Below are 70,545 nucleotides of genomic sequence, written 5' to 3'. Positions count from 1 at the left end.
GATAAGTTGCTGAGGGCTGATTTCTTGTCCTGTGATAGAAAGACTTTTTTTCGACTGCCAAACCTTTCAGGAGAGCATTTGCAAGCGTTTGGCACCATTTTGGATTGAATTGCCAAAAGTCAGATTTTTGCGGAAATTGTGACCCCGGGGCTTAGGGATTTTTTCAAAAAAAAAAAAAAAATCCGTCGGGTAAGTTGCTGAGGGCTGATTTCTTATCCTGGGATAGAAAGACTTTTTTTCGACTGCCAAAACTATCAGGGGAGCATTTGCAAGGGTATGGCACCATTTTTGAGTGAATTTCCAAAAGTCAGATTTTTGCTGAAATTGTGACCCCGGGGCTTAGGGATTTTTTCAAAAAAAAAAAAAATTCCTCCGGTTAAGTTGCTGAGGGCTGATTTCTTGTCCTGTGATAAAAAGCCTTCTGTTTCGACTGCCAAAACTTTCAGGAGAGCATTTGTAAGCTTTTTGCACCATTTTTGAGTGAATTGCCAAAAGTCAGATTTTTGCTGAAATTGTGACCCCCGGGCTTAGGGATTTTTTCAAAAAAAAAAAATTTCCGCCCGATAAGTTGCTGAGGGCTGATTTCTAGTCCTGTGATAAAAAGCCTTCTCTTTTGACTGCCAAACCTTTCAGGGGAGCATTTGCAAACTTTTGGCACCATTTTTGAGTGAATTGCCAAAAGTCAGATTTTTGCTGAAATTGTGACCCCGGGGCTTAGGGATTTTTTCAAAAGAAATTTCAGCCTGGTAAATTGCTGAGCGCGGATTTCTTGTCCTGTGGTGTAAAGCCTTCTGTTTCGACTGTAAAACCTTTCAGGGGAGCATTTGCAAGCGTTTGGCACCATTTTTGAGTGAATTGCCAAAAGTCAGACATTTGCAGAAATTGTGACCCCGGGGCTTAGGGATTTACTTAAAAAAAAATAATTTCGCCGGTTTATTTCTCGAGGGCTGATTTCCTGTCCTCTGATAAAAAGCCTTCTGTTTCGACCGCCATACCTTTCAGGGGAGCATTTGCAAGCGTTTGGCACCATTTTTGAGTGAATTGCCAAAAGTCAGATTTTTGCTGAAATTGTGACCCTGGAGCTTAGGGATTTTTTCAAAAAAAAAAATTCCGTCAGGTAAGTTGCTGAGGGCTGATTTTTTTTCCTGTGATAGAAAGACTTTTTTTTCGACTGCCAAAACTATCAGGGGAGCATTTGCAAGGGTATAGCACCATTTTTGAGTGAATTGCCAAAAGTCAGATTTTTCCTGAAATTGTGACCCTGGGGCTTAGGGATTTTTTCAAAAAAAAAAATTCCGTCAGGTAAGTTGCTGAGGGCTGATTTTTTTTCCTGTGATAGAAAGACTTTTTTTTCGACTGCCAAAACTATCAGGGGAGCATTTGCAAGGGTATAGCACCATTTTTGAGTGAATTGCCAAAAGTCAGATTTTTACTGAAATCGTGACCCCCGGGCTTAGGGATTTTTTTGTTAAAAAAAATTTCCGCCGGTTTATTTTTTGAGGGCTGATTTCTTGTCCTGTGATAAAAAGCCTTCTGTTTCGACTGCCAAACCTATCAGGGGAGCATTTGCAAGGGTATGACACCATTTTTGAGTGAATTTCCAAAAGTCAGATTTTTGCTGAAATTGTGGCCCCTGGGGCTTAGGGATTTTTTCAAAAAAAAAAATTCCGCCCGATAAGTTGCTGAGGGCTGATTTCTAGTCCTGTGATAAAAAGCCTTCTCTTTTGACTGCCAAACCTATCAGGGGAGCATTTGCAAGGGTATGACACCATTTTTGAGTGAATTTCCAAAAGTCAGATTTTTGCTGAAATTGTGACCCCAGGGCTTAGGGATTTTTTTAAAAAAATAATTTCTGCCGGGTAAGTTGCTGAGGGCTGATTTCTTGTCCTGTGATAAAAAGCCTTCTGTTTCGACTGCCAAACCTTTCAGGGGAGCATTTGCAAGCTTTTGGCACCATTTTTGAGTGAATTGCCAAAAGTCAGATTTTTGCTGAAATTGTGATTTTTTCAAAAAAAAAAAATCCGCCGGGTAAGTTGCTGAGGGCTGATTTCTTGTCCTGTGATAAAAAGCCTTCTGTTTCGACTGCCAAAACTTTCAGGAGAGCATTTGCAAGATTTTGGCACCATTTTTGAGTGAACTGCCAAAAGTCAGATTTTTGCTGAAATTGTGACCCCGGGGCTTAGGGATTTTTTCAAAAGAAATTTCAGCCTGGTAAATTGCTGAGCGCGGATTTCTTGTCCTGTGGTGTAAAGCCTTCTGTTTCGACTGTAAAACCTTTCAGGGTAGGATTTGCAAGCGTTTGGCACCATTTTTGAGTGAATTGCCAAAAGTCAGACATTTGCAGAAATTGTGACCCCGGGGCTTAGGGATTTATTTCAAAAAAAAAATTTCGCCGGTTTATTTTTCGAGGGCTGATTTCCTGTCCTCTGATAAAAAGCCTTCTGTTTCGACCGTCATACCTTTCATGGGAGCATTTGCCAGCGTTTGGCACCATTTTTGAGTGAATTGCCAAAAGTCAGATTTTTGCTGAAATTTTGACCCTGGGGCTTAGGGATTTTGTCAAAAAAAAAAATTCCGTCGGGTAAGTTGCTGAGGGCTGATTTCTTATCCTGTGATAGAAAGACTTTTTTTTCGACTGCCAAAACTATCAGGGGAGCATTTGCAAGGGTATGGCACCATTTTTGAGTAAATTGCCAAAAGTCAGATTTTTGGTGAAATCGTGACCCCGGGGCTTAGGGATTTTTCCAAAATAAAAATTCCGCCAAGTAAGTTGCTGAGGGCTGATTTCTTGTCCTGTCATAAAAAGCCTTCTGTTTCGACTGCCAAACCTTTCAGGGGAGCATTTGCAAGCGTTTGGCACCATTTTGGATTGAATTGCCAAAAGTCGGATTTTTGCTGAAATTGTGACCCCGGGGCTTAGGGATTTTTTCCAAATAAAAAAATTCCGCCGGGTAGGTTACTGAGGGCTGATTTCTTGTCCTGTGGTGTAAAGCCTTCTGTTTCGACTGCCAAACCTTTCAGGGCAGCATTTGCAAACTTTTGGCACCATTTTTGAGTGAATTGCCAAAAGTCAGATTTTTGCTGAAATTGTGACCCCGGGGTTTAGGGATTTTTTTTAAAAAAAAAAAATCCGCCGGGTAAGTTGCTGAGGGCTGATTTCTTGTCCTGTGATAAAAAGCCTTCTGTTTCGACTGCCAAAACTTTCAGGAGAGCATTTGCAAGCTTTTGGCACCATTTTTGAGTGAATTGCCAAGAGTTAGATTTTTGCTGAAATTGTGACCCCGGGGCTTAGGGATTTTTTCAAAAAAAAAAATTCCGCCCGATAAGTTGCTGAGGGCTGATTTCTTGTCCTGTGATAAAAAGCCTTCTCTTTTGACTGCCAAACCTTTCAGGGGAGGATTTGCAAGCGTTTGGCACCATTTTTGAGTGAATTGCCAAAAGTCAGACATTTGCAGAAATTGTGACCCCGGGGCTTAGGGATTTACTTAAAAAAAAAAAAATTCGCCGGTTTATTTGTCGACGGCTGATTTCCTGTCCTCTGATAAAAAGCCTTCTGTTTCGACCGCCATACCTTTCAGGGGAGCATTTGCAAGCGTTTGGCACCATTTTTGAGTGAATTGCCAAAAGTCAGATTTTTGCTGAAATTGTGACCCCAGGGCTTAGGGATTTTTTCCAAATAAAAAAATTCTGCTGGTTAAGTTGCTGAGGGCTGATTTCTTGTCCTGTGGTGTAAAGCCTTCTGTTTCGACTGTAAAACCTTTCAGGGGAGCATTTGCAATCCTTTGGCACCACTTTTGAGTGAATTGCCAAAAGTCAAACATTTGCAGAAATTGTGACCCCGGGGCTTAGGGATTTATTTCAAAAAAAAATAATTCGCCGGTTTATTTGTCGAGGGCTGGTTTCCTGTCCTGTGATAAAAAGCCTTCTGTTTCGACCGCCATACCTTTCAGGGGAGCATTTGCAAGCTTTTGGCACCATTTTTGAATGAATTGCCAAAAGTCATATGTTTGCTGAAAAAAAAATTTCCGCCCGATAAGTTGCTGAGGGCTGATTTCTAGTCCTGTGATAAAAAGCCTTCTCTTTTGACTGCCAAACCTTTCAGGGGAGCAGTTGCAAACTTTTGGCACCATTTTTGAGTGAATTGCCAAAAGTCAGATTTTTGCTGAAATTGTGACCCCGGGGCTTAGGGATTTTTTCAAAAAAAAGAATTCCGCCAAGTAAGTTGCTGAGGGCTGATTTCTTGTCCTGTAATAAAAAGCCTTCTGTTTCGACTGCCAAAACTTTCAGGAGAGCATTTGCAAGATTTTGGCACCATTTTTGAATGAATTGCCAAAAGTCAGATTTTTGCTGAAATTGTGACCCCGGGGCTTAGGGGTTTTTTCAAAAAAAAAAAATTCCGCCCGATAAGTTGCTGAGGGCTGATTTCTAGTCCTGTGATAAAAAGCCTTCTCTTTTGACTGCCAAACCTTTCAGGGGAGCATTTGCAAACTTTGGGCACCATTTTTGACTGAATTGCCAAAAGTCAGATTTTGGCTGAAATTGTGACCCCGGGGCTTAGGGATTTTTTTTTTAAAAAAAATCCGCCGGGTAAGTTGCTGAGGGCTGATTTCTTGTCCTGTGATAAAAAGCCTTCTGTTTCGACTGCCAAACCTATCAGGGGAGCATTTGCAAGCGTATGGCACCATTTTTGAGTGAATTTCCAAAAGTCAGATTTTTGCTGAAATTGTGACCCCGGGGCTTAGGGATTTTTTCAAAAAAAAGAATTCCGCCGGGTAGGTTGCTGAGAGCTGATTTCTTGTCCTGTGATAGAAAGACTTCTATTTCGACTGCCAAACCTTTCAGGAGAGCATTTGCAAGTGTTTGGCACCATTTTTGAGGGAATTGCCAAAAGTCAGATTTTTGCTGAAATTGTGACCCCGGGGCTTAGGGATTTTTTCAAAAAAAAGAATTCCGCCAAGTAAGTTGCTGAGGGCTGATTTCTTGTCCTGTAATAAAAAGCCTTCTGTTTCGACTGCCAAAACTTTCAGGAGAGCATTTGCAAGATTTTGGCACCATTTTTGAATGAATTGCCAAAAGTCAGATTTTTGCTGAAATTGTGACCCCGGGGCTTAGGGGTTTTTTCAAAAAAAAAAAATTCCGCCCGATAAGTTGCTGAGGGCTGATTTCTAGTCCTGTGATAAAAAGCCTTCTCTTTTGACTGCCAAACCTTTCAGGGGAGCATTTGCAAACTTTGGGCACCATTTTTGACTGAATTGCCAAAAGTCAGATTTTGGCTGAAATTGTGACCCCGGGGCTTAGGGATTTTTTTTTTTAAAAAAATCCGCCGGGTAAGTTGCTGAGGGCTGATTTCTTGTCCTGTGATAAAAAGCCTTCTGTTTCGACTGCCAAACCTATCAGGGGAGCATTTGCAAGCGTATGGCACCATTTTTGAGTGAATTTCCAAAAGTCAGATTTTTGCTGAAATTGTGACCCCGGGGCTTAGGGATTTTTTCAAAAAAAAGAATTCCGCCGGGTAGGTTGCTGAGAGCTGATTTCTTGTCCTGTGATAGAAAGACTTCTATTTCGACTGCCAAACCTTTCAGGAGAGCATTTGCAAGTGTTTGGCACCATTTTTGAGGGAATTGCCAAAAGTCAGATTTTTGCTGAAATTGTGACCCCGGGGCTTAGGGATTTTTAAAAAAAAAAAATTCCGCACGACAAGTTGCTGAGGGCTGATTTCTTGTCCTGTGATAAAAAGCCTTCTGTTTCAACTGCCAAACCTTTCAGGGGAGCATTTCCAAGCTTTTGGCACCATTTTTGAGTGAATTTCCAAAAGTCAGACATTTGCAGAAATTGTGACCCCGGGGCTTAGGGATTTATTTCAAAAAAAAAAATTTCGCCGGTTTATTTGTCGAGGGCTGATTTCCTGTCCTCTGATAAAAAGCCTTCTATTTCGACCGCCATACCTTTCATGGGAGCATTTGCAAGCTTTTGGCACCATTTTTGAGCGAATTGCCAAAAGTCAGATTTTTGCTGAAATTGTGACCCTGGGGCTTAGGGATTTTTCCAAAAAAAAAATTCCGCCAAGTTGCTGAGGGCTGATTTCTTGTCCTGTAATAAAAAGCCTTCTGTTTCGACTGCCAAAACTTTCAGGAGAGCATTTGCAAGATTTTGGCACCATTTTTGAGTGAATTGCCAAAAGTCAGATTTTGGCTGAAATTGTGACCCCAGGGCTTAGGGATTTTTTCAAAAATATAAATTCTGCTGGTTAAGTTGCTGAGGGCTGATTTCTTGTCCTGTCATAAAAAGCCTTCTGTTTCGACGGCCAAACCTTTCAGGGGAGCATTTGCAAGCGTATGGCACCATTTTTGAGTGAATTGCCAAGAGTTAGATTTTTGCTGAAATTGTGACCCCGGGGCTTAGGGATTTTTTCAAAAACATAAATTCTGCTGGTTAAGTTGCTGAGGGCTGATTTCTTGTCCTGTGATAAAAAGCTTTCTCTTTTGACTGCCAAACCATTCAGGGGAGCATTTGCAAGCTTTTGGCACCATTTTTGAGGGAATTGCCAAAAGTCAGACTTTTGCTGAAATTGTGACCCCGGGGCTTAGGGATTTTTTCAAAAAAAAAAAAATTCCGCCCGATAAGTTGCTGAGGGCTCATTTCTTGTCCTGTGGTGTAAAGCCTTCTGTTTCGACTGTAAAACCTTTCAGGGGAGTATTTGCAAGCGTTTGGCACCGTTTTTGAGTGAATTGCCAAAAGTCAGACATTTGCAGAAATTGTGACCCTGGGGCTTAGGGATTTATTTCAAAAAAAAAAATTTCGCCGGTTTATTTCTCGAGGGCTGATTTCCTGTTTTGTGATAAAAAGCCTTCTGTTTCGACTGCCAAACCTTTCAGGAGAGCATTTGCAAGCGTTTGGCACCATTTTGGATTGAATTGCCAAAAGTCAGATATTTGCTGAAATTGTGACCCCAATTCGGCCGGTTTATATGTCGAGGGCTGATTTCTTGTCCTGTGATAAAAAGCCTTCTTTTTCGACAGCCAAACCTTTCAGAGGAGCATTTGCAAGCTTTTGGCACCATTTTTGAGTGAATTGCCAAGAGTTAGATTTTTGCTGAAATTGTGACCCCGGGGCTTAGGGATGTTTTCCAAAAAAAAAAAATTCCCCCCTATAAGTTGCTGAGGGCTCATTTCTTGTCCTGTGATAAAAAGCCTTCTGTTTCGACTGCCAAACCTTTTAGGAGAGCATTTGCAAGCGTTTGGCACCATTTTGGATTGAATTGCCAAAAGTCAGATTTTTGCTGAAATTGTGACCCCGGGGCTTAGGGATTTTTTCAAAAAGGAAAAATTCTGCTGGTTAAGTTGCTGAGGGCTGATTTCTTGTCCTGTGGTGTAAAGCCTTCTGTTTTGACTGTAAAACCTTTCAGGGGAGCATTTGCAAGCGTTTGGCACCACTTTTGAGTGAATTGCCAAAAGTCAGACATTTGCAGAAATTGTGACCCCGGGGCTTAGGGATTTTTTCAAAAAAGAAAAATTCTGCTGGTTAAGTTGCTGAGGGCTAATTTCTCGTCCTGTGATAAAAAGCCATCTGTTTCGACTGCCAAACCTTTCAGGGGAGTTTTTGCAAGCATTTGGCACCATTTTTGAGTGAATTGCCAAAAGTCAGATTTTTGCTGAAATTGTGACCCCGGGGCTTAGGGATTTTTTCAAAAAGAATTCTGCTGGTTAAGTTGCTGAGGGCTGATTTCTTGTCCTTTGATAAACAGCCTTCTGTTTCGAATTGCCAAAAGTTAGATTTTTGCTGAAATTGTGACCCCGGGGCTCTTCCCTTTTTTGTATTCTGGTTCAATTAGATATTTCAGCAAAAAAAAAATTCCGCCGGTTAAGTTGCTGTGGGCTGATTTCTTGTCCTGTGATAAAAAGCCTTCTGTTTCAACTGCCAAATCTGACTTTTGACAATTCACTCAATAGTGGGGTCAAACGGTAGCAAATGCTCCCCTGAAAGGTTTGGCGGTTGAAATAGATGGATTTATCACAGGACAAGATATCAGCCCTCGACAAATAAACCGGCGAAATTTTTTTTTTGCTGAAATATCTAATTGAACCAGAATACAAAAAAGGGAGGTGTGAGGAGGTCAAGGAAATAAGCAAATGAAAAATGATTTGTGGGGAGGTTTTTTTGTTTTGTTTTTTTCTTGGTTGTTTGTCTCTTTTGTAAACTTTAAAATTGGAATAAATGTTATTTTTTAAAAAACGAAAGCACGTCAAAGTGCAAGTAGATAAATAGGTACTGCTCCGGCGGGAAGGTAAACACCATTTCAACAAGCTGCTGCTGGCCACATGACCCAAAGCTGTACGCCGGCTCCCTCGGCCAGTAAAGCGAGATGAGCACCACAACCTCAGAGTCGGCCACGACTGGACCTAATGATCAGGGGTTCCTTTACCTTTACTATGGAGAGACTGAGTGCATGAACACATTATCATTTACTCCAACTCCAGGGTGCTCCCACTGCTAGTATTTGAATTAGATTACATTCTTTCCCGCAGGGACGCAGGTGGCGCTGTGGGTTAAAGCCTCAGCGCCTAGGGCTTGCCGATCGAAAGGTCGGCGGTTCGAATCCCTGCGGTGGGGTGCGCTCCCGCTGCTCGGTCCCAGCGCCTGCCAACCTAGCAGTTCGAAAGCACCTCCGGGTGCAAGTAGATAAATAGGGACCGCTTACCAGCGGGAAGGTAAACGGCGTTTCCGTGTGCGGCTCTGGCTCGCCAGAGCAGCGATGTCACGCTGGCCACGGGACCCGGAAGTGTCTCCGGACAGCGCTGGCCCCTGGCCTCTTAAGTGAGATGGGCGCACAACCCCAGAGTCTGTCAAGACTGGCCCGTACGGGCAGGGGTACCTTTACCTTTACCTTTTTACATTCTTTCCCAGAAGAAAAGCAGAGTGAATGCTCAATGGACAAGTTGCCTGGAAGTGACCATAGTAAAACTCATGCAACTGAATCCTGTGCTTGAGAAGAAAGTTCCAATGAGGTCAAGGAAGTGTAGATTGCACCCTCTATTTTTAACCTAGGGCCAGTCCACAGCTGCTGGTAAAAGCCTGACCTAAACACACACACACACACACACACAATTACTTTAAAGAGAAGCCATTTGGTTCCCCTCCCTCAGTTGAATGTTTGGATTCTACATTTTACTGAAATATGGGCGAGTCATGATTTTCGGGAGGCAATGTGAATGTGGGTGTGGGTGTTATTACAGTTTTACCTCGGGTTAAGTACTTAATTTGTTCCAGAGGTCCGTTCTTAACCTGAAACTGTTCTTAACCTGAAGCACCGCTTTAGCTAATGGGGCCTCTTGCTGCTGCCACGCCGCCGGAGCATGATTTCTATTCTCATCCTGAAGCAAAGTTCTTAACCTGAAGCACTATTTCTGGGTTAGCGGAATCTGTAACCTGAAGTGTATGTAACCTGAAGTGTATGTAACCCGAGGTACCACTGTATTTTGTTATTATGTTTTGCATTTTTGTGCTTTTATACTGAAAACTGCCCTGTGATCCTTGGATGAAGGGTGGTATAACAAGAAGAAGAAGTATTATATTGTAGAAGTTTATTGCACTGCAAATTTGGATTTGCACCGCCCCCCAAAAAACCTCCAGCACAAAATCCATCTCAGGTCTCAGTGCTTAAATTGTGCTCCCCACTGGACAAGACATAACACTCCAACTGAGTTAGCATCTCATTATTATTATTATTAATACCCCGCCCATCAGGCTGGGTTTCCCCAGCCACTCTGGGCGGCTTCCAGCCAAATATTAAAAACACAATACAGCAATAAACATTAAAATCTTCCCTAAACAGGGCTGCCTTCAGATGTCTTCTAAAAGTCAGACAGTTGTTTATTTCCTTGACATCTGGTGGGAGGGCGTTCTACAGGGCAGGCGCCACCACCGAGAAGGCCCTCTGCCTGGTTCCCTGAACCTCCCTTCTCGCAGCGAGGGAACCGCCAGAAGGCCCTTGGCACTGGACCACTTAATGACAGCACCAGAGCCTTGACAGCGGATTCATAGCTGTCAACTTTTCCCTTTTCTTGCGAGGAATCCTATTCGGAATAAGGGAATTTCCCTTAAAAAAAGGGAAACGTTGACGGCTATGAGCGGATTGCAGACGCGGGCATTTCGACAGAGGCTGGATGGCTACCAGGGATGCTGCAGTGATTTGATTTCCTCCTTCAGTCTTCGGGATGGAACACGATGCAGCCAGCCGCCCCTGCCCAGCTATGCTAAAACCTTTTAAAATGTCCCCGTTGTTTCCTATGGGGAGCAGTCCCTTGTAGGGTGGGTGGGTGGAAAGGGGTCAGAAAGCAACCCGGAAGTCCTGCCCTATGAAAATTGTATTGTCAGTCTACCACTTTCATAAGTCTATGATGACACTAGAAACACGAGTGTGGTGGTGGTGGTGGGGAAAACCATGGTAACTGAGGCGCAGGCGCAAAACGCCTCCTCTACGTCACCGGCCCTAGAAAGATGGCGTCGCGAGGCTCGTCTGCGCATGTGCGGGTCGTGAGGGAGCGCGACTCCCGGCAACGGCCAAGATGTCGGCGCAGGGGGACTGCGAATTCCTGGTGAAGCGGGCGCGGGAGCTGGTCCAGGGGGACCTGTGGGCGGCCAAGGCCTGGCTTATCACCGCGCGGAGCCTCTACCCCGCCGACTTCAACATCCAGGTCGGTGAGGGCGCGCCAGGCTCCGTGCGGCCTACCCTTAACGGCTCCTTTTTCCCACAGTACTTTGCGCGCCGCAAGCCCCGGCCTCCCTTTTTTCGCTGCTGTTCTGCGGTCTCAGCACCATAGAGATAGGAACGCTTAGCACGCCCAGTTCATTTACCTATTTGGGGGCAGCGCTTCCGACTTACCATGTTTTCTTTTCCCTACTTTTTCTTTTTCTTTTGCCTGCTTGTTTAAAGAGCTGAAAAGATGGGAAAGCTGCTCTTGGGAGGCGGTGGAGAAATCCAGGCTTCTGCCATACAGGCTTCTGCTCTTGGGTAGCAAGAGCGCCCACCCTCCATAGCAGAAGCCAATAGCAGTTATCGTGCCTGGAGGCGGTTGGAGGATTGTTGTTGTTGTTGTTCAGTCGTTTAGTCGTGTCTGACTCTTCGTGACCCCATGGACCAGAGCACGCCAGGCACTCCTGTCTTCCACTGCCTCCCGCAGTTTGGTCAGACTCATGCTGGTAACCTCGAAAACACTATCCAACCATCTCGTCCTCTGTCGCCCCCTTCTCCTTGTGCCCTCCATCTTTCCCAACATCAGGGTCTTCTCCAGGGAGTCTTCTCTTCTCATGAGGTGGCCAAAGTACTGGAGCCTCAGCTTCACAATCTGTCCTTCCAGTGAGCACCCAGGGCTGATTTCCTTCAGAATGGAGAGGTTTGATCTTCTTGCAGTCCATGGGACTCTCAAGAGTCTCCTCCAGCACCATAAATCAAAAGCATCAATTCTTCGGCGATCAGGATCAATTCTTCGGTTGGAGGATGGATGGCGGCTAATGCAGTGTTCCCCAACCTTGGGTCTCCAGCTGTTTTCGGACTGCAATTCCCATCATCCCTGACCACTGGTCTTGTTAGCAAGGGATGATGGGAGTTGTAGTCCAAAAACAGCTAGAGGCCCAAGGTTGGGGAACACTGGGCTAATGGATTGAGGTTGAATCCTGACAAGACAGAAGTACTGTTTTGGGGGGACAGGAGGCGGGCTGTTGTGGAGGACTCCCTGGTCCTGAATGGGGTAACTGTGCCCCTGAAGGACCAGGTGCACAGCCTGGGAGTCATTCTGGACTCACAGCTGTCCATGGAGGCACAGGTCAAATCTGTGTCCAGGGCAGCAGTTTACCAGCTCCATCTGGTACGTAGGCTGAGACCCTACCTGCCCGCGGACTGTCTCGCCAGAGTGGTGCATGCTCTAGTTATCTCCTGCTTGGACTACTGCCATGCGCTCTACGTGGGGCTACCTTTGAAGGTGACCTGGAAACTACAACTAATCCAGAATGCGGCAACTAGATTGGTGACTGGGAACGGCCACCGAGACCACATATCACCTGTCTTGAAAGACCTACATTGGCTCCCAGTACGTTTCCGAGCACAATGCAAAGTGTTGGTGCTGACCTTTAAAGCCCTAAACGGCCTCGGCCCAGTATACCTGAAGGAGCGTCTCCACCCCCATCGTTCTGCCCGGACACTGAGGTCCAGCGCCGAGGGTCTTCTGGCGGTTCCCTCCTTGCGAGAAGCAAAGCTACAGGGAACCAGGCAGAGGGCCTTCTCGGCCCGCCCTGTGGAACACCCTCCCATCAGATGTCAAAGATAAACAACTACCTGACATTCAGAAGACATCTTAAGGCAGCCCTGTTCAGGGAAGTTTTTAACGTGTGACACCTTAGTGTATTTTTGGTCTTTGTGGAAGTCGCCCAGAGTGGCTAGGGAACAAATAATAAATTCTTATTTGAATTTGAATTTGTTCACTGCTTTATTCTGCCCTGGGCAGCCCAGAGTGGCTCACAGCCAAGCAACCTCCCCCCTCTCCTGCCACGTAGATACCTTAAAACCATGGTTTGGGAAAGAAATCCATTAGAATAATAATTTAATAATAATAATTTATTATTTGTACCCCGCCCATCTGGCTGGGTTTCCCCAGCCACTCTGGGCAGCTTCCAACAAAGATTAAAAATACATTAAAAATACAATAGAAACACCCCAGTCTCTTCTAAAAGGCCATAGATTGTTTTAACTAGCCAAAGGGCTGTCTTTGTTTTAAGGCTTTCATCAGGTAAAGGTTTTTGATGGATTGGAATGCTTGTTTGCTTCTTTGTGTTTTCGTTGATCCTAATATACTAAGGTTACCAGATTTTTTTCAATGAATCCAGGGACACTTTTCAACTTCCTACTAAATAGATGGATTTTGTCAGGGGACTGATTTGTAAATCTGGGAACGTGTGGTAACCTTATTAAATATACCCCACTGCAAAAGTGTAGGATATACAGATACCTCAAGTGAACTCATTTGTTTATGTTCTAGTGCCCATTGCTCTGAATTGCCTGAAAGTATCACACTGCAATGTTGAGAACAGGCAGCGGTGTAAACATGCTCCAAACAAAACACACTTCACATTTTGGTAAAGATAGATTTAGATGCAATACTCCCATCAACTTATGTTTCAACCCCTACTCTCCAATCTCTACATTAAATTACTCTCTACATTACTCTCTACATTAAATGCACAGGCACTTTGCTTTCATACCTCTCAGAGTTCTAAATGGAGATCCCAAACAAATAGGAAGAGGGGTTTTTCTGCCTGTGTCTCTCTGCCTGCCTTTTTAAAAACGCATGTGTGTGTGAGAGAGAGTGCATGTGCATGGATGTTTCTGCCCTCATTTTTTACTGTGGTAAGGTAGAAAGATGTGATATTGAGAAGTTTGATGGAAGGTGTTCTGTATGGCTCATCTTCTGCCCTTGTTTTTTTCAGTATGAGATGTACACTATTGAACGGAATGCAGAACGTACAGCATCAGCAGGCAGATTGCTATATGACATGTAAGATGCTTTCCAATATTTTTTTTTCTAATTTTCTGTAAACCACTCTACTTAAAATTGTACTGCTTTATGGCAGTGTTTCTCAAAGCTGGGTCTCCAGCTGTTGTTGGACTACAACTCCCATCAATCCCTGACCACTGGTCCTGCTAGCTAGGGATGGTGGGAATTGTAGTCCAACAGCATCTGGGGAGCCAAGTTTGAGCATCACCAGTTATAAGGCATGATAGGGAAAGTTACAGAAAATAAACAACCTCAGCTGGGGGTTGATAAAATTATGTATGGTGTGACAGAAGTGGATAGATTTTCATAATCTGTACTGAAACTTGTGGTCACCCAGTGAAACTGATCAGGATGGGCAAAAAAGAGTACTTGTTCACATGGAATCTGCTGCCCCAGTAAGTGGTGGTAGGTATAAAAAGGTTTAGATATAGTCATAGAAACGCATAGGTCTATAGCTACAGTAGCTAAAAAGAACCTCTAGCTTCTAAGCTAGTGTACCACATTTGAGGGCAAACAGTTATGCAGGGCTATTACCTTGTCTTTGGTCTTCCTGGAAGCATTTACCTGGCAATTGTTAGATTCAGAAAAGAGGAGACCTGCTTTAGTTCCTAGAAGAAACAAGAAACATTTTCATTTCAAGTAGCGTGGCTTTCCTAGTAAAATTTCTGTTCTTGATTGATTACAAATATAAATAATTCCAAACTTTTTTCCATTCTTTATTTCAGGTTTGTTAATTTCCCAGACCAACCAGTGGTGTGGCGGGAGATTAGTGTCATTACAGCAGCCTTAAGGAACGATTCGCAGGACAAGCAAACTCAGTTTTTAAGAGGTATGCCTTTCTTCCACTGAATCCCTTGCAAAACAGTTGACTTGATGATGATCAGTGCTGCAATGTATCTGAAGGCTTTTGAGGAACGTTCCTCCAGTAGCTTTTCTCCAATTTCTCCCAGCCAACAAATTACTTGGCTTCTAGGAAAGTGTCTTGCAGTGGTCTCCACTCAAACCTTTTTTTTTTATTTTAAATTCTCTCTTCTTAGCCATACCCCAGATTGTTTGTTTCATTGTCATCTTCGCTCCTACAGGTTTATTTGAAACCCTTCCAGGTCGAGTTCAGTGTGAAATGTTACTGAAAGCCACAGAGCAGTGCTTTAATACGTTGGAACGGGCAGAAATGTTGCTCCTGCTTTTGCGACGATTCCCTGAGACTGTGGTTCAACATGGGGTAAGAGAGTGTGGTGTAGTGGTTAAGAGCGGTAGTCTCGTAATCTGGGGAACCGGGTTCGTGTCTCCGCTCCTCCACATGCAGCTGCTGGGTGACCTGGGGCCAGTCACACTTGTCTCTGAAGTCTCTTAGCCCCACTCACCTCACAGAGTGTTTGTTGTGGGGGAGGAAGGGAAAGGAGAATGTTAGCCACTTTGAGACTCCTTAGGGTAGTGATAAAGCGGGATATCAAATCCAAACTCCTCCTCCTCCTCCTCCTCCTCCTCTTCTTCTTCTTCTTCTTCTTCTTCGTATTTCAAATACTTTTTTGTTCTTCCTCATTTTCATACCTGACCGCAGATTGGTAGAAATAAAAAAAAGTGACAGGACATTCTTTGGAGGACTGTGTGATCTTTGTGCTACAACATCCATGCTGAAATTAATCAGAATAGCAAAGCAGTCAGTGGGTGTAGAAGAACAACTTTTGCCAATGCTAATTTAAGATACTCAGAAATACAAAACTTGTTGATTTATGAATATTTTGAGTTTTAAAATCCCCCACTGTTTCTCAGCTTTGTAAATTGTTCAGGAAGAGGTGAGGCAGGAAGCAATTACTTTTCATTGTTCAATATGGTTCTGGGGAACAAAATCTTGAACTAATAGATTTTAAATTTTATTTAAACTTTGCAAAGGTGGGCCTTGGGGAAACATTATTAGAAGCAGAAAATATTGAAGACCAAGAATCACCTGTCAATTGTTTTAGAAAATTATTTGGTAAGTAAAATAGTACTTAAATGACAGGACTTGATGCTGTTTTTAATAAATGGATATTTTTGCTGTCTTGCTCATCATAACCCACGTATATTAAGAACAAAAAACTGGATAAATCCTTGGGAGATTATCCTTGTTGGGAAAAAACTTTGAGCTTTATTGCTGTTTATCGATGACTCCACCTGACTTGCGTTACTCTTTTTGCAATATTAAATGTGCAAGCGAGACTAAACTTACGAGGGGGTTATGTCTTGGGGATAGTGCAATAAGCCAAAATCCCATATAATCAAAACACTTTGGGTGCAATGTCAGGTGGGATTGCCAAAGTCTTTTTTTCTGGGCGCCTGCCAAGTTCATAAAGTTGAATGCTCACAAGTTAAATGTTGTGAGCGACCTGTATAATAGAAAAGTTGTATTCTGGTTCATACTGTGGCTCTGAGATCCAATATCCAATAAAAGGGGACAGATCTACAGTAGGCCTGCAACTGTCCCTCGCTGCCCCACAAGCTGGCAAGAACATTATTTCTTGGGGATGGGGAGAAACTACAGCATTGTAATTGTAAGGGATTTCCTGGAGTTTGAAAATGCACCAAGAGTTTGAAAATGCACCAAGAGAGGTTCTCAAAATGTACTAAGAGTTTGAAAATGCACCAAGAGAGGTTCTCAAAAGTCAGGCCTGTCAAATCTCCACTGTTGATTTAGGTTCCGTAAAGGTAAAGGGACCCCTGACCATTAGGTCCAGTCGTGGCCGACTCTGGGGTTGCGGCGCTCATCTCGCTTTATTGGCTAAGGGAGCCGGTGTACAGCTTCCAGGTCATGTGGCCAGCAGGACTAAGCCGCTTCTGGTCCAACCAGAGCAGCGCACAGAAATGCCGTTTACCTTCCTGCCGGAGTGGTATCTATTTATCTACTTCCACTTTGACGTGCTTTCGAACTGCTGGGTTGGCAGGAGCAGGGACTGAGTAACGGGAGCTCACCCCGTGGCGGGGATTCGAACCGTCAACCTTATGATCGGCAAGTCCTAGGCTCTGTGGTTTAACCCACAGCGCCACCTGCGTCCCTTAGGTTCCATGGAGGTGTTAATAATGTAATAGGTTTAATTGCATGGCAGAACCTTATACAAAGTACTTCATTAGAGTTTCTTCTGGTGTAGGGATGGGGAACCTGTTGCCTCCTCCCATTTGGGGGGGGGCGTATTTCACTGATTTATTTGGGGAGTGACTTTTTGAATGTTTTCAGTGGAGTTTGGTAATAGTTTTCATCTCTAAAATAAAAACAACTAGGGAGAAATGTTTATTTGCTGGACTGCTGTCCCCATCATGCTTGACCACTGGCCATGCTGGTTGAAATTGATGGAAGTTGTGAAGTTCAGCGACATTTGGAGGACCACAGTTTCCCCATACCTGCTTTTAGAAGATGACATGTATCTTTGAAATCTATTGCCTAATTTAATAAGCTATTGGTTTAACCTGTTGTTAGCAGGGCCTTGTTTTAGAGGAGTCTCAATGCAGCTTGTCACTCACTTTGCTTGATTAAATTGCATTGTCAGGACAACTGGAAATCCTAAAATACTGTTTTTCGGTCTTTTTTAGTCTGTGACGTCCTCCCCCTAATAATTAACAACCCTGATGTGCGTCTTCCGGCCAACCTGTTATATAAGTATCTGAATAAAGCAGCAGAGTTTTATATTAATTATGTGACGAGATCTGCGCAGACTGAAAATCAATACCAAGGTAAAAGCACTGGAGCCAAATGCACTAGCAAACTAAGGAATGGAGATTACTGCATGTCAAAACAGTATGTGGGATTTTGTGAGGGAGTGGGGGGGGGAGGTTGGACTGTGAATTGCTGCGGAGCTCATCTGTGTCTAGCTGTAGAGGTCTCTTATTTCCTCCCCACACCTTCCCCAAAATATTAAAGACGGCTGAGCTAATTGACTTGAAGGTAGCTTGGTTTAAGACCAAAAAAATAAAAAATGCCATGGGTTCCATTTCTAGAATATTTGTTCGAGTCAGATTTTGCTTGTATTTTAGGATTTTACTTTTGAATAGATGCCATGGGAAATTTTAACTACCACCCGCTTTGTTAGAACCACAGTCCATGATTCTAACAATAAAAAAGTTTCTAACATCCTTAAAAGTATTTGTCACCTAATCCCACACAAACGGATAATATCAGACTTTGTGCAGTCCAGCAGTGCAGCAGCAGATGACCATATAGATCCATTCAGAAGGAAATTGGCGAGACATCACTACCCTAATGGGTTTATATAGTCTAGAAAACGACAGAAGAAGGGAAGGAAATGGAGGTAGTAAAAAGGAAGAACATTCTTAGGGGCCTTTCTTCCATAAGGGGCAAAAAGGACAGAGTGGTTTTCATGGAGCCCAAGACTTTCTGACAGCTGAAGTTGGTAGATGGGATGTGTCAAAATATTAGAGGGGAACTAGTCCATGAAGGATTTTGAAGGTAGATATGAGCAGCTTGTGCAGGATCCAGGATCAGTTTTTGAGATTTGTCCTTTTATTCAAGTTTGGACTATAATATATGTGTGTGTTTGTTTGTGTATGGGTGTGTGTGTATGTGTACACACACATGCATATAAACAGTGTAAGAGGCATGGACTGCAGGATGTTAAGACTGTTGGACTGATTTTTGGTGATGCTTCTGTTGGTTTCTAGGTACACAGGATACATCTGATCTTGTGTCCCCCAGTAAACGAAGCTCTCAGAAATACGTAATAGAGGGCTTAACTGAGAAATCTTCTCAAATTACGGATCCTTGGGAAAGGGTGTTCAAGATACTTTCCATAGTGGGAGTAAGGTGTGAATGGCAGATGGACATGGCAAGAAGGTTTGTTGTTATTATTATGGTGTAATCCTATTATTATTAGTTTTATTACTTTTACTATTATTATGTTTCATCAGAAGCAAGTCCCATTGCATTTAATAGCACTTAATGGCATGTAAGGGTGTCTAGGATTGCAGGCTTGAAGGTGAATGGCTTTGATTCTAAAATAAGTTCAGAGATGGAAAGTTTCCTTTTCTCCTTGCAGTCACCTGAAAAGTCTCTCCAAAAAGCATGGGTCCTGAAAAATAGGGACTGGGACGTGTGAATACGACAGATCTCTGTGCGAGTTTGGGTGATTTCTTCCAGTGTCCTGTCCCATCTTGTTCAAGAGGGCCCTTGACCATCCACGATGCTTGTTGAAGGGTGCAGCTGGGAGAAGGCACACTTTCCTTCAGTGAACATATTAAAAAGATAGCATATTAAAACTACCGGATTAGAAAGCCTATTAACTTTGTATGCTTGTGTCTTCAGAAGCTTTGGTGACACATTGCTCAAAATGAAAGATGTCTGCAGATACATCAGTAACTATGATAATGAATCTCACGCAAAATACAAGACCCAAGTGGTCTATTCCACAATGCTGGTCTTCTTCAAGAACGCATTCCTGTATGTCAGCAGCATCCAACCTTCTCTCTTCCAAGGTTAGTTCATGGTCAAGTACTTCATTAAGAGCAAGGGTCGGTTCACCTGCAGCCCTCCAGATGATGTTCGACTCTTTGGTTCCCATTTGGACCCCCAACTGACATGGCTAATGGTCAAGGATAATGGGATCTGTAGTCCAAAACATCTGGAAGCCCATAGGTTAGCCCAGTCCATAGATGAACCTGTTTGGTTGTAGGTTTTTATTTCGTTTAAACCAAGAATCCTGGGATTCTTTGAAGATACAGTGGTACCTCTGGTTAAGAATTTAATTCATTCTGAAGGTCCGTTCTTAACCTGAAACTGTTCTTAACCTGAGGTTCCACTTTAGCTAATGGGGCCTGCCGCTGCGCCGCCGTCACACAATTTCTGTTCTCATCCTGAAGCAAAGTTCTTAACCCGAGGTACTATTTCTGGGTTAGCGGAGTCTGTAACCTGAAGCGTATGTAACCCGAGGTACCACTGTATATCAGGGGCTCCTCAGTGAAAAAGTCAGAAATGAACAAGCATCTTGACAAGAGCCCATGCATATGTGCATCCCACACGGCACCCCCAATAATAATGAATGCACTGGCTGTGGGGAAGAGTAGAATATTCCCCTAGCAATGGAGTGTTGCTGTTTTGGGTGGTGAGCAAGCGCAGTCTTGAAGGGAAACATGAGGAAGACCGTAGAACAAATAGCCCTGTGTGCATGTGATGTGAGCTGTCTGAAGGCCAAACTCAATGTGACACTAAACTCATCATTAGAATCCATCTGTGCTAGGCGCCAATAGAAATTGATTTGGGGGCCAATAGCATTACCTAGGAGGGATTTTCATCAGGACCATAACAGATTGGGGGGGAGAGGAGTCCTGGTGAAGAGTTTGGATTTGATATCCCGCCTTTTACTCCCTTTAAGGAGTCTCAAAGCGGCTAACATTCTCCTTTCCCTTCCTCCCCCACAACAAACACTCTGTGAGGTGAGTGGGGCTGAGAGACTTCAGAGAGGTGTGACTGGCCCAAGGTCACCCAGCGGCCGCATGTGGAGGAGCGGAGACTCGAACCCGGTTCCCCAGATTACAAGTCTACCGCTCTTAACCACTACACCACGCTGGCTCTCATACAGCTCATTCCTCTTTGCTTTAGTTAAGAGGGTCCCTTTAGATCAGGGGTCAGCAAACTTTTTCAGCAGGGGGCCGGTCCACTGTTCCTCAGACCTTGTGGGGGGCCGGACTGTATTTTGAGGGGGGGGGAAATGAACAAATTCCTATGCCCCACAAATAACCCAGGGCACATTCTACTCATTTAAAAACACGGGCCGGATTGAGAAGGCGATTGGGCCGGATTCGGCCCCCGGGCCTTAGTTTGCCTACCCATGCTTTAGATCTTCCTACAGTAGCCCCAGGAGTTTGTGATTTGCTCAGTGTACCACAGTTGGCATAATCTTTGTGGGCTTTATATATTGATGATGAACCTCCTTTGTTATCTCAATTTTATAGATGATAGAGAGATTTAGCCCTTAAATGGCTGGCTCAGAAATAAATTGTGGGTATGACCTCGTGTCAGAATACCTAATTACTTTTAGGAGGATTTGGGACGGGTGTTGATTTCTCCATAAAATTATTATTTTACTTTTGCATGGTATTGTGAAGTATATGCTTAATAAGTTGCTTAAAGTACAGTGGTGCCTCGCAAGACGAAATTAATCCGTTCCGTGAGGCTCTTCGTCTAGCGGGTTTTCCATCTTGCGAGGCATTCGTCTTGCGGGGCACCACTGTACAACTAGATGCTTTCACCATACTGCTGAAGTGAATCTTCTGGTAGCTAGAAGCAGATTCCAGTGGCAGTCTCTCAGTTGCAACTGTGCTTAAGTGGTGTGTTTCATTTTAAACATAGGACCAAATGCCCCAAACCAAGTTCCGCTGGTTTTGGTGGAGGATGTTTCCAATGTTTATGGCGATACAGACATTGAACGGAGCAAACATGTGCACAAAAAGCGGAAGCTTGCCGAAGGGAGAGAGAAAACCATGGTAACGTGTTTCATTCTTGGCATAAATGGGATGTAATTTGGCATAGGGTTTTAGGATGTAGGTTTGTTCACAATTATTCTTTCTGGAATTTGCATGTATTTTCTTTTTTTAATATTTACACATCACACAAACAAGCATTGAATAAAACGAACAAACAATACAAAACGGAAAAAATGCAAAAACAAAATTACAAGGATGTAAACATAATAACATAATCTGCAATCAAAAATACAAAACATTATGTTCTCCCAAAAAAGGAAAAGAACGAAAAACAACACCAAAAAAAGGAAAGGAAAGAAAGAAAGAAATTGACTTCCAACTAAGTCCATGTGGATCTTTATTCCTCATATCCCTGGTTGTCTGTAATTATTAAATTTTTGGCCAAACTTACAGGTTTAATAGGTGTAATGGTATAGTGTGGTTACTCGTGCGTAAACTGCCTCCACTTCGATTAGATGGTTTGCTCAAACATGTTCAGGGTTAGAGCTCGCCCTCCGTGACCTGTTAGTCACTTGCAGAATCTGCCAGTGGGCGTTTCTTGAATCTCTTCCAGCATAAAAGCTGCTTGACCCCAAGTCTCCACCTATGTTCCCTGCGCGGAACGCGTCTGCGCAAGTAAGGGGATGGCAAGGGCGTGCCAGCGCTCTCTCCGCTGGTTTCGGTTGAAGGGTCTTGGAGCCCTGACACCGATTCCTCCATCTCCTCTCTATTGGTGTCACGCTGAATTCCTTCCCCCCGACTGGTTCCCTCTCCGGCATCGCTCTGGAGCCCTGCCTCCGCTTTTCGCTCTGATGTCAGTTCCCTGACAATAGGAAATTATTCTATTGAGAAAATAAAGAGAGAGTGGGAAGTCTTTATGAATTATATAAAGAGAACTGATTCCCAGATTCATACTTGGCTTAGCTTAGAATAAAAATCTCACAGGTAATTAGAATAATTCTCCAAGAATTTGGTTTAGTAAGAAGAAACATCTTTCGTTTTGAAGCCTGCATTGCAAGCATTGCGTGATGAGTGAACACCTGAACTGACCTTTCAAGTTTGCAATAAGTCTAGTGTCATTAATTTCATTCGGTGGTGGTCCTCAGAGTTGTAATGTGAATAGAAATTGATTTTGCTTTGTTTGTTGCTGTGTTGCAACCGGCTGAGAACTCATGAGTGTATTTCCTTCAGTTGTAGTCAACACTATATCATGCAACTTTCATGAGGTGCTTAAGGTGATATTTGTAAGAAGTTGTTTGTCAGAGTCAAAGGGTTTAGAATTTAAAGCGTATAGTTTGACATGATACTTAAGCATTGTCTCAACCTGCAGAGAAAGAAGATTGGGGCTCAGAGTCCAATGAATTGTGGGGTGCAGGAAAGTTAAGCAGTAAATGGTGCAATATGTGATATTGCAGAGCTCACATGGCACAGAAGCTAAGGCAGGTTATTGTTGGTTTGAGTGAATATTTAAGCACTTTTGAAAGTTTTCTTGGAACAAACACTTTTTGATTCTGGAATACCTAAATAAGTGTATTGGGTTACTTTAGAAGTGGCAGAAAATAAGTATTTTTACTATCCTGCCTGCAAAGTCATTTTGGCTTTTTTAAAAAAGCATTGCCAACTTTTTCAAAAGTTTGCTACCAGGAATCTGGGAGTAACTAATGTTCTACGAACATACGCTATGGACTGGCAGTTTTTTACAGAGTTAACTCAAATACAACATTTATGTTAGCCTATTGTTCAGTTTATTTTTTTTAATTATTTAAAATGTTTTACTTAAGCATATTTACAAACAAAGAAACAAACAATAAAGTACACACACTTAACTGCCAAAACCAAAGAGAGTAAAGGGTAAGAAAGAAAAAAGGATGAAGTACCGCACCCATTTGACTCCCCTCTACCAGCGCTCGTCATCTTTGAGTCATTTAAGTTCTTATTTACATTGCATATCATTTATTGCTGTAATTACTTCTTTTATAGTACTATTACGGTATAACATTAAGTCACCTTACAAGCTTAGTCGAAACAGTTTATTTTGCATTGACTTTTGACCAGAGCTCTGATGACGAGGATCCTTCTGGGAAGGGGAGAAGCAGACACATTACAGTAAATGCAGCAGACCTTCCAAACTCCATTGAAGTACAAGAAAGCTTTAGGCTAGCTAGGGAGAGCTGGGAACTTCTCCATTCTCTTGAATCTTTGGATAAAGGTACGTATGATGGTGTGCTGACAAGCTTCATGCCGCTTTGGTATGCATGGGAAATATATGCTTCTGGAACGTGACAGTTCCATCATGTTCCAGCCAGGTCTTGTGCCTTTTGACAGGGAACTGACATGTGTCTTTTGAGTCTTTGCTCTAATGTGACTCACGGAAAGCCTTGGTAGAAGCAAATGGTTCTTCATTTGCCAGCCCGGTGATCCCAAATGAACTGTTGACATGGGGAGTGGTTGACCTCTTTTTAGAGCAGGGGCTCCCAACCTTTATTAATATGGTTCTCCCCGAGCATAGGGACGTGGGTGGCGTTGTGGGTTCAACCACAGAGCCTAGGACTTGCCAATCAGAAGGTTGGCGGTTCGAATCCCCACGACGGGGTGGAGCTCCCATTGCTCAGTCCCTGCTCCTGCCAACCTAGCAGTTCGAAAGCACGTCAAAGTGCAAGTAGATAAATAGGTACTGCTCCAGCGGGAAGATAAACGGCGTTTCCGTGCACTGCACTGGTTCGCCAGAAGTGGCTTAGTCATGCTGGCCACATGACCCGGAAGCTGTACGCCGGCTCCCTCAGCCAATAAAGCGAGATGAGCGCCGAAACCCCAAAGTCGGTCACGCCTGGACCTAATGGTCAGGGGTACCTTTACCTTTACCTTTACCTTTACCCCGAGTATAAAGGTAAAGGTAAAGGTACCCCTGCCCATACAGGCCAGTCTTGACAGACTCTGGGGTTGTGCGCCCATCTCACTCAAGAGGCCGGGGGCCAGCGCTGTCCGGAGACACTTCCGGGTCACGTGGCCAGCGTGACAAAGCTGCATCTGGTGAGTCAGCGCAGCACACGGAAACGCCGTTTACCTTCCCACCAGTAAGTGGTCCCTATTTATCTACTTGCACCTGGGGGTGCTTTCGAACTGCTAGGTTGGCAGGCGCTGGGACCGAGCAGCGGGAGCGCACCCCGCCGCGGGGATTCGAACCGCCGACCTTTCGATCGGCAAGCCCTAGGCGCTGAGGCTTTAACCCACAGCGCCACCCGCTGCCCCTACCCCGAGTATACACATCTATTATTTTGACTTCCTACAGCAGGTCCAGGAACCAGATGCAGCCCCCTGGACCTTTATTTGACCTTTGAAACTCTCCCCAGACCACACACCCTCCCAAACTACTCTCCCCAACCAATCCTGCTTTGCACCCTCCTTGAGTGTTTTTGACTGGCTTAAAAGTGTATTTGACTCGTTCGTTGCTTGACCCTCTTTTGCCTCTGACCTGGGCCCCCACCACTGACATCTGAACCAGCCTCCCTCCACCCTCCTGAAGGCTTTCCAGAAGGGAATATAGTCCTTGGGCTGCAAGAGATTCCCCCATCTCTATTCTAGAAGAACCAGGTTGTCTAGCAGCACAGTTTGGGTCTAGGCCTGAGAACAAGGTCTGGAGAATGTTCACTACCAAGTTCATGCCAGTGTCTGTCTGTGCTGTCTTTACCTGAAGGCTTGCAGAGAGAGCCAAAGCAAGCAGTTGCCCTGATATATTTGCCTGGAATCCATTTAATTTTGCAGAATTCACAAGAATCTGTGTGTCATGGAAGACCGATACTTGGCTCTGGCTGCGGATTTTCCTCACAGATATGATCATCTATCAGGTAAAAGCTGCAGGTGCAGATTCCTTCCGTTTTACTGTAACGCTTAGCCAATAATTCTTTTCTGTAGGAACTCAGCCCAAACAAACAAATGGCTGCGTATTGCCTCTCAAACTGACTGTCAGTGGGGGCACATGAAGCTCAACTCTGTGTACTTGTGCTCAAGCATACAAGGTTTGGACTTCAGGGTTCCTGCTTGGGTGTCATCAGTACTCAGCCCTGTCCCCAGCAGTAGCCATCAAAATTTGGGCTGCTCTGAGGATTGCTGAGGCAATGTCCTTTAAGTGTTCTGAACCCTCAGATAGTGTTGCTGAAATACAGTAAATATGGAGCTGGTGTAACTAGCAGCAAAGAGCCATGAATCAAGAATCTCACCTCTTTCATGAATTCACCAGGCACTCTTAGGCAAGCTGTGCTCTCTCAGCCTTCAGCTCTTCTTCTGCAAAATGGGTGTAATAATGCTCACCCTCCTTAAGAAGCTGCTGTAACAATTACTGAGAGTGCACATGTAAATAGTATTAGTAGTAGTAGTCTTGTCTCCATTCTTGATATTAAGCATGGTGTTTTTTAAACTTAGCTTTATAGAAAGCGTAATATTTTGTTGCCTAGAGACCCCTGATTTCTGAAAATGGTCAAATTAGAGTGATCTGTCTTTTGTTTCTGTCTCTGGAAAGGGTCAATATAAAAAAGCAATTGCCAGCTTGCATCACTTATCAGCTCTGCAGGGATCTCACTCTCCACAGCAGATCCTGGGGCAAGGATCCCTAGAGAACCAGCGATCCCTAATCCAGCTTGCAACCTGTCACTTTGCCCTTGGAGAATACCGTGTAAGTCTCTTTGCTCCTCCTTAATCTAGCTAGCCTCTTCCCTTTCTTGCTGTTGACCTGCTGCAAAGAGTGGGATTTATGGGACAGAATACTGGTCTCAGAAAGGCTCTCAGCTGGGCTGCGGATGCCAACCAAAACTCTTGTAGATGTCATCTGTTACGAAGAAGGAAATAGGTGATGTTTGCCTGTGGATGGTGGTGTTGGTGTAATGTGAACAACAGGTCACATGACCAGTGCTTGGTCTCATGTCTTGAGCAGATCCACCATGTCTGGATGTTCTGAGATAAGGATGCCAGGTGCACTGGGTTACCATAGCAGCACCAATGAGGTCAAGTGCATGACTTGGTGTGTCATTCCTCCCACTGGCTCAGAAAAGGGATGGTGCTACCCCCATATCTTCTATATCATTGCTTGGATGTTGCAAGCAAAACTGGGGAGCCTCCTGATCGAGATGGGCTGTGCTTCTCACACCAATTCTGTTTGCAGAAATCAAGAAGGACCATTTGTTTTTGCAAGCAGCCTGAATCGACCCCTTAACAAGATAGTGACAATCTCAACTGTCTAATTATTGTGTCTTATCTGCTGGCTCGTGTGGGTTCGCTTCTAAAATCGTTGATCTTTTTTCTTGTAGTTGACCTGTGAAAAGGTACTTGACTTGATGTGCTACATGGTGCTTCCCATACAAGAAGGGGTTAAGCTTCCGGAAGAGCAGCCTACAGTGAAGTCCAAATTCAGGAAAGGTACTGGATTACCTTATCTATGAATAGCAGACAAGAAAACTCTGAATTAAAAATCCTAGTGTTGTAGCCCCTAAGTCTGTTCAGAAAAAGTCTGTAGTAACTGCTAAAAATACACCTTTTCAAAAAAGCATAAGTACTTCTTTTCCCTGACGTCCCCCTCCCCCCTCCAGTCAATCAATTGATCAATCAATCAATAAGTCACTGGGTTAAATTATGATGATTTGGATCTCTGTTCTTGTTACAGATGTTATTGAGTTGGGAAGAAGAGGTGGCATTGGCAAATTGGGAATTATTTTTAATGGCTAACTGTTGCGACTTGATTCTTAGCAAAGTTACAGACTTTGTAACAATTATCAATCTGTCATTTGTCTTTAGCTACGGAGTTGAAGCTCTGGCCATGTACCAGTAAAGCAATTATGCCCTATTGCCTACGGTTACTGTTAGCTTGTTTTAAGGTAAGCTGTTATTCCATTTGTAGTGAGGAAAATATGCCTTGTTACCACTTGGTTTCTGGAGTGGATAGACTTGGTCATTTCTATTATTCTGTTAAGCAGAATCATGGAATTGGAAGGGAAGATTTTTACCATCAGTGGGTAATGGTTACCTATATCCACTGAAAGAGTTTACAAGATTTGGCAATAAACTTTCTGACTATGTTTGCTCCAAATTAACTTTCCCAATTATTGTATTAATCCTCCCTCAAAAACAGGAATTTTTTTTACTGCTTTATATGAACTAGCATAGTGACTATGAGGCTCTGCTGTGACTTAAGGGAGTCCCCGGTTCAAAGCTTGTGTCCTCCATGAACCCAACCAGGTGCCCACGGCAAGCCACAGTACCCCATCTGAAATATCATGATAATACTAGCGGTCTACTTTACAGTGTTGCTGCAGTTGTGCCCAGTTCTGGGCACAATTTAAAAAGTATATTGACAGGCTGTAATGTGTGCAGAGGAGGGTGAACAAGATGATCAAGGGTCTGGAAACTTATGAGGAACAGTTGAGGGAATTGGGTATGTTTAGCCTGGATGAGGGGCGCGGGTGGCGCTGTGGGTTAAACCACAGAGCCTAGGGCTTGCCGATCAGGTTCCCCATCCCTACACCTGAAGAAACTCTACTGAAGTATTTTATATAAGGTTCTGCCATGCAATTAAACCTATTACATTATTAACACCTCTAAGGAACCTAAGGGACGCGGGTGGTGCTGTGGGTTAAACCACAGACCCTAGGACTTGCCGATCAGAAGGTCGGCAGTTCGAATCCCCGCAACGGGGTGAGCTCCCGTTGCTCGGTCCCAGCTCCTGCCAACCTAGCAGTTCAAAAGCACGTCAAAGTGCAAGTAGATAAATAGGTACCGCTCCGGCGGGAAGGTAAACGGCGTTTCTGTGCGCTGCTCTGGTTTTGCCAGAAGCGGCTTAGTCATGCTGGCCACATGACCCGGAAGCTGTACGCCGGCTCCCTCGGCCAATAAAGCGAGATGAGCACCACAACTGGACCTAACGGTAAGGGGTCCCTTTACCTAGCCTGGATGAGAGGAGATTTGATAACAATCTTCAAATATCTAAAAGGCTGTCACATTGTGGGTGGAGCAAGCTTGTTTTCTCCTGTTCCGGAGAGTAGGAATCAAACCAACAGTTTCAGTTTACAAGAAAGGAGATTCTGACTAAACATCAGGAAGAAATTTCTGAATCTACAATTCTATGAATTATTGAGAAGACACGAATTACTTTGAATGCTAAGTGGTGGTATTGTGTCACAAGTCTCTAAAGTCTGCTTGCGACTGATTCAGCCTCATTCCAAACGCCAAACAAGTATTTTTGGAGATTCGGAACAGTTCCTTGAACTTGTAGCTTCTGTTCTGCCAGCCGTCTACATTGCCATGCTGCTTAGACCAGTCCTTTGTGGATAGATATGAATGTCGTAAACTGTAGCCTGGCAGAATCTCAGGAAATGAGATTCGCATGCAAAATGGGAAGCAACTGCTCTTAAGTGTCTCTGCATTTTCTCCCTTGCAGCTGAGAGCTTTCACAGACAACAGAGACGATATGGCATTGGGTCACGTGATTGTGTTGCTGCAGCAGGAGTGGCCAAGGGGAGAAAACCTGTTCTTGAAAGCAATTAACAAAATCTGCCTGCAAGGAAACTTCCAGTATGAAAATTTTTTCAACTATGTTACAAGTATCCTTTCCCCAAAAATGCCCTGGGACCAGCTTAAGCATTCAGGAAGCTAACAGTTTCAGAATTTCCCAAGAGAAGAGGGGTCTGATCTTAGAAAATGTGGGGCAGAGGTCTAATGGAATGGAATTTAAGCTCTATAATAGCTGGGAAATGAAAGGGGCGATGGAGCAGGAGGAAAGAGAGAGAATGGTGATACACATTTAGGATGGCACAGGGGCCTAGACACTTCTGTTTGTGGACAACCTGTTCATGGGAACTATGGCATGTGTTAACTGCTGGATACTTTCAAGTGTAAAAAGTTCCCTTCCTATTCCAAGTCAGTGTGCCGCAGCCAACACTGTACTAGCTGGTTATAGCAAAAGATAAATTAAATCCATCCATTTGCATACAGTTAATAAAGGGGAATAAACAGGGACGCGGGTGGCGCTGTGGGTAAAACCTCAGCGCCTAGGACTTGCCGATCGCATGGTCGGCGTTCAAATCCCCGCGGCGGGGTGCGCTCCTGTCGTTTGGTCCCAGCACCTACCAACCTAGCAGTTTGAAAGCACCCCCGGGTGCAAGTAGATAAATAGGGACCGCTTACCAGCGGGAAGGTAAACGGCGTTCCATGTGCTGCGCTGGCTCGCCAGATGCAGCTTGTCACGCTGGCCACGTGACCCGGAAGTGTCTGCAGACAGCGCTGGCTCCCGGCCTATAGAGTGAGATGAGCGCACAACCCTAGAGTCTGGCAAGACTGGCCCGTACGGGCAGGGGTACCTTTACCTTTACCTTTACCTTAATAAAGGGGAAACATAAAGTGATTTACTTGGACAATAACAAGGAACAGGATTTTGAAGATCACTTGCAAAACACATCGTAATATTTTTTTCCCCTGTGTTCAAATCTTTCCTTTTTGGACCTGAACAATTGCTCCAGATATTGATATGCTGGAAGAATTTGCCTATTTAAGAACACAAGAAGGAGGAAAAATTCACTTGGAATTGTTGCCAAATCAGGGAATGTTGATAAAGTAAGAAGACTATTTTTTCCAATTTTAGAGTTGATGAGAATATAATTTATGTGATGTGGCTAGTTAAAGCAGTGTATGTACTGGAAAGCATCCGACTTAAGTTGATAGGTCTGTGTCTGTTGTACATTTAAAATTCCAGGTAAGCAGGCAACTAAATGCATACAATATCATGGGGAAATGGGAATTTTAAACTTATTTCTGGCATTGGAATCGGCTGTGGGTGAGCTAGTCCCTTCAGTGCAGTGGGACCGTGTGAAGCCTGGCCAGTGAGTGCTAAGTCTCTGCAGGGCTGTAAAAACTTAAGTGGCCTAGAGGGGAAAGTGTTTCCAACTGTGGCACAATGCTAGGGAGATGGTATTTCATAGCCACATAGATTATTGCCAAGCAGACTGCTCCATTTAATACTGAGGGCAGAATCGCAAGACCTTTTGTCTAAAAGCATATAGTCTTCCGTGATTGTAACAATGAAGAACGCGTAACAAATAATTTTAAACAATTGCAAAGTCAGCAGCTGGTTAGTCCAGGAATCTCAAAAGAGAGTTCTGTCACGGTGAAATCCACAAGTGGGTTGATAACTGGAAACTGCTACATTCCCTTTCCATAGATTGCACAAAAAAACCCCATAAGCTCAGCTGTATTGTTTCAGGCTATTGAATGAATGGCTTTTATCCATTTTTAACTTTTCCTATGAGAGAAAAGTTATTTTGCCTCTTTAGTTCTATAAGGGTGTGATGACTGTTTCAGAGTGTATCCCGAGTTGGGCAGGTGTGGGTTAGGGGAGTCCTGTGATATTTGGGGTACCGAATCCAGTGGCATGTTCCCTGGTAGCTCTGATAAACAATTTCCTGTGTCCAGTCTCTTTCCCTTGCCTCCTGTTCATATTCCTTTCGGCCACAATTGTGGCTTCCCTCAATTATTATTATTTTTTTGGTATACCTGAATGTACATCAGCTGATCTTTGTCAGTACCAGACACGTGCCTGGGTGAGTTTGAGGAAGTGACTATTCATTTGACTAGAAATATTCAGGAATTCATGGCAGCCCTGAAATGGCTCTGCACGTTGGGAGTCAAAGGGTAGCATGGAAAACGTTCCCTAGGATGGACACAGGGAGTATCCCATGGGAATGATGGTGAGGGGAACTTGGGATAGCAATGAGTCCACTAGTCTCTGACAAGGGAGAACCAAGGCAATCTCCGAAAAAGGGTCACAGCTTGGTAGCAAGCCTTGGCTGATTGCAACAATCTCACAAGGTGTCAGTCCTCATAGGTGTTCATATCTCTGAGAGATTTGGATAAATGATCAAGACGGAGGAGGGAAGAAATAATGGAGAGAGGATCTGGCAGAAGCTCACTATTTTTTTAAAAAAGTGGCTTAGATTCTCAGGATGCTGAATTATGAGTTTGTATGGTAGATACAGGGACGCGGGTGGTGCTGTGGGTTAAACCACAGAGCCTAGGACTTGCCGATCAGAAGGTCGGCGGTTCGAATCCCCGCAATGGGGTGAGCTCCCGTTGCTCGGTCCCTGCTCCTGCCAACCTAGCAGTTCAAAAGCATGTCAAAGTGCAAGTAGATCAATAGGTACCGCTCTGGCGGGAAGGTAAACAGTGTTTCCGTGCGCTGCTCTGGTTCGCCAGAAGCGGCTTAGTCATGCTGGCCACATGACCCGGAAGCTGTACGCTGGCTCCCTCGGCTGGTAAAGCAAGATGAGCACCACAACCCCAGAGTCGGCCACGACTGGACCTAATGGTCAGGGGTCCCTTTACACATGCCACGAACTTCACTTGCTGATGTCAAAATTGATGCTGAAGCTTCTTAGGATGTGATGGGGGGCACCAGTGTGCCCATTGGAGCAAGAGGTCACAACCCAGCCCATCTGAACATACGTGCTTTTGGGGAAAGGGGATACAGCACACTGCTACCCAAAAGATTGGCAGGACCAATCTTTACTTTCCATTAGGTAATGAAAGCCACTTGCTGATGAGGGCAGCAGATCAAGAATATTGTTTCCACACCTGGTTTCCCCCACCCCAATATGCAGTGAAATGAAATGCATGGGACAATGTACCATTTTGGTTATCAATAAGTGAATCAGGGTAGGAAAGGGGTAATTCCTCTAGCTGTGAAAGCACGGCTAGCTAACTTGCAAAAGGAGACACCCTCCACCTTCCGCTTGAGAGCAGGAACCCTTTTGCTGCTCCCAGACTACATCTGGCAGCAATGTTAGAAATGAACAATCTCCCGCTTTCTCCGTCTGTTGCGTGAGCCAGTTCTCTCTTCCTGCCAAGCTATGCCTGCTTTCTTCCATCTCCCCACCCGAATGGATGAGAAAGGGAAGGGAGCATTCCCCAGCAAGTCCAGCCTGTGGTTCATGCCAAGATAGCCTCTTCCCCCAGCTGCCTGGGGAGGAAAAGAGCAAGTTGTGGGCCACACAACTGCTTGGCAAGCCCCCCTGGGGGAGGGAGACCCTGATAGTGGCTGGGGAGGAGTTATTCTGGTAGAGGAGTATGAATCTGCTCACAATTATGATTAGTCAACTGTCTGAGTCTTGTCTGCTCCAAAGGAGGTCCTCATCATCTGATCCCACCCACCGCTGAAGCCTTGGAGTAGGCATAGGCAAACTCGGCCCTCCAGATGTTTTGGGACTACAACTCCCATCATCCCTAGCTAACAGGACCCAGGGGTCAGGGGTGATGGGAGTTGTAGTCCCAAAACATCTGGAGGGCCGAGTTCGCCTATGCCTGCCTTAGAGGTTATTACTTCTGGAAGCTGCCTGGCAGATTAACCAGGTGGATTAATTGGCTAGTAAGGAAGGGTGTTAGGGACGTGGGTGGCACTGTGGGTTAAACCACAGAGCCTAGGACAGAAGGTTGGCGGTTCGAATCCCCACGACGGGGTGAGCTCCCATTGCTCGGTCCCTGCTCCTGCCAACCTAGCAGTTCGAAAGCACTTCAAAGTGCAAGTAGATAAATAGGTACCGCTCCGGCGGGAAGGTAAACGGCGTTTCCGTGTGCTCCTCTGGTTTGCCAGAAGCGGCTTAGTCATGCTGGCCACATGACCCGGAAGCTGTATGCCAGCTCCCTCGGCCAATAAAGCGAGATGAGCGCCGCAAGCCCAGAGTCGGTCACGATTGGACCTAATGGTCAGGGGTCCCTTTACCTTACCTTTACCTTTGCCTCTGATGCTGCCTTTTGGTAGGAAGGTCCTCTAGCAGGTTCTGTGTAGGCAATGTACAGTGGTACCTCGAGTTAAACGCTTCACGTTACAAACTCCGCTAACCTGGAAGAGCTCCCTCGAGTTGAGAACTTTGCCCCAGGATGAGAACGGAAATTGTGTGCCAGCGGTGCAGCGGTAGCAAGAGGCCCCATTAGCGAAAGCACACCTCTAGTTAAGAACAGTTTCAGGTTAAGAACGGACCTCTGGAACCAATTAAGTTCGTAACCAGAGGTACCACTGTATAGTTGTCCTGACCTGAGGTTGCAGCATGGCTTTTCAAATCCCTTGTTGACTGATAATAGAAAATTGGGATTACTATGGATTCCCTTCTGGTTAGTAGGCCAACCCACCCTGTTCCATGTTCTGGGGTGGATCGTGATCACATGAGTAGTTGCCCCAGAATAGGACAGTTTCTGACTCCATTGAGTTCCTTCTGCCTCTGCTCTTTTCAGTTGCAGCCTGTTACCTCGGGCTGGATCTGATCTTTAGTTGAAGCTTGTGTGCCAGGAATTTGGATTTGAGGAAGTGGCCCTGCTGCTATATTCTGAGAACCAGAGTTCCCCTCTCCAGAAGGGGCATAAAATTCTGCCAGCTGTCCCTTCAGTTGAAACAAGTTATTCCTTGTGTGTCTGCTGACCACAAGGGAACTTCATGCGGGTCTAATTTCCTGATTGTCTGCAGGGCTGTAGCAACTGCATTCCCCTTAGGTCAAATTTATGTTGAAATAAAGCTGATTTTGTTCTTTTATCTTCCATGAATTATTGGGGGTTGGCAGCGCATCTGAAGTGAAGCAGAATGGAAAAGATTCTGAAATGTCTTATCAAAGCACGTCCCACCAACTTAATCCAATTATATATTGAAAGATGAAGAAGAATGCGGGCTAACTTGTGGTTCTGATTCATGTTTGCTGCTGATTTTTTTAAGAGGCTCACCAGAACTGCAAGCTCATCCCCTGCCAGGGAAACACTCGCCCACCCCGTTCTCTCTGCCTTTACAAAAAGCTTAGTTGCCCCATGTCTGGAGGCCTTTGGATAATTCCCCTTTGGTTAGTTTAAATGATTGTGGGAAATAGATTTTCTTCTTGATTAAAATGAATCAAACACAACCATTTGGGCCAAATTTTTCCCCGTTTCAGGCATCTCTGAATCTTTTATCTGCTTGACTTGCATCTCCTTGAAGTTACCATAGCTTTTTGCTTTGTAACATTAACACTAAAGCTGGAAAAGGATTCAGTAAGGCTGAAGCCGGCCAAATATGGGAGCAGCTCTCGTCTGTACCTTAACAGTTGTGAAAACCAAAACGAACAGCAAAACTTAAGTGGCATCCTGTTACAGTTAATGCGCCCAGAGTATGTACTCTAGTTAAATATATGTTTGCAAAAAGAGATCCCTGGGGCTTTATAGCAGAACAAAACCAATTGCTGCTTTGTTGCTTATGGACCCATGGCCAAAGTAAATGCTGCAATGCATTTGTGTGTAAGGATGCTTCTCCCCTAGCCAGAAAATCTTTAACCATTTATGTTCCAGTCCATTTTCTCCAAAAACTACCGCGTCTTCCCCTCCCCACAGTTGCAGACCTGTGTGTGGAGAAAAGACTGCCAAAGGAAAGGAATAAACACCCACTGCTGCTTCTCTGGTCCTCCCTGGGAGGCTTTGCAAAGAAGAAAGGGATAGCAGGACTTCATTGTTCACTTTAACGTGAATAAGTATTTGCTGGGACTCCAGGCTAAAATGTTTCTACATCCGCTGAGGAACATATTGCAGGAATTATTTTGTCGCAGTTCGCAATTCTTTGTAAATACAACGTATTACGTAGTTCATATTATGCCGTTGGTTTTGGGTTTGTTTTAACTTGCAGCGGCTTCTCCAATGCTGCATTTGGGAGCCCCAAGATTACTGGATTTAGTTCGTTTTGCTTTCCCAATCCCAAACAAAAGATCCACTGTGTGCCTTCAGGACTAGGGTTTGGGCTCTTGGTCTGCAGCCCCTTTCCTCTTTTCTGTGTCTAGTTCTCTGGAGCGTTGATTTTTGTAGCACAGGGGAAGTTGGTGTGAGTGTTTGAATGCTGCTGTTTGCTGTTTTTTAAAGGACTTCTAGCCCTCCGCTGGGGTTACTGCAGCAGGAATTCATGCCTGTACTACAGCCCAGCATGCAGAATGCTGACAGGTACCAAGCAGGGGAAATTCCCCGCTCATAGTGTGCTGTCTTTTTTGTCAATATGTTTTACTGCCCATGGTTATCAGCCCTTTGTTAACTCAGTAGTTTTTATCCATGCTTTCGTTCTCCATTTGTGCCTTACATCACTTGGAAAGCCATCTTTTTACAGTTGTTAACATTTTTGTTGTTTTTCCATAAGTTACCGGCACATGTATGTTACTCTCTTTTTAAATGGGTCTCTCTACAATCAAACAAGAATGGTGCCCCAGATAGATTTTTGTGGACAGTCCAGTCTGTTATTTTATTCAAATACTCCAATTTGGGTAAAGAAGCCAGGCCCCCCCCCCCAATTATTAAATATGTTAATTATGCTGCTAGGTTCTCTTGCCTTTTACCCTCACCCGCTTGCTCCTGTTTTCTTTGCCTCTAAGATCTGGATTTGTTTCACCATCAGCAGTTAAAAATTCCATCCTATGCACATTTCTGCTAATAATCCTTCAGCACTGCAAAAATATGTTGGCCGTTTTCTGTCTGCAGTTTGCACAGGAATAGGAAGTTAGTCCCCACCTCTCAAAATGTCGCTTGGGCAAGATGGAGGCACTGAAAAAGCAGGGCGTAATACCATTTAAAATACTAGGTTTTTGGGGGAGCAAGTCTCATTCAATAGGACTTACTTCTGAGTAGACATGGTCAGGATTATGCTGCAAGGTGTGCAGGGGTTAAAGTAATTTTCAATCCAGTTAGATGCATTTACTTAATGAAGCCATCTTTTTCAGGGGGTGCACACACTTATATCCACTTGTTGTGGGGTAGTGTGTATTGGATTTTGGGTAAAGATTGTCACAATAACATATAAGTTTAGGTGGTATACAAGTCCTGCCTGCTGCCTGTGTCCCATTCTTATTTTGGAAGTCTCTGCAACCGGGCATTGCATTTCTGCAATGTCCTACTTTAGCACAAGGCATGCTGTAGTAGTGTTTAGTAGATGTGTAACTGTTAGACTCTAACAGTTCTTTCTCTTATTGACATCCTGATTCCCAATCCATGGATTGAACCCTTTTTGTTTGTTTTAAGAGCCCTGGAAGGCACATCTTCCCCTTCCCTCCCAAACTGCCTGAAAATTAGTGGGTCAGTTGCAGCAGCAGGGGGAGCAAATTCTATTATCCTCATATGCTGATGGGGCAGTTTTGCAGCTCTCGGACCTGCAGTTCTATTTGTTAAAGAAGCTTAGTGTTATGACCAATAATAATGGGACTGTTGATTTCTCTGGCCTTACTGGGCTTCAAGACCCAATAAATTTCTCTGAGTTAGTCTTCGGGCAGGGATCAGATTAGTTGCTAACATCTCCAACTTTCTGCGGTCGCATGATGCTCATTTCTTAATCTGTTTTTACCTTGCCTTGGGCGAAATTACACTAGAAAGCAGCTTGTGTTGGTTCTTTCACTATTTGACACACCAACATGAAAATACCATTCATAGCAGTTGTTCTTTTATACATGAAAAATCCTTGACTCTCACTTGCTAGGGTGTTGCCCAGAGGTTTAAAAATCAGGCGGAGATTTGTTGTATAATTTTGTGATAAAAGTATGGCATTCCTGGAGAACGGGTTTTTTTTTTCTTAATGAATGTTCTTAGAAAGGCTAAGCTGGGAAGCTAGGTTCCACAAAAACCCACACAGAATGCAAAAATATTTAAATGGAAATGGTAGCTCCATGCCATTTTAATTATTTTGTGTATTATAATTGCAGGCATCACACAGTTACCAGGGGAATAACCAAAGGCGTAAAGGAGGATTTCCGCCTGGCAATGGAGCGCCAAGTGTCGCGCTGTGGGGAAAATCTGATGACCGTGTTGCACAGATTCTGCATCAACGAGAAGATCTTGCTCCTTCAGACGCTGACCTGAGTACCATGAACTTTCTACTGGAACATCTTGCTAAGAATAGGCAAGCAGAGTAGAGAGCCATGTGGTTGCCTTGATGTCGGACTGGAATTCCCCTGAAATCCATAGCTCAGCTTGCTGAAGGAGTGCTAGTTGAGCATGGTTAACTAAAGTCTCAATGGGCGGTTCATACCACCAAAACTTCAAGCACCATTCAGTAAAACCTTTGAGTTGTGTACTGTAAATAAAAAGGTTTTTTTTAAAAAAAAAAAAAACGCATTTGAAAGTTAAGTTTTTGATCAAAGGTGCTGGGTTTCTGCCTTAAACTCTTAAGACTCTCAGGGCCCCTTCCAACTCTACAGTTCTATGATCCTACAATCCCCATTTGTGCATCTTGGAAGAGGGAAGAATGAATGGTTATTAGCTCAAGGTGTCATGCAGCAAAGAATCTATAACTCTGGGTGGAATTACGGTCAATTTTTTTCTGAGGCGATTAGGATGAAGGAAGCTAGCGGGTCAAAAAGGCACGGCTGAGACAAGGTCTCTTAGCTCATTGGTTTGGCCTAGTTCGGTCTATCTTGGGATGGAGCTTTGCTGAAGCTTCAAGAGCTTATTAATGACTCTCTTTCATTCCACTCTTGTCATTTTGAGTAATGTCCCACAAACAGCAACAGCATGCAGATGAAAAGGTTCCTGGTTGACTTCTGCCAGTCTCAGGCACAGTTGTTTGGCATGGTAACAGTCTCTTTCTTAAAAAATATTTTTTATTTTCTTCTGCGTCTTCATGTGAACCACGCATGTAACAGAGTGACTATCAGCTTGTGAAAGTCCTTTCAAATTGCTCAGGTTTTAAAAGCTGTTCAGTGTGTCGAGTTAGAAATGGAATGATACACTAAATATGTAGAAGCCTTGATTTAGCTAAATGGCAAGTCGGTCAGCAAATTTTAAATATGAGAGTCTCTTCGAGATGACCTGGAATGTAAACAAAACACACAATCCCTTTTTTAAAAAAAAAAAAAGTAACATCAATATGCTGGGAGTAATTAATCCAGTATTCTTATGCCACAAGTATCTTTGGCTTCTTCAGTTAGATTTTCCAGAATATTCTCTTCCTGTAGAGTATATATGCAATGATAACCCATAAAGATGTAGCAGTTAGGTTCTGAGCCAAGTGTTCGCTGTGGGATTGTGTATCCTGCGTCTTCCACTTAAAAGGAAAGTAGTTTTCAAATACTTCATGCCCAACGTAGACGAGAATGGAGTTCATACCTTTGAAAGAGACCAAGAATGCCATCAGAAAAATTGCATGTTACAGCCATACTGCATGACAGGAATTGTTAAGCTACAGAACACGACTGCTGACATTTTGGACCTGAGATAAAAGTGATGTAGGCTGTTGCTGCCAAACTCAAGTGTGGAGCTGAGCAAAACAACATGCTTTAGGGGCATGTCTGTGTAGTCTTCTGCTCTTGACGCCATGTTTTAGTGACAAAACAAGGCTGGAAAATGTTTTATCAGTGTGTAGCATACAAGAACTCTGGGCTGCTGCCTGAACTTGCAGTCTGCACTCTGTGTTTCCCCTCATTTCTCTTTACTACACTGCCACCACTGAGTCTCATGGCCCAATTGGATGAAACGTTTTCCATTTGGCATCCAAACACCTGCCTGTCTTTCCCCAATACAGTGGTGCCCCGCAAGACAAATGCCTCGCAAGATGAAAAACCCGCTAGACGAAAGGGTTTTCCGTTTTGGAGGCGCTTCGCAAAACGAATTTCCCTATGGGCTTGCTTCGCAAGATGAAATGTCTTGCGAGTTTTTCCGACTTTCCCCCCTCCCCCCCCCCTTTTTCTAAGCCGCTAAGCTGCTTATCTGCTTATCCGCTAAACTGATAAGCCGCTAATAGCGCTAATCCGCTAAGCTGTCAATGGGCTTGCTTCGCAAGACGAAAAAACCGCTAGACGAAGAGAATCGCGGAACGGATTCTTTTCGTCTTGCGAGGCACCACTGTATCCTGACGTCTTTATCTCGCGAAGCAGGGGGAGAGGAGACTCCCAACAGGATTGCCATTAGGGTTTCACGAGACTCACATTTTTATCCTTTCCCTAATTTTTCTGGGTTTGTCAGTTTATTCAGGGTCAAACTAGACAGCTGTGAGAACCATCTCCCACCATTTTTTTTAAACCAAGCAGTATCGTAAACTTTGACGGGGAGTAGAAGAGTAGCAGGTTTCTGCTCAGAATCGCACATACTTCACCTGCTTTCTCATCCTACAGGAGGATGAATATGGCTCTGTCCCCCCCCCCCTTGCTTAGAGAAGCTGACTAGAGAAGATGATTTTGATTGAATGAATGATTGGAACAGAGAGGCTTAAGCAGACTTTCCTACTAATGTGTATCATTTCGATTGGTCTTCATCCCAGGGAGTTACTCTGGTTGTTGCCCCAAGAACTTCTGCTTCCACCACATGTCTGAACAGGGATGCTTTGCTGATTTCAGGAAGATGAGCCAGTTGCTTAGCAACTGCTAGGCTTACTCCCTGCTAGAGGCAGTGGTGAGTGTGTTCAGTGACTGATGGGTGCAACCAGCAAACCACTACATATTGAAGGGGAGGCAACCATGGCAAATGTCCAATCCGAAATACTAAATCTGGGTAGAAAACTGATTTCACAGACTTCCAAAATTAATTCAGTATTGTTTAGAAACCAAGCAATGATTTTAGATGGAATAAATAGGAATCCTCACTGTTTTAAAAAGAAACCCAACAAGGGTATTCATGCTTTCCCATTCCAATTCTGTATTTACTTAGTTCAAGTAAGAACAATTTCCTTTAAAGCACACTTACCTGGATAGAAAAAGGGAGCACCTGACCACACCTTCTTCACATCTACAAGATAGTACACTAACAGCAGAAGCACAAAGGCAAAACAGCTCAGTGTTGTCACGTATGAAATGGACCTGCAGGAATTTCAAAACAGCCATTCAGGAAATGTCTAGCAAATGCTACCGTACAGCATTGAAGCAACTTTTTATTCTACTCACCATAAATTCTTGATGACAGGAATAAAGCCTTGGTCTTTTGTGCCTTTGGTCAATACAGCAGAAATAACACCCTGAAAAACAGGTAATTTGCGGTGAGAAAGGAATTTTGTGGAATTACCGTGGAATGTTTCATCCGTGTTTGGAGGATGGTATTCTGAGGAGCTGCTCCTCACATTCATGTCAAGGGAAAAGCCATGCAACGGTGAAATGCTTTGGTCCCTCCCTCCCCTCCCTACCCCCCACCCCAATGTAGCAAAGACCTCTAAAAACACACAGTGAGCATCTTTGGGTTTATTAACTGTAAAAAAAGAATCCTGACACTAAAAGCAGCCAAAGCAATCTAACAGAGAAGGATGAAAGAAAGCATATCCCAGACTCAGAACTATTCTGTACTGAAATTGCTAACCTTCATTTTAATAGTGACTTAAAACAAATGAACAAAGCGCAGTATTCCAGGTGTAGTTGCACCATAAATCTGTACAAAGGAATTCAGATATTGACATATTTATTCTTCAATCCCTTTCCTGATGCTCCCTAGCATATATTTCTTTTTTCACAGCTATGACACGCTGGGTCGGTATTTTTACAGAGCTATCTACTTAGTCAGCCAGACCCTCCAGCTAAGACGCCAATCGTATATATGTGAATTTAGGATTTTTTGCTCCAATTGTGCATCATTCTACACTTACTTACATTGAACCGTCATACCTCATGTTGCATCCACTTCAGGTTATGTGTTTTCGTGTTGCGTCCTGCAGCAACCCGGAAGTACAGTGGTACCTCGGGTTAAGTACTTAATTCGTTCTGGAGGTCCGTTCTTAACCTGAAACTGTTCTTAACCTGAAGCGCCACTTTAGCTAATGGGGCCTCCCGCTGCCACTGCAGCACGATTTCTGTTCTCATCCTGAGGCAAACTTCTTAACCCGAGGTACTATTTCTGGGTTAGCGGAGTCTGTAACCTGAAGCGTATGTAACCCGAGGTACCACTGTACCGGAATGGGTTACTGCTGGGTTTTGCCGCTTGCGCATGCGCCGAAGCACTAAATCGCACCATGCGCAGACACAGCACTTCAGCTTGTGTCAGTTCCGTGTTACAGACGGGCCTCCAGAACAGATCCCGTCCGTAACATGAGGTTCCACTATAGTTGTCATTTTGTCACACATTCAGTTCAGAGAGATTGGAATTCTTCACAATTTATTATTGTTTTATCTACCGTGAGTAAATTGATGCTATCAGCAAACTTGGTCACCCTAACTGCTTACCTCTAACTCCAGGTTATTTGTGAACATGTTAAAGAGCACCAGTCTCAAAACAAATCCTCTTGGAACCCCTTTTCTTACTCCCCTCCACTGGGGGAAACATCCATATATTCCTGCTCTTTAACCAACTACTGATATGTAGACTATTGACCAACACAGATTTAGGTGCCTTTAGGCCTTAACTCTGTACTGAATTGTAGGTGTTGAGTTTTTATTAGGCAGCAATAAAAAATGAGGTTTGATGGGTTTTGAAACAGGTATTCACAGAAAAAGATACTCAACAGAGGATTATTCTGAACTAAATTCTGCAGAAGAAAAAAAAGCTTTAAAAGGATTGGGGAGGAAACACTTTGAATTCAATTGATTCAGTATTTGTGACTTGAATTGTATTAATACAGAATTTGAGACTTACCAGGACTATACTCCACACACAGAAACGGAGCATTATTTGTCTGTGCTGGTCTTTGTAGAACATGAGGATTTTTCCTGCCTTAAAAGTAAAAAAAAAAAAGATGTTGGAAACATGAACAGTGGCCTTGCCTAGAATGGGTTTAACAGGGAAAGGGACTAACTAAATTTGGGGTGGGGAGGCAATGGTGACAAGAGCACCACAGCCAAAATCTAAAGTAGAACTCAGTAATTCTGCAGATTTTCCGAGATATTGATGCAAACATTCTCCCAGTGTCTTACATAATAATGTTGCTTCAAAATATCTGTGCAAAATCTCTAACCCCCCTTCTTGTTTGTTTGTCCTCTTTGAGATGGATTCTTTCTGTTTCTATCCTGGGACAGTCATCCATGGCACTGAACACTGCGTCATATCTGCAATGCCAAGATTATATTATGGAGAGATGTTCTGATGTTCATACGCCCTGCAAGTTTATAGGTTTGGGCTGTTATGTTCTCTACAGAAGGAACTTCCTCACGACAACACCTGCGTTTTACAGAAATATGCCATCCAGCTTTCCTGCTTAAATGGGACAATAAGGTATCCTACCTGAAGTCCGAAAAATGCCATGACAACAGAATTGATTGTTCCCAAAATTCCTTCAGGGTCAAAGGCTACTGTAGTCAGGTAAAGAACCTATAAATGAAGATGTGCACACTATGAAAGGCTGGCAGACTTTCTGCGAGGTGTTTTATAACATGGTCCCAACTCTCTAAACAAGGTGGTGGTATCCCTGCTTCAAAGTGTGTACCTGGGGTCTACTGAAGTCCTTCCTCACCATCTGAACTAAGCAGTGATGGAGAATTTTGAATTATTTTTAGTTTTTATTAAGGTACAACTGGAACAAACATAAAATAAAAAGCAACACATACAAAGTTATTGGTTAATATAATTTAGTTTTGCTTGGTAAGTAAAAGGTGTGTACAATTGCATAGAAATCATTAAAAATGATTGCCAAGTACTTGCAGTTATATTATTATAATTTTATGCATTACCTGACATTTTCAGAAGGAAAAATTAAAATTCTTTGGTTTTCCCAAAACAGTTTATGTGCTGCTTCATCAAATGTAAACCTACCACGCTAGATGTTGTTCAATCACAAAAATTATAGCACATTTGAATTCCTCACATCCAAAAACTTTTTTAAGACGCCTCACTGAAGAAATTTGCAAAAATCAAGTTTGACCCCCTAAAATGACATGCCCTACTCATCCAGTTCCTTGCCTCGCTTGTTCCAGACAAGCTAAGCAAATGTGGTTTCCAAACACAGTATAAAGGCTCCCTGCATTAGGTTCCGCATTTCTTAATTTAGATGTTTTTCAGACTGGCATGCCAAATATCCTGATCTAAGCACATTTCCTGCTGAAATCTGTAACTTAAGCATATTTCCTGCTGAAGATTCAGTTGTTTCTCTTCTTGTCTGCGTATGTTGAGAGTTCATAACTGCTCTTAGCTATGCTAGTACGATAATTCTATGTCCCCATATTTTGTGTCTCTGTGAGATATGGGAAAAGTCTGGGGCCTGTGCGCTTGCTCTCTGCACTTTGAAAATAACGCTTGCACTGAGAACCCACCCCTTCCTGATCTCATTCACAGAAATTCAGAGATGGAATAGCAACTGAAGAAACCCAAAGTCGGTTCACTGGAGTTACTGATATGGTTGCAGTATTGCTGTAGTGATAGCAACAATCCATTGAACAGTATTTCCTTGGCTATGAAGCCTCACTCGTGCATCCTGAGCTATCTAGCATCACTGCAGTAAAGAATTTGGCCACATAAACTACCTTAGTGAGATTTGTTCCTGGTCCTTGCCTAACTTTTTGGCATGAGTGAAATTTGACTAATCCTGGAGTGTGCAGCTATAAAACTACTACAGTTAAAGTACAGGGTGCTGATTTTGATTGAGCAACCATTTATAGAACATGATTCCACATTTGAATGGAGCTGAGAGTGAAGCTTATCTCCGCAGCTGATGTCAGATGTGTGTTTTCATGCCGGGTCTTCTGCCACTAAAAATAATACTGCATTTCTGTAAATTATAAATCCAGCATCTGTTCTAAGTAAAGGTAAAGGAACCCCTGACCTCTATTCTAAGTAAAGCAGCGCCAAATAGCTGGTAGCTGCATTAAAGAGCTCAAGAACTGAAAAAATACACACCACATTTTGCCATGTAACTTTGTTCTTAAGAATAAGCAGATGATAAAAAAAATTAAGCAGGCCATTGATAATCTATTCATTTTGGAGATGGCTGATGGGTGCATGAGAAGCTTCAACCACTTACATTAGAAGATGGATGTTGGTATATGTGTTTTTCTCCTAGAAGCAATCGATCAATATAAGCAGCTGCTCCTCCAGTACAGTTGGGGTACATTCCAAAATTTCCAATGCCTCCAGGGCCAAGGTAACCTCTAGAAGGGAAAAAAGGAAGTGAGCCACATGGTCAGAAGTGGCCTGAGATGAGTTATTGGAAAAGAGACAATTATCTCCTATTTTTCAGCACTCTGGGGAACTCAGCATCCTGAGTTGTCAGGTTATCAGAGTGGCAAGGCATTTGCTGAGACCCCACACCTGGAAAACAGCCCACCACCCACCTTGGCTGCTAGTCTCACTTTGCATGGAGCACCCAAGAATGTCACAGGCAGCAAGACATACTGTTGGTTGCTGGCTCCAGGATTTGTGGGTCCTTGGGAAAGGCACTGAGGGCACAAATCCTGGAGCCAGCAACCCCTAGTGCTGATTATTCACCAAACTTCAGAGGTCCTGACAAGAGCAGCGACCATAAAGTGACTGCTACAGGTAGTAGATGAAGATTGGCAGAATTGGAGATAGGCAGAATTGAACTGTGGGCACTATTCACCCCACCCCGTACCAGGAAATTCCCCTACGTAAGCCCTGCTGAAATCAGCAGAGGCTTCCCAAGGCCGTAGTAGTACTGCTGCACAACTTCTATTAATTTCAAACAGGCTTGGAGATGAAAATGTCATAGCAAGTTGTGCCTCCAAGTCAATTGGGGGCAGGGCGGGGGGTGGGGGAAGGAAGGTGTCATCTGGATTTTCAAATGTCAGACACCAGAAGGTGGGTGGCCTGGAGTCCTAATGAAACCAGTTCTCTAGACATCTGGTAAAGACCACGCTAAGAAAAGCAAACAAAGTGAAAAAAAGATCTAAGCTTTGACTGACGTTGGACACCCAGGTACATTTAAGAGGAAGGTGAGGCACAGCCAAACTGCTTCAAGCGTCATCATGAAAAGCCACTGGGGCCAATATGGAAGAATATCTTGGAGAGCAGAGTATGGAGCTTCCTGTTGAAACAGAGAAGAAAAAGTAAATTTTGAATGAGTAACCCAACAGATGACATGCCTTCAAGAACAAGCACCACCAGTAATCACAACTGCTTGGCTATCTAAAAGCATCCTGGCTTGTTTTTTCCTAAGTGCCTCCACCCCCCCACCCCATTTTCTACAGGCTCTAATTTCATCATATGATATTTTTCTTTATTCTATTTTAGGTATTGGATCTAGGCTTTAAGCAGGTGGATTACCACCTCATAATGCCAGCAAAAGGCTTTGTTTTTCTTGGTTGGCACTACTGGTTAAAGTATAGCTGCTTTTATGTTTATTTGCTTTAATTTATGGGTGGGAGAGAAATACAACAATAAAAAGGGGACACTGCACAAGTTGCAAAAAAAAAAAGGGGGGGGGAGAACAAGTTACAAAATTAAATGCCCTTCCACCTTTATAGGATCACAAATTGTGTCTGAGCAGTGAATGAAGGTGCAGCGTATCTCTGCTATTGCTGAAATACCATTTCCTTCTATATGTCACATCTCTTATGGCTGCTGTTTTACATTAAAAGGTAAAGGGACCCCTGACCATTAGGTCCAGTCGCGGACGACTCTGGGGTTGCAGCGCTCATCTCGCTTTACTGGCCGAGGGAAGCCGGCGTACAGCTTCCGGGTCATGTGGCCAGCATGACTAAGCCGCTTCTGGCGAACCAGAGCAGCGCATGGAAACGCCGTTTACCTTCCCGCCGGAGCAGTACCTATTTATCTACTTGCACTTTGACGTGCTTTCGACGTGGCAGGAGCAGGGACCGAGCAATGGGAGCTCACCCTGTTGTGGGGATTCGAACCGCCGACCGTCTGATCAGCAAGTCCTAGGCTCTGTGGTTTAACCCACAGCGCCACCCGCATCCCTTCTGTTTTACATAGGTAGCATTATATTTCATTGGGAACTGTATTTAGGTTTTAGTATCATCTTGCAGGTGGCAAGGTGACGCAGGTGGCGCTGTGGGTAAAAGCCTCAGCGCCTAGGGCTTGCCGATCGAAAGGTCGGCGGCTCGAATCCCCGCGGCTGGGTGCGCTCCCGCTGCTCAGTCCCAGCGCCTGCCAACCTAGCAGTTCGAAAGCACCCCCGGGTGCAAGTAGATAAATAGGGACCGCTTACCAGCGGGAAGGTAAACAGCGTTTCCGTGTGCGGCTCTGGCTTGCCAGAGCAGCGATGTCACGCTGGCCACGTGACCCGGAAGTGTCTCCGGACAGCGCTGGCCCCTGGCCTCTTAAGTGAGATGGGCGCACAACCCCAGAGTCTGTCAAGACTGGCCCGTACGGGCAGGGGTACCTTTACCTTTACCTTTATCATCTTGCTGCTTCTTATTTTATGTTCCTATGAACCTTATCTTCTATTTATTGTCCAGTGTTTCATGTAACTTTTTTAACAGCACTCATTAAGAAGAACGTATGCACAGCAAGGGTTCTACTTCTGGAGCCATTTCAGCTTTCCTCAGATAGACTACGACTGCGCTGCTGCAGGCAATGGTGACCAAAGCAGCCTTCTGTTCCCTCCCTATGTTCAGATCCAGCTGTTCGGCCATTCACTTACCAGAGCACTGTTCTCAGGCACAGGTGTGGCAAAGAGGAGCTCAAGCACAGCAACCACAAGGTATGTGCAGCCTAGTCTCTGAAGCACACCTGGAATTCGGAGGTGGTCCCAGGACACTGCAGAAGGCATAAAAAGCAATGTAAAAGTAAGTCCTGCATTATTAGAGAGCTAACTGATTCAAATCTGGGTCTGATGCGAAGACAATACATGCTGTTGGAGATGGTAGTTTCATATTAAGATGTTTCAGCTGCTTATTTTAATCGGTGCCTTAACTGTGCTCAGAATATTTATTGCACAAGTAACTGGGACTGAGTCTAATCCTATGATAACCTCTGGACAACCCAGTTCTGTACTGACTTATGCTACTAAGCTGCATAGTCTGGGTTTCTCTCAGCCAAGGGGCACTCTGGAAAAATACATTCCTTTTAAGGGACTTCTCTGCCATTTAGCCTATCCGCTTAAATAACATGCAGTTGTGAGGACTGCTATATGTTAAGCTGGGTTTTTCAGTACAGTGGTACCTCAGGTTACAGACTCCGCTAACCCATAAATAGTGCTTCAGGTTAAGAACTTTGCTTCAGGACGAGAACAGAAATCGTGCTCTAGCAGCGCGGCGGCAGCGGGAGGCCCCATTAGCTAAAGTGGTGCTTCAGGTTAAGAACAGTTTCAGGTTAAGAATGGACCTCCGGAATGAATTAAGTACTTAACCCGAGGTGCCACTGTACTGTATTCTACTATTATAAAGTCTGAAATTCTATTCACTAAATAAAAACTCAGACAAAGGGCCTCACTCTCTTGTTTCTGCAATCCTTTCGGTCTGAGGGCCCCTAGTCTCCAGCGCTACCTGTCAGGAAGTCAGACTAGAAAATTATCCTTTGCACTGTGCGGTCTTGAGAAGGCTTCGTTTCTTCTGGGACCATTTTATCCCATCTAATATATGGGTAGCGTCACAACTCTAATGGGATTTGCCACAGAGATTAAGGCGGAAGCAAGCAACACAAGGGGAAGCTCTGTAAAAGTGAAGCGGCACATTTTGTAGTCAGCATGAAAATAAACAAATCTCTCAACACTTACATGGCCCAAAGCAGTAATTTGGGTTCACAACTATCACCCCTATTAAAAACAAGAGGATGCTTCTCCACAGGACTTTCCCCAGCAGCTGCCATTTGGAACGTCCCCTTCTCAACATGGAACTCAGCGACAGTGAAATGGAGGTGCCCATGATGAACACAAACCTAGAAAGGCAAGAGGAAGAGAGGGGGGAAATCATGCCTGCTCAAGGCAGATCTAACAAGCATATGTCGTCCAAAGAGCAGGGGATTTGGGCAGCCCTTCACTAACAGATGTGTTGAAGGCGATAGTGGGAGAGGAATCCACAAATACTGAAAAGGTATCCACCCTCATCCACTCTACGCGGGGCTGCCCTTGAAGCTGTCCCAGAAACTCCAGCGGGTGCAGAATGCTGCAGCGGGACTCCTCACAGGGTCTCTGCCATGGGAGCATATTCACCCAGTGCTTTTCCAGCTGCACTGGCTCCCGGTGGAGTACAGGGTCAGATTTAAGGTGCTGGTTTTGACCTTTAAAGCCCTTCACGGCCTAGGACCCTCGAACCTACGGGGCCGCCTCTCCCGGTATGCCCCACGGAGAGCCTCAAGGTCCATAAATAGCAACACCCTAGTGGTCCCAGGCCCTAAGGAAGTTAAATTAGCCTCAACCAGAGCCAGGGCCTTTTCGACACTGGCTCCAGCCTGGTGGAACGCTCTGTCTCATGAGACCAGGGCCCTGCGGGATCTGATTTCTTTCCGCAGGGCCTGTAAAGACAGAATTGTTCCGCCTGGCCTTTGGCTTGGAGCCAATTTGATTCCCTCGCCCTCTTTCTTTTTTCTTTTCCTACATTTTAATATTTTAATGCTTCAATATTTTAATGTTGTATTTTAATTTTGTTTTTAAGCTGTACTCATTCGACTTAATTTTATTATTGCTTGTTAGCCACCCTGAGCCCGGCCTTGGCTGGGGAGGGCGGGGTATAAATAAAAATTATTATTATTATTACTGACATGGGCCTGGACTTCTATCCTCATATTTTCCCCAAGAGCCCTTCTTACGTCATAGACCAGCTATCTCTAGCCACTGTTGGACTACAACACCCATCACCCCTGAGCATAGGCCATGCTGGATGGTGGTGATGATGGGAGTTGTAGTCCAGGAACATCTGAGGACTTACAGTTGGGGAAGACTGTCACTGGAAAATTCAGGGTCTTATTTTGTGGGGTGGGGGGTATGACTGAGGAAGGCAGAAGCACTAAAAATATATTCAAGGTGCGGGCAGTCTTTAAAACAGGACTTTGAATGTTTTTCTCTCATATAAGGTGAGCTCACTTTTACCTACTCATGCATTGCCTGTTGGCATACATATTAAACAGCAAACTGAATTCTGTTGGATATATGGCAGCTCCCAATTTTCAGGCAGGCTGTCTGTCTTCTGTACTCCAGTTCTAAATTTGTTTTTTAAAAAGCCCAAACCAAATCAGTTTTTATTAATGTTGAGAAACTGGGAAAGGTGATCGGTGTTCGTAAATAATGTTACGGTTCTGCCAATTGGTGCTGTGCACAGTTGCCTTCTCTAAAAAGGCAAAATTAGCCTCCCCAAATTTTATGAACAAAACAGAGCTACATCGCTCCAAGCATACACCCTCAAACATGAGAACTCAGTCTCTTCATGGTAACTGTTTCCAAGGGATATATATTGAATTTATAGACAAGCACAACATGTAAAGTGAAAATCAGTATATAGGTGTATGGCAGTAATCTGTCTCTTTTCAGGATTTCAAAACTGGTTTGTAAACTTAAACATCAGCTAATTCAATTTTTGGACACCCTGTTTCAGGAATATTTAAGATTTCATGCTGCTATTTGTGCTTTTTTACTTTAAAATTACAAGAGTGAGAAAAACTACAGTAATTCTAAAAAACAATTGTGACGATTGAACCTGTTGAGAATCCAGGACAAAACAAGTTTGATCCAACTGACATACAGTAAAAGAAAACCCCATATGGGTCTCTGCTGAATAAACTTTCCTGACTTCTGTGAAGTCATAATAACAATCAGGATGAATTACCATGGAAAGACAAGGTCTGCTACGGTTAGTCCTATAAAGAGAAAATGAGAAATTAATTAAACTTCATAATAAAGGGTCAACTAGTAGTTAGTCTCTAGGTAGAAACCAAATGTTTATTTATTTATTTAAATCATTTTTATTGATTTTCCAATAAAAAAACATCCAATTAATATATCCAATCATAATACGGTCTGGATCTCTGAAGCATATCTCCACATCTTAGTCCTCCTTCTCCTCGTCGTTTCCATTATTTCCCACATCTTGATTTTAACGCTTCATAATTCTTTGTCCCTGGGTCCACCAAATGTTTAGACCTAAAACATATTAACAACTTTCTTCCCTTGCTAAAATATGTGCAACCGAGAGTTTAACTAAATGTTACAAGCAAAATGCGTGTAACCAAGCTCAAACAACACTTTTCTTCTTTTTAGAACAAGCCAGTAGAGGAAGAGGGACTTTGTAGTGGAGAAGTAGTATGGGCAGGCGAGCCTTAACTCGTTCCAACCTTTTATTCTCTGCTCTAATTCACACAAACACACACACACATACACACCACTGCTTTTCTTCCCGCAGGGCTATGAATGTGTGGTTTTCCTCCAAGCGTAGGATAAAAACACTTCAAGAAGAGCAATTTAGAGCAAATAAGTGATAGGGACACGGGTGGCACTGTGGGTTAAACCACAGAGGCTAGGCCTTGCCAATCAGAAGGTCGGCGGTTCTAATCCCCGCAATGGGGTGAGCTCCCGTTGCTTGGTCCCTGCTCCTGCCAACCTAGCAATTCGAAATCACGTCAAAGTGCAAGTAGATAAATAGGTACCGCTCCGGCGGGAAGGTAAACGGCGTTTCCGTGCGCTGCTCTGGTTCGCCAGAATGACCCAGAAGATGTAAGCCGGCTCCCTCGGCCAATTAAGCGAGATGAGCGCCGCAACCCCAGAGTCGGTCACGACTGGACCTAATGGTCAGGGGTCCCTTTACCTTAAGTCATAAATAGGTAACGACTTAAATATCCCCTCCCACTGTTTTTCCACTACAAATTGCCCCCTCCTGAAGAAGCTTTTCCTGAAAAGGGAGGTTGTTGGGGTTCAGCTATGTGCATTTACATGCCATCTATAGTTAGGCCTCGGCAAGTGTGGCCTAGAGTGGGCTTTGTTACCTACACACTCAGCTTCTCTTGCAGGCATTTGGTATCTGGTCCCAGAAAGCAGATGAGGCATGTTTGGCTCTCTCTACCCATTTCTATCCATTCTGAAGGAAATCAGCCCTGAGTGCTTACAGGAAGGACAGATCGTGAAGCTGAGGCTCCAATACTTTGGCCACCTCATGAGAAGAGAAGACTCCTTGAGAAAGACCCTGATGTTGGGAAAGATGGAGGGCACAAGGAGAAGAGGATGACAGAGGACGAGATGGTTGGACAGTGTTCTCGAAGCTACCAGCATGAGTCTGACCAAACTGCGGGAGGCAGTGGAAGACAGGAGTGCCTGGCGTGCTGTGGTCCATGGGGTCACGAAGAGTTGGACACAACTAAACGACTAAATAACAACACCCATTTCTATGAATGAAGTGAAAGTCAAGAACAACATTTACCATTCCAGCTCTGATGCTTGAAGAACCAGTACTTTCCTCCACCGTAATTGACGAAGACCATAATTACAAGGGCCAACCTACAAAGGGGAAAGCAAAGGAAGATTACATACCTCACATATTTCACCATTAAAATGGTTAACTATTGCTGTCTGAGAAGAAAATTTCTAAATTATTATATATTTATTCAGTGCTTTTTTCTAAAAAAAAATGTTTAAAAGGTAAAAGGACCCCTGACCATTAGGTCCAGTTGTGGCTGACTCTGGGGTTGCAGCGCTCATCTTGCTTTACTGGCCGAGGGAGCCGGCGTCCAGCTTCCGGGTCATGTGGCCAGCATGACTAAGCCGCTTCTGGTGAACCAGAGCAGCGCATGGAAACGCCATTTACCTTCCCGCCGGAGCGGTACCTATTTACAGTGGTGCCTCGCAAGACGAAATTAATTCGTTCTGCGAGTTTTTTCGTCTTGCGATTTTTTCCGTCTTGCGAAGCACGGTGTCGGTAGTCAAAACTCCTACCGGCCTAAAAGTTGTCTGCCCGCTGCGGGCAGGAGGGAGGGAGGGAGCGTCAGCGACAATGGATGCCTATTGCCCCTGTTGCTGCTGCAGCCGGCCAGCCAGCCAAAAGCGCGCGAGTGGAGAGGGGCGCATCCAGCCCGTTGGAGAGGAGCGCGGGGGCGCGTCCCCGGTGGCTCCCAAGCTGACCTTGCCTGGCCCGGCGCCTTCCGCGCTGCCAAAGGGAGACTCACCTGCTGCCTGCGCTGCGCCGGGACTAACTCGAGCGGGGCGAGGAGAACACACACTCGCGCGCGCACACACACCGAGAGGCAAACGTGCCGCAGCCGTCGACGTTGCGGGGTTGGAAAGCGCGGAGATGCAGTTAGGGGGCGCCCCTCGCAAGGCGAGCGCCGGAGGGCCCGGGCAGGCGCTATTCCCACCGCCGGGGCGCTGGGGGGGGGGGAGAAGGAAGGAGCCCCGTCCGAAGAGCCCCGGAGCCTGGCCTCCCTAACTGGGAGTTGTGGGGAGGGAAGTGTGCACGCCTTGCTATTTTTCGCCGAAACAAAGCTCCCTCTTCCTCAGAACCCGCCTTCACATGTTCTTGCCCCTATGGAGACGCACACCGCGTGCTATGAGTTGCTCCTCGAAGTCACAACTGTATTAACAGTTTTAAGAAAAAGGAAACAAACTTGCAAGACGTTTTCGTCTTGCGAAGAAAGCCCATAGGGAAAATCGTCTTGCGAAGCAACTCAAAAATGGAAAACCCTTTCGTCTTGCGAGTTTTCAGTCTTGCGAGGCATTTGTCTTGCGGGGCACCACTGTATCTACTTGCACGTTGATGTCCTTTCAAACTGCTAGGTGGGCAGGAGCAGGGACTGAGCAACAGGAGCTCACCCCGTCACGGGGATTTGATCCGCCAACCTTCTGATTGGCAAGTCCTAGGCTCTGTGGTTTAACCCACAGTGCCACCTGCGGTACTCTAATTTTGACTCAAGAAAAAACACCATTTTATGGTTCAAATCGGGAAAAATACAGCAAATGGACAAAAGTACAAAGATTCACAAAATGTTTAGGGGTATGTGTCCCCCCCAGAAAAAACCCACTGTATTTAATCCTACAAGGTATGATTCAGAGGCCTCTCTTGATGTAACCTTATCTCCTTGTGAGAGGAGGCAAAAATCTAGTCCAACCCCCCTGTAATGGAGAAATTTGTCACCCAGAGTGGGGCTCAAACCCACAACCCTTGAGATTAAGAGTCTCACATGCTTCCAACTGAACTATGTACTTTGTTAAGAGAAGGCTACCTTATTTCATTACTTCTACAGTGGTTGGTTTGCAGGTGACTGTAACTGACTTTAAGTTCTGAGACTCTAAATAAATCTATTTATTGGTCCCGGTTCTGTTGCAAATGGGAGAATGGAACAAATCTGCATATGGAAGGCAGAAAGTGAGAGTTCCTACCAAATGCTCTTCTCCATCTGCCAAGAGAATGTTATAATGCAGAGTTTGTACTTTCCATTTTATTCCAGCATTTCCCTGGGCCTGCTATATTTTGGGGACTGCCTACAGTTAAGGGATAGAGAATGAACCAAGAGATCATGCCTTCTTTCATGTGCTGGAGCTGAGAGGAACTGGGGAAGGGCAGCATGTAATCTGTGGCTGGGTTGAATCCCTTAAGAAACAGACAGTGTTCTGTTTGTACGGTTGCTGGATTTTTCATGGCATCTAGCACAAATGGATTCTCCTCTCTATGAGCCCTATTGCCACAGAAAAGAGAATTACCATATTTTTCGCTCTATAGGACGCACCCGACCATAGGATGCACCTTGTTTTAGAGGGGAGAACAGGAAAAATAATAATTCTCCCCCTCTGCTCAGCGCCCCTTCAACGAAGCAGCAGGAGAAACAGAGCCCCTTCCATTTCTCCTCCTGTTTCGCTGACGGGGCGCCGCACAGCTCTCCCTCTCTGCTGAAGCCAGGAGAGTCTTGTTCTCCCGGCTTCAGCAAAAGGAACCCGAAGTCTTCGGAGTGCAGCGCGAGTTCCTGCTGCACTCCAAAGGCTTCAGGCGGCTATCCCTGAAGCCAGGAGAGCAAGAGGGGTCGGTGCACACATCCCTTAAGTGTGGGCAGTCCCCAAAACATAGCAAGCCCAGGGAAATGCTGGAATAAAATGGAAAACACAAACTCTGCATTATAACCTTCTCTTGGCAGATGGAGAAGAGCATTAGGTAGGAACTCTCACTTTCTGCCTTCCGTATGCAGATTTGTTCCATTCTCCCATTTGTAACAGACCTGGGACCAAAAAACCGTGATAGATTTATTTAGAGTCTCAGAACTTAAAGTCAGTTGCAATCACCTGCAAACCAACCACCGTAGAAGTAATGAAACAAAATAGTCTTCTCTTAACAAAGTACATAGTTCAGTCAGAAGCATTTCAGGGTTGGGGGTTTGAGCCCCACTCTGGGTGATAAATTCCTCCATTACATGGGGTTGGACTAGATACTTGCCTCCTTACAAGGAGATAAGGTTACATCAGAGAAGCCTCTGAATCATACCTTGTAGGATTAAATAAATACAGTGGGGTTTTTCTGGGGGGACGCATACCCCTAAACATTTTGTGAATCTTTGTACTTTTGTCCATTTACTGTATTTATTTTCCCCCGATTTGAACTATAAAATGGCGATTTTCTTGAGTCGAAATTAGAGTACCCCTAAACATTTTTTTAAGAAAAAAGCACTGAATAAATATATAATAATTTAGAAATTTTCTTCTCAGACTTCAGCAAAAGCAACGCGAAGCCTCCGGAGTGCGGAGGGAGCGCTCCCTCTGCGCTTCGGAGGCTTCGTGTTGCTATCGCTGAAGCCAAGGAGTCTGCATTCGCTCCATAGGACGCGCACATATTTCCCCTTAATTTTTGGAGGGGGGAAAGTGCTTCCTATAGAGCGAAAAATACGGTAACTCTGAAAGCAACTGGTTTTAATTTCCCCGAACACATTACAGAAACGTCTTTGAAGCTTTCTGGTATGAAATCCTTCAGAGCTGAAAGTTACCCTCTAAACGTGTCCAGGGACCGAAGCCTCTGTAGGGAGGAAGCTGAACTCCATACCCCAGCCGGCAAATCGCCACCAGCAGCATCTGCTCTGCTTGGGGATCCAAGCTCCTTGAATAGAAAGGAAACAAGGGAAAATTAGCAATGAGGTGGATGGTCTCGAATAAAGCCCAAGCCACTTAGAACAGGTTTATCGGCATCTATTTATTTATCGTCTTTTGTGAGAGTTCCTCTTTACCGTTACCAAATTCCAAATATGAGACATGGGTCCAGTGCCTTTCCAAAAATGCAGTTTCTCATCATGCTACTGCCGTGGTGATAGGAACCACACCTACAAAAGTATTACTCTACACAACAGGGCCATGCACTCCAATGAATCTACTAATGCTATGATTATTCGCATTGGGCTGGCTATTGATCAGATGTTGGGTCTAACCCTGCTTCCTGTATAAAGAAAAAACACTAAAGGAAGGTAAAACCATTCCTTACACACACAAAAATAGCCTTTCAGTAAAGCTATAACAAAATTAATGTCACATTAGTGATTTGTAGCTAGCATAGTTTCAGGCTTCAATCCTATATATACATTTACCAGGCAAAAAACCTCCTTAAAAGCAATCAGTACTCTTAATGTAACACTAATGTCTCAACAAATGAAACTGATCTGTAGAAAATGTAACTTGAAAAAAGAGATATTGCACATACTTTTGTAAACCAAGAAATCTTTAATTAAAAAATATGTTTAAAAAAAGAAATAGGAAAAGAAAAGCAATCACTACTCTTTTTCAGCCAAGAGACCTGATTCATACACATGTACAATCATTTGATGTCTGACTTAACTTGCATTGCCACCCTGAAAAAGGACTGCATTTAAGGAAATGCTGGGTGATGGCTGATCTGTGATAGTGGTTTCTAGCATGGAATAATAACTTTGGTGCTGCACTCATCAAGTAATCAACAGACATGTGTGAACATGCCTTAACTAAGTAAATTTACAAGGCAAAAAACTAAATTATTAAACAATGTGATTAAGTTTTCATGACCTATGTGTGTACCCCTCAAACTTCACAGCAAATTCTTGACAGTGTGTGGTGTTTTTTTAATGGACAATTTGTATTATTCCAAGAACTTACTGAATTAATTAGACGATCAGTTTCTGTAGGATTCATCTTCTTGTAAAGCCAGTTTCTGATTGGTTCGATGCTGTGAATTAAGAGTAAAGAAAAGTCCCCTTTTATCCTTTACTAGGAACACCTTCAGTGATTGATCTAGCTAGCTAGCCACTTAAAGCATTTGATCACCTGTCCTTTACTTTGCAATGAAAATCTGAAGGACGTTTACAGTGATGACTAAAACAGTAAAACCCAAACAAATTATGCAAGACAGAAACAGTTTAAAAGTATCAGTGGTATTAGCAAGCTTAAGAGAAAAATAAAAGTAAAGAAATAAAAATGTAAACGTCTCATTAATAAAAAGGATTTCACCAGACACTAAACAGGAAAAAAGTCAGGCCTCTCTGGGAAAAGATGGGCACCTCCCACCACACCAAAAATGTTCTTTTCCCTGCAACCCACCCTCAAACCAGAAGGCGGGGAGATATATAGAAAAATATATGCATATAACCTCTGTGTTTGGGCAAGTTCATGTAGGGTTAGGAAGTCATTGGGTCTTAAGCAATATAGAGGTCTAAAGCTTTGAACTGTGCTCTGAAGTGGACTAGCAGTCAGCAAAGTTATTTAAGCACTTGTGACAATTGTTCCGTTTGACTAAAGGTAAAGGGACCCCTGACCATTAGGTCCAGTCGTGGCCGACTCTGGGGTTGTGGCGCTCATCTTGCTTTATTGGCCAAGGGAGCCGGCATACAGCTTCCGGGTCATGTGGCCAGCATGACTAAGCCGCTTCTGGCGAACCAGAGTAGCGCACGGAAATGCCGTTTACCTTCCTGCCGGAGCGGTCCCTATTTATATACTTGCACTTTGACGTGCTTTCGAACTGCTAGGTTGGCAGGAGCAGGGACCGAGCAATGGGAGCTCACCCCATTGTGGGGATTCGAATTGCCGGCCTTCTGATCGGCAAGTCCTAGGCTATGTGGTTTCACCCACAGCGCCACCCGCATCCCATCTGTTTGACTAGTCCCAGTCTATTGTCCACCACTGTGTTCTAGACAAACTGAACCTCCTAAGCAGCCTTCAAAGGCATCACCCATGTGCCACATATTACTATAGTCTAATCTGGAGGTTACCAGAGCACCGGCAACAGTGATCAGGTTATTTCTGTGCAAGTTGTCAAAGCTAGTGCGCCACCTCAGAATGTTGACACCAGCTGGGTGTCACCAACTTACTGATGGCAACCTCACTCCAAATTTCCAAATAACCCCACTTGTACATTTCACATACTCCCCCAGCCCCCCAAAAGAAAGCACTGTGGAATACCAGAGCTCAAGTGCTATGGTGGTAGAGGAATTGTCTTCCAGAAGCAGTTTCTGGCAACATCCCTGCATCTAGATAGAAACAGAGCTACTCGATTACAGTACCCTCCATCCCTGTTCTGGAATGTCAGTCCAAAAGGATACGAGGATCAATGATGCATACTCTTTGGAGGGAGCAATGTGATCCAGCGCCGAGGGCCTTCTGGTGGTTCCCTCGCTGCAAGAAGCCAAGTTACAGGGAACTAGGCAGAGGACCTTCTCGGTGGTGGCACCCACCCTGTGGAACGCCCTCCCATCAGATGTCAAAGAGAAAAATAACTACCAAACTTTTAGAAGACATTTGAAGGCATCCCTGTTTAGGGAAGCTTTTAATGTTTAATAGGTTATTGTATTTTAGTGTTCTGTTGGAAGCCGCCCTGAGTGGCTGGGGAAACCCAGCCAGATGGGCGGGGGTATAAATATATTATATTATTATTATTATTATTATTATTATTATTATTACACCAGAGAGGACCCTTTAATTATGTAGGGCAGTCATCTTGCTCTCCATAATGGAATCCCTGGATCCCAGATGCCCAGATCCCTGGTGCCCAGGACACTTTCGTAACAATGTCCCAGCAAGTGATACAGAGGGAGGCCTGGACACATCAAGAAAGGTCTTACGGTAAGTGCTGCCACCAGACAAGTAATAAAAGCAGTATTGGGAAAGCTGCACATAGACAGTCATCAATGGCAGCACGACATTGTTCAAAGAAGGCTTGGAATAAACAGAGATATTCTGTTCTTTATTTTTCAGGGAAATTTGATTGTTCATTATATATTTTGCACTTGGGAACCAGGTTCTCAGCTAATGCTCTTTGAGACAGACCGGAGAACCGCCCCACAAGCCACATTCCCAGACTGCATAAATGAACTGTTCTCAATTAGCCAGCAGGAGAAACATTCAAAAGGAAGCAACAGGAATATCTTATTAAGACATTTTACTTACTTCACACAAACCTGCCCCAATGCCAGAATGGAGAAGAATCCCATGTAGATGAGAAACGCAAAAAGAATTGCTATACAAAGGAAAAGAGTGAGTTTTAATTACTCCAAATTGCAAAGTAGATTCCTGGGCCAGAATTCCACATATCTGCAGAAAACTAAAAACACCCCCAGCCCAGTTTTTATTGGAACATTTGCTAACATCTCAAGACAGTAAACAAAACATAATAAAAACACAGAGGAGGAAAAGTGTGATATGCTCAAGCATAGAAGCATCTCCAGCTAGATTCTTTTTCACACTGTCTAGCTCTCTGTGATGATCCAATATTACAGCTACACCTCTTTCAGGATGTTTTCTGCAATAAACAGCTCACAGGAACACAAACAGGGGCTGGAATATCTGCTCAGGAAAGCAACAACTGGGCAAACGATCCTGGTTAGAGATTGCAGGGGAGAGCTGCTTGTTAGTCAGGCTGTAATGAATTAACTGAATTGAAAAAAATATGCATACAAACAGGGGCACTGATAGTAGATGAGCCCTAGTTTTTTAATAAAGGGTCCTGGATTGCCCACTTAATGATTTTTCTGCCTCTTGTAGCAATTTTAATGTGCTGTGCTAGATGCTGTGTGGTTTTTAATTGTGCTTTTGCAGACATGCCATGGACTACCTGAATGAAGCTACTGTCAGTGGACCAAGGTTCTGGAGCCCCTGATCTACACTGACTGGCAAGGGCTCTCCAGTGTTTCAGACAGCAGACGTTCGCTGCCCTACCTGGAGATGCCAGAATTGAACCTAAGATCTTCTGCATTTAAAATAGATGTTCCACCACAGTGCTACGGCCCTTTCCTTAACCTTAATTTTCCCAGAGGCATCCATACATACAGTCATACCTCATATTGCATCCGCTTCAGGTTACGTGTTTTCATGTTGCATCCCGCGACAACCCGGAAGTACCGCAATGGGTTACTTCTGGGTTTTGCCGCTCACACACGCTTGCTAAATCGCGCTTTGCGCATGTGCAGAAGCACTAAATTGCACCGTGTGCGTGCACAGACACGGCGCTTCAGCTTGCATCAGTTCCGTGTTATGGACGGGCCTCCGGAACGGATCCCGTCCATAACATGAGGTTCCACTGTATAAATTAGAATGTACAATTTTTATTTTTTAGTATGTTTTGATACTTGGGATTAAATAATTTTTTTAAAAAAGCATAAACATATAAAGCAACATACGGAGGTAGCTGTTGGAAGGACTCTGATTGACAGTTATATTGCATGAAATCTTCGAGATGCTGCCATGGAGACTCCCAACCACTAGGGAATAGTTTCCAAATTCCCCAAAATGATAATGTAACCTGCAAACAGCAAAGGGAAAATATTCTGGAAGTTACTTTTAAATTAGAACTACCTCTGAAATCACACTGACACAATGCAGTATGTATGATACCTTCGAAGAGCAGGATTTAAATAATTACATGTTAGCATGGCCTAAAAGCTGAGCCACTGTTTTCTGGTGTGCTAACACTCTGCTATAGGTAGCTGTGTGATGACTTGATGCACGCACACCCCCACACACCCTGATGCCAGCTGATCCAATGATCACAAGTTGTGTAGAAACAGTGCTTTAAATATGCCTGCTTGCTCACCACCCCATGGCCTGCAGAACACACAAACCAAACGGTTTAGAACCTGTGCCCATTTAGCTGACAGCAGGGTGAAGTCTTAGAGGATCTGCTAAAACTTTTGGGTTTAGTTCTGTTTTCTGCTTACCTCTCTTCACTTTCCTGATATTATGCAACTCTTCTCCTCTACAGCCTCTTCTATCTATGCTCCCATCTAAGTTCTACAGCACTAGGGTGATTTTCTACTTCTTTTTCTCTCATTATGAATTCAGATTGTCTTTGCTAGTTCTGCTGCTTCTGAAGAAATGAACCTATGCTGCCAGTTCTCATAGTAGACTAGTATACAGTAAGCAGCACATAAGAAGCACACAAAACACTAAAAAACCATTCTAGGTTCTAAATCTTATATTAATAATCCAAAAATCGAGAGAGCTATGTACTAGATCTACTACAGAAGCTACAAACAGGAAACTCATTCAAAGATTCAGTCTTTAAAGGTTCCTTTAGCCAGGCTCCTATAGATATCAACAAAGGTAAGTTGGATCAAACAAAGTGTCAGTGAAGTTACTTACGCACAAGAGTTAGACAAGGTGCTGGCGTTTGTCACCTGTTTCGCCCATGGAGTCTCAGGCTTCTTCAGTAAACTCTCTCTCACGGTTTTGATATATTTATAAACATTCAAGTCCATATGTTACATTTCTTCTTAGATTAAGCTATAATATTTAATTTCTTTCTTCAGGAAATTCTCCCTCAAGATTTTGGTGTATTTACATACATTCAACTTCATATGCTAAGTTCTTTCTTGACTTAAGCATTTATTCCTTTACTAAGCCTAAGATTTAGAACGTAGAATGGTTTTTTAGTGTTTCGTGTGCCACTTATGTGCTGCTTACTTTATACTAGTTCTGCTGCTTCAGCTGCTGCAGAATTACATAAACTCTCCAATAATGGTTACTGATGGAACTATGCTTACATTACAGTATATTGCTGGACTTTCATTAAAGCTTGTAATTTCACTAAATAAATAACCACAGCAGAGTCATGGGGACATTGCAGACGCTGGCAACTGTGAACTATTTCAAGGAGCAGTACACTAAAATAAGGCTCTGACCTGCAAATTTCTTTGTTGTCCTTAGTGTTACTGACCAGCAGGGTGACTGCATGCTGAGAATCCACAGCAGCAATGCTAATACTAGGCTCTTCAGATGTTTTGTTGATGGAAATCAATTCCTGAGGCAAGCACTGGAAAATAAGGGAAAATGAACAACAATAAGATATAGAAGTGACCAAAACTAGACACAATAAAAAGACCATCTTTGAAATAGTCATACCTCGTGTTGCGTTAGGTTCATGTTGCGTCTTTTCAGCTAGCGAATGAGGCAAACCTGGAAGTATATACTTCCGGGCTTTGCCCTGCACGCACATGCAGAAGCGTTCTGCATGCTTTGTGCATGTGCAAAATAATAATAATAATAATAATATTTATTTATATCCCACCCTCCCCAGCCGAAGCCGGGCTCAGGGCGGCTAACAACAATAAAACAGTATAACACAACACAACACAACACTCTAAAATCATTCATTATAAAATTAACTCAAATCAAACCAATGGCAACCATTGGGCTAGAGTTCTGTGAGGATTTCCAAAGGAGGGAGTCAGGCTGTGCCCTGGCCAAAGGCCTGGTGGAACAGCTCTGTCTTGCAGGCCCTGCGGAAAGATGTCAAGTCCCACAGGGCCCTAGTCTCTTGTGACAGAGCGTTCCACCAGATTGGAGCCGCAGCCGAAAAAGCCCTGGCTCTAGTTGAGGCCAGCCTCAACTAGAGGCTAGCATTCTAGCATTCTGTGTGCTTCGCACATGCGCAGAAACGCCACTCTAGTTGCAGACTTTTTGGGGTGCAAATGGCACCCCGGAACAGATCGTGTCCGCAACTAGAGGTACCACTGTATAACACAAATAGAAGGGTCTAAAGCAGTTGTTCTCAACCTGTGGGTCCCCAGATGTTTTTGGACTACAACTCCCATCATCCCTGACCACTGATCATGCTGGCTAGGAATGATGGGAGTTGAAGTCCAACAACATCTGGGGACCCACAGGTTGAGAACCACTGGTCTAAAGGAAAGTAGTGGTTTGTTCTGAAAAAAAAGAAAGGAATGATTATCAGACAAACTACTACATGATCTGTTTCCTATGTTAAGAGTTATACTAGCTGAAATAAAATGTGCATTAGCACCACTGGTTTGTTTGCACATTATCTTGGGGTTAGAGTCTAGAACTAATTTTCTCCACTGAAAATATATCAGCATTCATGCAGGCTCAGTTCAGACATGGATCATGGTTTACAAAGCTTAACTGGTTTGTCACAACCTCTAAATCAACAAACCGTGGTTTTACCCATCGCTCTACCTCCAGCACATTAGCAGGCCACAGACACAGGAGTGGATAGAAAACTAAACCATTTCAGTTCTCAGTGTCAATTTCCTGAGTAAGCACCCTCCCATGCCATTCTAGCCTATAACCATGTCTCTTTGCCCAGTTTTTATTTTGCAAATCAGGAAAAATTCTGGAACGTACCCATACTTCCATGGTCTTAACTACTGAGCTGAGACTAGGCTTCTGCATGGCTATAATGGCTATAATGAGCCAACTATAGGCAATAATGCCAAAATCTGGCTTCTTCTGTGTGTTTCTTCCCTTTACCGTGAAGACATTTTGTTAAATTGCACATGACAGGGGTGCTCTTCCACACCCGTGAGTCCTGGAGGGCCCCTCTTAATTTTCATGGTCCTAAGTCCCAGTCCTCCTTTCCCAGGGGAGAAATGTCAGATTCTGGAAAATAATGACGTATTAAACTATAGTGCATCATTGCTTTCTAACTGTGAAAGTTTTAGGGTGGCATTCAATAACTCCCACCTACCCATCAATGAAGGGACGCGGGTGGCGCTGTGGGTAAAACCTCAGCGCTTAGGGTTTGCCGATCGCATGGTCGGCGGTTCGAATCCCCGCGGCGGGGTGAGCTCCCGTCTTTCGGTCCCAGCTCCTGCCCACCTAGCAGTTCGAAAGCACCCCTAAGTGCAAGTAGATAAATAGGTACCGCTTTATAGCGGAAAGGTAAACGGTGTTTCCGTGTGCTGCGCTGGCGCCGGCTCGCCAGAGCAGCTTCGTCACGCTGGCCACGTGACCCAGAAGTGTCTGCGGACAGCGCTGGCCCCCGGCCTCTTAAGTGAGATGGGCGCACAACCCTAGAGTCGGACATGACTGGCCCGTACGGGCAGGGGTACCTTTACCTTTACCCATCAATGAGTATGAATTACCTGGTAGCAATAATCTGAGATCCAGGAGATGGTTAAGTTCTCACCAAGCAACTCATTATGAATTTGTAGCAAAGCCTGGTCAATTTTCAGATCCCAGGGTTGTCTTCTGGATATGTCTGTAAGAGATAAAGCATGGAAAGAAAGCTTCACCGTTTAGCCAGTGTTGCTGATGAACTGGGAATTCTGCAAAGACAGATCCTTTCCAGATTACATGCTCGGAGGCATCATATAAACCCCAAACATCTTTGCAAATGGACTCAGAGCCAGAGATGGAAGCCAAGTCACCTCCAAGCCCAAGAGGATGTCAGCACATGAAGATGCAGTACCAGGCTGTGGCCAGTCACCATAGTGCCTGGCTTAGTCCTCAGAAGTAATGGGCTACTCAAGCATAGCAGTTTCCTCACAAGTAGACCCAAATCCTTGGTTAGCTCATATTTCCAACAGCTGTGCCTAAGAGGGGGGGCTTATAAGGCTACTGCACATAAGCATTCAGTCACTGCAGAGATATTGGAACAATTTCTTTACTCCAGCTCTTTGGTATGTCTTGTTGCTTTGTTGTGAACATCCTGGAGTGAGTGTGATATTGGACTGCTACTGGCTTTTGCCTTTCTCGCTGACACCCCCAAACATGGCTGTGGGTCATGACTTGCCTTTGTTCTGGAAATTGATGTATTTGCCAAACAGGTAAAAATGCTGATCATAGAAGACTATAATGGCTAATCTTTAGAAATGACAAACTCAAATAATCATGCTCCAAAAATATATTTTTACATCAACAATCAAACACAATGCCAGGGACTGTGACTACAGGCTAATGAATGCAAAACATATGCTTGACCACTGGGCTATGTCATGTCCTCTGAGCTAGGGGCCTCTAAGCACGGGCTAATCTTTTTAAAAGAGAAACTAATGGCTAAGTGGCCCTGATCCCTTGTTGCCTTCTGCTGTTTGGTGAATACTTTTCTGTTCCAGCACACTTTTGTCTTGCTGGGTAGATACCTTTATACTGTACAATGAATTTGGATGAGCCTGTTTCGATTTTATATTTTTTATAAAGCCTATGACACTTTAATGGCTGTAAGCTTCCTTGAGAAATGCATCTGCACAAGGATGGGGTGTAGCCTTTTGAATAAATAAAATGTGAAAAAAATGTTTTTCCATTGAGAAACCTGTCTAGCTAGACACTTGTGGGGATGGTCCCCACAAGGATTTGTTGGTTTTAAACCATGTCGCTTAAGTGCAATAGCCTCTAAGCAGTTTACAAAGATAAAATACAAAAAATGAAAATCACTATAAAACCAAACTTCAATTAGAATGCCTGCTGGAATAAAAATGTGTTCAGTATATCCCAGATGTTCAGAAAGGAACTAAGCCTGCAATGCTAAGTGCATAACTCCTGGGACATATGAGCTATGTATCGAGCCATGGGAGACCACTAAAAATGACCTCAGTGATCAGGCAGGTTTATAGAGGATTAGGCAGTCTTTCAGGTATCCTGGGCCCAAATTGTAAAGGGCCTTGTAAACTAGTACAAGACCCCTGAACCTAGGAGTGCATGTGCAGTCAGTACAGAATTTTGGACACTGGAGTTATGTGCTAGTGATAGTATGTTCCAATCAACAGTCTAGCTGAAGTGTTTTGCACCAGCTGAAGCCAATATTTAGTTATTCTATGTTAGCAATACACGGGACGCAGGTGGCGCTGTGGGTTAAAGCCTCAGTGCCTAGGACTTGCCGATCGAAAGGTCGGCGGTTCGAATCCCTGCGGCGGGGTGCGCTCCCGCTGCTCGGTCCCAGCGCCTGCCAACCTAGCAGTTCGAAAGCACCTCCGGGTGCAAGTAGATAAATAGGGACCGCTTACCAGCGGGAAGGTAAACGGCGTTTCCGTGTGCGGCTCTGGCTCGCCAGAGCAGCGATGTCACGCTGGCCATGTGACCCGGAAGTGTCTCCGGACAGCGCTGGCCCCTGGCCTCTTGAGTGAGATGGGCGCACAACCCCAGAGTCTGTCAAGACTGGCCCGTACGGGCAGGGGTACCTTTACCTTTACCTTTTTTATGTTAGCAATGACTTTTATAACTGGTCTGTGAATGAAGCATGTGGCTTATTGCACTGATGTCTAAGGATAATAAAAACAAAATAAAAATAACAGGACTATAGAGAATTCCAGTGAGTTTAAGTCCCAGCACCAAATCAGGATCTAACTCTGAATGTCAAATAGTCAGCCCCTTCACAAAACATTCGACTACTTAAAATAAAAACACAGCTAAGGTGCAGAATTCATCGCTTCTTTTTAGAATTATAAAGTACAGTTCAACCCTAGATGATTAGGAGACTCCCAGTGCTTTCCTCCCTTGTCTTTTCTTTTACCAGATATGCAAAATACACCAGACATTTTTTCCCCTCACATCAGCCACCAGTTCCTCTAAGCCCATAAGCTGCCTGTAGCAAGCTGGCTTCCTCCCTGGTGAGATGGTTAAATTGAAGCCTTGAAGCTCCTGTTGCTCAGTCCCTGCTCCTGCCAACCTAGCAGTTCGAAAGCACGTCAAAGTGCAAGTAGATAAATAGGTACCGCTCCGGCGGGAAGGTAAACGGCATTTTCATGCGCTGCTCTGGTTCGTCAGAAGCGGGTTAGTCATGCTGGCCACATGACCCGGAAGACATACGCCAGCTCCCTTGGCTAATAAAGCGAGATGAGTGCCGCAACCCCAGAGTCGGCCACGACTGGACCTAATGGTCAGGGGTCCCTTTACCTTTACCTTACACTGCAGCACAAAGTCCATGCAGTTGAAACAGTCTCCCATTTCTACTTTCCAGACATGACCTTCTTGGTAGGAGCGGAAGCACTGTGAAAGATTGCCCTTATACCCATCCCACAAGTGTATACCACAGTCTGTGACATCCCCTGGCTTATCCCTGATACAGGTCACCCATAAGGCTGACCAAGGCTGATTTAATCCCTGAACCGTGCCTGAATCCAGATCGTGAAAAGGATCCAGGCAGTTCGTATAATCCAGTAGCTCTTCCACCGCCCTCTCTACCACCTTGCCCAATAAAGGGTGGAAATTATCATTTTTTAACATCTGCCAGGCTGATGAGTCAATCTAGGGAGACATTGCAAAACTTTTTGAAATCCAAGTAGCGTGGGAATATTGGATGGGGAAGTGGGTTAAATATGATGATATTTACAGCTTCACACACCCCAAAGTATCTTATTTGGTTGGGTGGAATATTGTTCTGGGTCTTGGGCTGGGGCTTTGTTTGTGTCAGGGGAGGGGAGATGTTGTTGCCACCACTGATACAGTATTAATTTTGGGTATCTTTATTTTTCGCTCTTCCTATGATTCATGTGCAAATTGTTCCGTTTGGTTGCATTCTTGCTGACGCAATTTTATTTATTATTTATGGCTTTTGTCACATTCATGGTTACGCAGATCTGTGAGCTGCCTTGAAACTGTGGGAAAGGGTGGCAGGCAGAACAAAATGATGATGGTGGCAGTGGCAGCTTTCCGTTTTAAAAGCTAGGTTAAAGCATATCTTAGAGCTTGCAGCTTTTTATTTTAATCTGCGCCGTTTTGTCTTTCGCGAGCTATACTTCCGTGGTTGTTAAATGGAAGACAAATGAGCCTGTAATAATATTTTCTTTTTTTTAAGCCTTGCTGAATCGTTCCAGCAAAGGCCAGCTGAGTCCAACGACCTATTCCCAGGGCGGTGCAACCAGAGCACTAGTGTGGTGCAATTGTTAGAGCACTGGACTAAAAAAAACCCAAGGTTGAGGCAGGTGGGAATGAGATCAGGATTCGAATCCCTCACTAATCCATGAAGTGGCCTTGGGCCTGTCTCTCAGCCCCAACCTGCCTCACAGGGCTGTTGTGAGGGTGAAGCAGGGTGGGGATGTGGGGGGAATGCACATGGGTGCAGACAGGGATTTATTTTGGGGGGGTGGCAGGAGACCCACCTGTCATCCTCTGCCTGTCTAGCAGATTGGGAAGGATATGTCTCAACAACCGTTGTTTTAAATTACAGTGGTACCTTGGTTTACGAACTTAATCCGTTCGGGAAGTCCGTTCTTAAACTGAAACCCTTCTTAAACGGAGGCGCACTTTCCCTAATGAGGCTTGCACTGCCAGTGCCCTTCCACCATTTGTTCATAGACGGAGGGAAAGTTTGCAAACCGGGACACTACTTCCAGTTTTGTGGAGTTCATAAACTGAATAGTTCGTAAGCAGGGCTGTTCGTAAACTGAGGTACCACTGTACCGTATATTTCTGTGTACAGTGTTGCCTCTAGATGTGAACGGGATCCGTTTGGGGCCTTGTTCGCATCTAGAAGCAAACATAACCAGCGACGGCACATCTGCGCAGGCGCACATCGCTTTTCGCCGCTTCTGCGCATGCGCGTGGTGTCATTTTGAGCGTCTGCGCATGCGCAAGCGGCGAAACCCATAAGTAACTTGCTTCGTTACTTCTGGGTCGCCACGAAGCGCAACTCGAACGCGCTCATCCCGAAGCACATTCAACCCGAGGTATGACTGTACAATGGAACCTCTGGTTGGGCACGGGATCCGTTCGAGTGCTTGGGTCGGATCCTGAGGAATTTGCAGCCAGAGGTGCCGCTTCGAAACCTGGGAAAATACTTCCGGGTTTGCCGTGCATGTATCCCGAAGCATACATAACCGGAGGTGACCGTAATTAGAGGTACCACTATATAAGCTGCCCCCATATATAAGACGACTCTTATCTTTTGAGCCCAAAATTAGGAAATAAATATTTTCAATATTCCGTGTATAAGACGACCCTCAATTCCAAACTTAAAAAATTGGGTTTAAAAATATAGTCTCATACATGGGGAAACACAGCACTCTCTTTTGACCAAGGGCTCAGGAAAACCTGCCAAAATCTCCAGTTTCTTAACTTTTAGTGAAGTATTTTTATTTATTTACTTGAGTTGTCCCCTCAACCACCACCACCACCCCGCCATGCCCTGGACCACGTACAGCACCCGAGCTCCTGGGAGGGGGAAAAAGTGGCATATAAATGCAATTTTAAAATTGCATTTTTAAGCAGCGCCGACCACCTACCTTTCCCCCTGAGAGCAAAGTGGGGCAGGCGAAAAGCTTTTCAATGGCGCCCCCCTCCCCCAAAAAATCCGTGCCTTTAACTTTAGCATTCTTAACTCACTTTGCATAACAAGCCCTTCAGCCATTAAAAAATAAAAATAAGAATATGAAAGAAGTGATAGATTTTGGATGAAATTTTTGAATATTATGATATTTGAAGGAACTTTTAAAGGATAAAACTAATATAAATGAATTTGCTGAATTAAATTAGAAGTGGAATACAAGAAAGGAGGGCGGGTGGAAGTCAAGAAAAGAAGGATATGAATTAGAAAAGAGTCTTCTATTTCCCCCCCCCCCCTTTTTTATGTTAAGTGTTTGTAATTTTGTATTTTTTGTATTTTTGTGGTTTTGTATTTCTCTTGTGTTTCTTTCATTTATCGTTTGACAATTTCTTTATTGTGGAAACTTAATAAAATATCATTTCAAAAATAAAATAAAATAAAATAAAATAAAATAAAATAAAATAAAATAAAATAAAAACCACGAGATGGAAATACGCATAATATGAGATGACCGGCAGAATCCGAGACCTGGGAGAGGAGAGGGTTGAAGAAGACTGGAAGAAATTTAGGATTTATTTACAAAAACATTGTAATTTAATCGGATGTTAAGAAGGATGCCAGATCATAAACAATTGAGCCCCACTAAATTAGACGTAATCTGGATGATAAATGAGATTGAGGAAAATATAAATTTTTGGGGGAGAATTATTAGACTAAATTAAATGAATGAGATTTAAGAATGCAAACAAGTTGATAAATTGCTGGAAAAAGTTTTGCAATGATGCAAGTGGGGGACGGGAGGGAGTCCAAAGAAGCTCTGAAAATAGGTTATGACACATGTCTTGTTATTATTATTGCACTTTTGTATTTAAAAAAAAATATATATATATATATATATATATATATATATATATATATATATATAAAAGGAAATACGCATAATAAAAACGGGTGGGGGGGGGAGGGAGGGATGTTGAGGAAAACCAAAACCCGAAGCGAGAGAGGAGCTGGAGGGAGGAAGGGAGGGGCGGCGCTTACCGTGGGGTCGCTGCGTGCGGTGGGGCTGCGCCAAGCCCAGCAGGAGCAGCGCCAGGAGCGGCCCGCCGAGGGAGGAGGCCCGCCGAGGGCCCCAGCCGCCCGGCCTCAGCGATGCCATCCCTGCCGCTGTCGAAGCCGGAGGAGGAGGAGGAGCAGGAGAGGGGGCGGCGGCGGCGGCGGCTTCCCGGTCCCTCCTCCTCTTCTTTTCCCTCAGGAAAAGGGCCGAGGCCGCCGCCAATGCCGGTTGCCCATCGCCGCCCACCCCGTCCCGTTTGCCTCAGCCAGGCCAGGGCCGGATTTACCACAGTATAAGCTGAACAAGCTCTATTATAGTTTTTAGGGGAGGCATAGGCAAACTCGGCCCTCCAGCTGTTTTGGGGACTACAACTCCCATCATCCCTGACTAGCAAGACCAGTGGCAAGGGATGATGGGAATTGTAGTCCAAAAACAGCTGGAGGCACAAGGTTGGGAAACACTGGTTTAGGGGAGGCATAGGCAAACTCGGCCCTCCAGCTGTTTTTGGGACTACAACTCCCATCATCCCTGACTAGCAAGACCAGTGGCAAGGGATGATGGGAATTGTAGTCCTAAAACAGCTGGAGGCACAAGGTTGGGAGGCATAGGCAAACTCGGCCCTCCAGCTGTTTTGGGGACTACAACTCCCATCATCCCTGACTAGCAAGACCAGTGGCAAGGGATGATGGGAATTGTAGTCCTAAAAACAGCTGGAGGCACAAGGTTGGGAAACACTGGTTTAGGGGAGGCATAGGCAAACTCGGCCCTCCAGCTGTTTTGGGACTACAACTCCCATCATCCCTGACTAGCAAGACCAGTGGCAAGGGATGATGGGAATTGTAGTCCTAAAACAGCTGGAGGCACAAGGTTGGGAGGCATAGGCAAACTCGGCCCTCCAGCTGTTTTTGGGACTACAACTCCCATCATCCCTGACTAGCAAGACCAGTGGCAAGGGATGATGGGAATTGTAGTCCAAAAACAGCTGGAGGCACAAGGTTGGGAGGCATAGGCAAACTCGGCCCTCCAGCTGTTTTTGGGACTACAACTCCCATCATCCCTGACTAGCAAGACCAGTGGCAAGGGATGATGGGAATTGTAGTCCAAAAACAGCTGGAGGCACAAGGTTGGGAAACACTGGTTTAGGGGAGGCATAGGCAAACTCGGCCCTCCAGCTGTTTTGGGACTACAACTCCCATCATCCCTGACTAGCAAGACCAGTGGCAAGGGATGATGGGAATTGTAGTCCAAAAACAGCTGGAGGCACAAGGTTGGGAAACACTGCTTTAGGGGAGGCATAGGCAAACTCGGCCCTCCAGCTGTT

The 70,545-nt window shown here is 44.3% G+C and overlaps 2 protein-coding genes across 4 annotated transcripts; one reads left to right on the top strand and one right to left on the bottom strand.

Annotated features, from left to right (window-relative positions):
* Window positions 1-10,500: 10,500 nt before the first annotated feature.
* Window positions 10,501-37,587, top strand: INTS10 (integrator complex subunit 10). Of its 3 annotated transcripts, XM_079949543.1 has the most exons (18): window positions 10,505-10,694; window positions 13,480-13,547; window positions 14,273-14,376; window positions 14,630-14,769; window positions 15,441-15,522; window positions 17,112-17,252; window positions 18,198-18,369; window positions 18,838-19,007; window positions 20,881-21,014; window positions 23,049-23,202; window positions 24,756-24,838; window positions 25,510-25,662; window positions 26,294-26,402; window positions 26,778-26,857; window positions 28,417-28,579; window positions 29,495-29,588; window positions 34,890-34,967; window positions 36,707-37,587. In XM_079949543.1, exons 1-18 carry the CDS (start codon window positions 10,566-10,568, stop codon window positions 36,861-36,863), a joined length of 2,211 nt encoding a protein of 736 aa, XP_079805669.1. In that variant the 5' UTR covers window positions 10,505-10,565; the 3' UTR covers window positions 36,864-37,587. The 3 variants fall into 3 exon arrangements, 2 of the variants coding, with proteins under 2 accessions (XP_079805669.1, XP_079805670.1); XR_013832418.1 differs by lacking the exon at window positions 34,890-34,967 and having other exon boundaries at window positions 10,501-10,694; window positions 28,417-28,550; window positions 36,707-36,726; XM_079949544.1 differs by lacking the exon at window positions 34,890-34,967 and having other exon boundaries at window positions 10,507-10,694.
* Window positions 37,588-37,852: 265 nt separating this feature from the next.
* HGSNAT (heparan-alpha-glucosaminide N-acetyltransferase) lies at window positions 37,853-69,446 on the bottom strand. Its single transcript, XM_079949582.1, has 18 exons — window positions 69,209-69,446; window positions 63,054-63,169; window positions 60,852-60,982; window positions 59,352-59,473; window positions 58,123-58,192; window positions 55,840-55,909; window positions 54,708-54,817; window positions 51,167-51,243; window positions 49,583-49,613; window positions 47,539-47,699; window positions 46,465-46,580; window positions 44,765-44,886; window positions 43,867-43,993; window positions 42,135-42,221; window positions 41,550-41,627; window positions 39,878-39,948; window positions 39,681-39,793; window positions 37,853-38,108 (listed from the first exon to the last, which is right to left on the bottom strand). The coding sequence occupies exons 1-18, from the start codon at window positions 69,324-69,326 to the stop codon at window positions 37,927-37,929; spliced, it is 1,902 nt and encodes a 633-aa protein (XP_079805708.1). The 5' UTR covers window positions 69,327-69,446; the 3' UTR covers window positions 37,853-37,926.
* Between the last annotated feature and the right edge of the window lie 1,099 nt (window positions 69,447-70,545).

The sequence above is a fragment of the Podarcis cretensis genome, assembly GCF_951804945.1.
Source record: "Podarcis cretensis genome assembly, chromosome: 13".
In the NCBI taxonomy this organism is placed as follows: domain Eukaryota; kingdom Metazoa; phylum Chordata; class Lepidosauria; order Squamata; family Lacertidae; genus Podarcis; species Podarcis cretensis.
The sequence above is the reverse complement of the archived record's forward strand: the minus strand, read 5'-3'. Positions and strand labels throughout refer to the sequence as shown.

Excerpts from the sequence above, each read along its gene's own strand:
- HGSNAT (XM_079949582.1), bottom strand. The coding sequence starts at position 69,326 with ATGGCATCGCTGAGGCCGGGCGGCTGGGGCCCTCGGCGGGCCTCCTCC. Across the intron at positions 59,474-60,851 it reads GACAACAAAGAAATTTGCAG|GTTACATTATCATTTTGGGG; the intron begins GTCAGAGCCTTA and ends TGCTGTTTGCAG. Across the intron at positions 46,581-47,538 it reads AAATTACTGCTTTGGGCCAT|TGTCCTGGGACCACCTCCGA; the intron begins GTAAGTGTTGAG and ends TGCCTTCTGCAG.
- INTS10 (XM_079949543.1), top strand. The coding sequence starts at position 10,566 with ATGTCGGCGCAGGGGGACTGCGAATTCCTGGTGAAGCGGGCGCGGGAG. Across the intron at positions 17,253-18,197 it reads GACTGAAAATCAATACCAAG|GTACACAGGATACATCTGAT; the intron begins GTAAAAGCACTG and ends GTTGGTTTCTAG. Across the intron at positions 26,858-28,416 it reads TACTGTTAGCTTGTTTTAAG|CTGAGAGCTTTCACAGACAA; the intron begins GTAAGCTGTTAT and ends TCTCCCTTGCAG.